This window comes from Notolepis coatsorum (genome assembly GCF_963971535.1).
Source record: "Notolepis coatsorum genome assembly, chromosome: 14".
NCBI lineage: Eukaryota > Metazoa > Chordata > Actinopteri > Aulopiformes > Paralepididae > Notolepis > Notolepis coatsorum.
The window spans coordinates 98,257,160-98,322,618 of NC_140178.1; the positions used below are offsets into that span (position 1 = coordinate 98,257,160).

Below are 65,459 nucleotides of genomic sequence, written 5' to 3' on the forward strand. Positions count from 1 at the left end.
TATCAACAGAGTCCAGTATAAAGAGAACGTGTCTCGCTCTCGCTGAAGTGGCGTGGCGGGGCAGATTGACCGCTAAGTGGTCCGGCAATATCTCTCTTTGTCACTCAGTTTCTGTCAAATTGAACACTGCTTTCCATCTCTCTCAAACACAAACACACACAGCACTAGTCTCTGTGGGTCAGAGAGGGTAGGACAAGGCAGACACAGCCCCTCGCATGGTGGGTGGGTATATTCTGCGTGCTCTCCATCAGCTCGCTCACCAGGGGGAGTGCAAAGGCTCGGATAGCTTCTACTTCTAGGAGGCTGTTGCCGTGTGTGTGTTGCCATGGTTATGACCATATACTGGTTGCCATATACTGGTAATATTTCAAGGTAATGTGGGTGTGGCTAATATTGCTTTTTTTTTCCGCTCCTCTTTTCTTCCCTGCGACACCTTAGTTACCAATCCCTGTCCTTTGTTGCTTGGCAATATTGCCTGTATCCATTGCCTAAAAAAGTTGACCATATATATATATCACAGCCTAGACCAGGTTGATCATGATACCAGAACTAGCAGTACTAGGAGCAGCATGATGGCTGGAGTCATCATCAGGTAGAACCAAGCCAAGGGCTCTTCGACTAGGTTCCTCATTTGTCCTGCGTTCTTTAAAAACGTGGACAAACTGTATCAGGTCCTGTGTCGTTCTTGGCATCAGTAACAAAAGCCGCGGTCCCGTACGGACTATAAAACCATCAGAATTATATTACCCATGGGACCGACTAGAAAGACGTCCGCGAGCCACGGCTTAAGAAACACTTCGTACTGGAGTGTCATGGCCAAGCCCAGCCTAGAATCGTGATTAATGCTGACGTCAGATGATTGGACGATCCTCCCTCACATCACAATTATGTGAGCCCTGTTTTTTCTCTGCTTTCTACCGTTTACCAGTCATTTTGTCCTTGATACCACATGTGGCGTTAACAGGACAATTTAGTTTGACCAAAATATTTCATGTTTTGTTAAGTAGGCTAAAACCCTGAATGATGTTGGATGTTGCACTGATGCTGCAGACCTGCTAAGCTAAAGTTCTGGCAGCGATTTTTCCCTTCTTCTTTTTTTTTTTTTTTTTTAAACTGCCTCTTAAAATTCTAAACCCCCTGCCTTATCAGAGAGAGGAGTGCATATTGGAAGGCTTTGTTCACGGGACCACAGCTGCACGGGCCACAGACGGAGCTGGGAGACGATCTATTAATAGTACATTCATTTTCCTAGAGCTGCAGACTGGACACCCAGCCGGGAAACACGTCACCGCGAGGAGGTCTATAATGAGAGATCTACAGAGAGAGGTCTGTCCTCCTCTCCGATACCATTTGGAAGTTTAGGAGTGCTTGATTGAGTTTGGCTCAAGTGCCTCTAGGTTGAAGATGGTTCAAGTTTTAAGCGATATTTCACTTTGACATATTTACAACAATAAAAAAAAAAAAAAAAAAAATAATAATAATAATAATAATAATAATAATAGCAAAACTGACAGAACAGCATCAAAGAGTTCAAACGTCACCCTTTCAACCATGGAGTGCAAAACAAGGGTATAGAGCTTGGGGCTTGGGCTGCGGGATGATAGGACAGGTCTGGGATGACGGGACAGGTCTGGGATGACGGGACAGGTCTGGGATGATGGGACAGGTCTGGGATGATGGGACAGGTCTGGGATGATGGGACAGGTCTGGGATGACGGGACAGGTCTGGGATGATGGGACAGGTCTGGGATGACGGGACAGGTCTGGGATGATGGGACAGGTCTGGGATGATGGGACAGGTCTGGGATGATGGGACAGGTCTGGGATGACGGGACAGGTCTGGGATGATGGGACAGGTATGGGATGATGGGACAGGTATGGGATGCACCGAATCTTAAAACTAATCAGCCGATACAGCAGACTGCCAATCTGAGCCATTGCTTAACTCAATGTATTAACTTGGGACTATTCGACAGAACTGATTGGGTACAATCCACTTTTCTCCACGAGAGAGATCTAGTATTCTTCTGTGTTTGAAAAAGGTCGAAAATGGCCAGTTGCTGTGTCATGGGTCTTGCATCGGATGACGGGGACGTTTTAGCCCGTTAGGATCCAGAATTTGCAAAAACGGTGGAAATAAATTAAGATAGTAGGCTGACAACATCTGAAAACACCCCCTCTTCTGATAATGATATGGTACAGTCCACAATCAAAGTTAAATAATATTTTTTAAAGAAGTCATCATAAAAATTAGATTTTTCTTTTTTGCTCAACAATACGTTTAAGTTTGTGGACAATTTGGCTAAACTTTCCCTGCTCAACACAGATACATTGAGGGCGGAGCCCGGGTTGCACTGGGGGTTTCGTGCCTCACGTTGCCATGATGTTGGCATGACAGGAAGTAGAGGCAGAGTCCACTATCTTCATATAAAGATCCACCATCTTTGTTATTCGTATCGGTGCATCCCAACATCTGGTTTCCATTCGTTACAGGCACGATTGATGGATAAAAAACATAAATAAAAAAATAAACATTTGGAAAAAAGGTTGAAATACTTTTCCCTCTTTCTCTCTCTCCATCTCAGGTCTGCAGTTATTGGCTACTGGATGGATGGCCTGGCGTGGTGATTGGGTGGAAGGAAGGAAGAAAGGAAAGAGGATGAGGGGAAAGGTCAAAAGGTACAGGAAGGGTAATTTACAGTAAACTACAGATATATATACACACACCCAAATTGTACAGAAGGAATATGTACATGCTCAGGGTATTTTTTTTCTTCTTCTTCCCATTTCATTTTACTTTTCTTTCCCAAAATATGTCTCCCTTCACCGCCGTCAACCATACGGTTATTATTATTTTTTTTAACTCACAGAAAAGAAAAAACGAAATAAAATAAAAATAAAACAATTCCGAAGTCCAGAGAAATGTTGCAAAGATCTCCATTTCCTCTCTCTCTCCATTCCTCCTCTCTTCAAGTCCACGTCTATCCCGGGTCGTCTGGATGCTGGTCCCGTCCCTCTGTAGTGTATGTTGGGGAGGTGTTGTGGGAGGGGCTTGCTAGGCTGGCTGGGTGGTCGGGATTGGTTGAGGGGGTGTGGAGGGGGATATTTGAGGCCTTGCGTTGACGGGCGTGTTGTTGGGGGTGGGGGTGGGGGGTTATGTGTCCGATGACATCATAAAAGGAGTCTTAGCTGTTTTTCAGCAGTGTTCTGTCTTCGGGGGGGCATGAGGAGGCGGGGGCCGTGGTGGGGGCTGAAGAGGAGGAGGAGCAGGAGGAGGAGGAGGAGTTCAGAGGGAAGGAGAGGAGCTGCCCGCTCTCGGAGGAGAGGAGGGAGCAGGAGGAGGAGGAGTTCAGAGGGAAGGAGAGGAGCTGCCCGCTCTCGGAGGAGAGGAGGGAGCAGGAGCGAAGGTCTACTGTCTGGAGGGATGAGCAGCGTCGCAGCAACGGTACACACTGTTCTGTTACCTTGACACAGCCTGGAGACAGACACACACACACACACACACAATTCAGTTGTAGAACAGCAAGACCAGACAACAAGGTTCTCTAAAGATCATGACAGAACCTGAAGACAACAAGGTTCTCTTAAGATCGTGACAGAACTCTAAGACTACAAGGTTCTCTTAACTCATTGAACGCCAAAAACGAGTATACTCGTTTTTCAAAGCAAACCGCTGGCCGCCAAAAAAACGTAAATACTCGTTTTTTGTTTTGTTTGGATTATTATTATTCTAAACAGTCCGCCGGACCTTCTTGTGTGAGCTCTGTGTGAATTGGAATTGAAATGACGATCGAATCCCGATAGGTGGCAGTATCACCTACCTTTTGAACTGAGCTAGTTTACTGTGGGGAAGGGGGTTGCTCACCCACTGCTGGCCAGAGTTGTTGTAGCCACTAGCCTGTGGACTGTCTATGCAATGGCAAGCGAACTATTGAAGATTATTATGAGATGATTTTATCTACAAAAAAACCTGTAAATCAACTGCCCTTTATTAATTTGCTTAGGGGCCTTTCTCACTCACCATTCGGGGTCGAATCAGCGGCGGGTCGAACCAGAAAAGGGTGTGTCTGTCTGAGTGAGAACGCTCCCCGCTCCCCGCTGATTCGTCCCCGGGGGCGCTGAACCTGGACCGATGAAATAGGTGGTCTCGGGTGTGGGCCAGTGGGAGCGGGGGGCGTGACACACACAACGTCGTTACTGTAATGCTTTCATGCTTGCTTGAATTTTGGGCTGATAAAACCACACAGCAACAACTGGACAATACCCACAAAAAACGATATTTATGGGCAATTTGCGAGTTCAGACCTCAACCAAACAAGCATGTGGAGCCTCACAGCTCAGTGGATGAAAACATGAAGCCACGTTACAAAGCACAGCACTTCCCTGGCTCGCATTAGCCCTGGCAATTTTGTTTGCCATTGCTATGTCTATACATTGGTTTCTTGTTCGAATGCATTTATTTCTATTAGACCAGTGGTGCCCAACCAGTCGGCCGTGGTCGACCAGTAGATCAATGACATGCAATATAATTGCCACGAGCGATGGGATAATGTTAGCTGCTGAACAGGCTAAGCTAACTAGCGTTAGCCGTTAGCTTAGCGTTTGCCATTGATATGTCTACTATACTTTCTTGTTCGAATGCATTTATTTCTATTAGACCAGTGGTGCCCAACCAGTCGGCCGTGATCGACCGGTAGATCAATGACATGCAATATAATGACATGCATTTATTTCTATAGACCAGTGGTGTCTCTAATGTTATCTAGCTACTGATAGCTCCCGATATCATCAGTTTGGTGCTGGCTGGCTAACTAACGTTAGCTGCTAGCCACAATGCTATACTGTTATACTGGCATATTCCATTCACGTTAGCATGTAAGCTAACAAAATCAGCGCAGATGAGACTAAACTCCGCTTTTGGTGTTCAATTGTGTTGATGTTAGTTTTGTTTCATCAACAAATGAGAGGCAGAACACAGTGAATGTATCCGTTTTGTTTATTGCACGTTCTTTACTGAAAAATAAGTGCTACAGTGGCTATACTAGACTCCGCCGCCGTGTTAACACTCTTCCTGTTTACATTTTCGAGCGTGACATCGCCTACAGCAAGCGTACACCAGCTCAAAACGCAAACCGTAAACAGAACCCGGAGCGAACCAAGACTGAAGTGTGTACACAAACTAGAGGGGGGAGAGGGAGGGGGGAAGTTCGCACCCGACCCGGAATGAGGACGGTACGGACCGGAACGGACCGAATGAGTGAGTGAGAAAGCACCCTTAGATGTGTTGTAGACTTGAAAAAAGGTGCTAAATTGTTCATGTCTGGTCAATGTTAGCATGGTGTTATTCACAGTCAAAGATCAAAGGAGAATATAAATGATCATTATTTTTTTATTTGGTTCATTACAATTTACTCAAGCATAGTAACAGACACAATACTTCTGACACTGTGAATACATTCCCTGAGGTCCATAGATGTCCCTAGATACCATGAACATGCAAATGGACCTTGTAGAAGTGGAGAAATCTTTCATTTACTTGGGTATGTACTTTTAGGCGAATCTTCTGAAAATTTGGCTAAGGCTAAAGAGGTTAAGATCATGACAGAACCTGAAGACGACAAGGTTCTCTTAAGATCATAACAGTCCCAAAAAAACATTTTAATCGTCCCGGAGTACATAGTGAGTTTACTGTGTGGAACCCTTTGCTGTAGACGAATACATCACTCCTGGGGAGTGTATTGAGTGCTTTTGTAACTGGCCTTTGACAATTTCTATTTACCGTCATACAGCACTAAGAAAGTGTGTGTACCTGCTAGGTTGACGTGCGTTACTCTCTCGGAGTGGAGATATGGGCGAGGTGCGTGTACCTGCTAGGTTGACGTGCGTTAGACTCTCTCGGAGTGGAGATATGGGAGAGGTTAGGGTGTGAACCGTCTGGTCCGTGATGTTTCCACACTGACTCAGGTCCAGCTTGGCCAGGTGGGGAACGTAGCGCACCAACAGGCGCGATGACGCGTCCGTCAAGTCCAGGCCGGCCAACCGCAGCTCTATCACATTCTGGAACCGCCCCCCTCTGGTTTCACCGTGGGCTGTTGGGACCAATGAGAGAACAGAACGACAGGGAACGCCAGGATTAGGGTACTGGTTTTCAACCGTTCCTTTCAGTGCTCCCACAAGCTCAGAATCTCTGACTCCCAGCCCTATGTCCTACTCATGGATGACGTTGTGGAAGGGTAGAGTTCATTCTAGGAACGCATAGTTCAAATTATTACTCCTCACCTTCAAAGCCCTCCATAGCCTGGCACGCCCCTACCTGACTGACCTTCTCCCTTACCGCCCCACCCGTTCCCTCCGGTCCTCTTCCACTGCTTCCCTCATCGTCCCGTCATCCAAACTAAAACGTTTTGGTGATCGGGCCTTCTCACGTGCTGCACCCCGACTCTGGAACACCCTCCCTCAGACCATCAGAGACTCTCCCTCACTCTCCACCTTCAAATCCCGTCTCAAAACCTACCTGTTCTCCCTAGCATTTAACCGTCCCTACCCATAACCACCCTCCTCCAACCTATAACCCCCTTTTTCCCCTCCCCTACCTCCTCTCTTCTCCTGCCCCCCCCCCCCCGTCTCAAGACTAGTCCTGCATGTATCAACAAATGCGAATGTTGTGTGCCATTATTACTACCAAATGTAATAATTGTGGAATATTACTATAATGAGCTGTATGTGTATGAACCAAACATCTCACTGTAATGTACCTGTACTTTATACGTGACAAATAAACTACTACTAGGAGGGCGGGGCTATAGCGGTGTTACCGGTCCTGGTAGCGTCTATTCGAAAGACAACCGGTTCATGCGTTTTGCGAATCTGATTGGCCACTGACGTTTCTGGTCATGTGACACGTGCGCCCAATCGCGTGACACGCCCATTTCCGCCTCGACCAGCAGCAAACTACCTAACGCCTAGTTTATCACTGGTTAAGCTCAGGCGACTCTTTCGAAGTTGGTTAAGGTTAGAGTTTGGAATCAGGGCTGGCGTTCTATCGCCCCCTGCTCTAAGACAAACTCTAACCTTAACCAACTTCGAAAGAGTCGCCTAAGGTCGTGACAGAACTCTAAGACTACAAGGTTCTCTTAACTCATTGAACGCCAAAAACGAGTATACTCGTTAACCGGTAAAAGAAACAGGCGTCACACGATTGGTGCGTCCAGAAACGTCAGTGGCCAATCAGAGTGCAAAGCGCGAACGCAGAAGCATACATGCGTTAGGATAAGAATAGACGCGTCCTGGTATGAGGAGGAGGGCGGGGCTATAACAGTGTTACCTGTCCTGGTATCAGGAGGCGGGGCTATAACAGTGTTACCTGTCCTGGTATCAGGAGGAGGGCGGGGCTATAACAGTGTTACCTGTCCTGGTATCAGGAGGCGGGGCTAGCAGCTCTCTCAGGTGGGAGTCTTTCAGCTCCTCCACTCTGCTCAGGTCCAGCAGTCTCAGACAAGGACAGACCGCCTGGCACAGGGCAGACACAGAGGACCACGGACACCCGGAGACATTCAGTTCTAACAGACCTGAGAGACAGAGGGAGAGACGGAGAGACAGACAGACCTAGTCAGGCAGGGACATTCCAACAATTACAGACACCCCCGACATACAGGCCTGGAGAGAAAGACAGAACTGGTAGCTTACGAGCTTTAAAAAGGGGCACCGTACCGTGTGGGGAGACACACCGCTTCACATTTACAGGCTCTGCAATTGGTTTAAAAAACAGATTTACTATACATGCATATAATTCTTAAGAATTATTCCTGTGTCACAGTAAAACAAAAAGAAAATCCAGAATTGCAGGCCCTGCTATTGGAAATAATAGGGGTGGGCAAAAAAAACATTGTAATATATTGCGATATTTTATTGATACAGTAACACAAGTTACTACATTTTCTTTTAGCTTGACAAGCCCCTTTTACTGCAATAAAAATTATTGGAATGAGGTGAACAGACTGAACACACTGTTATCCAATAAGACAGAATTAGAGAGGCCGTGATAAGACCGACGCAGATGAGAGAGAGAGAGAGAAAGAGAGACAGAATTAGAGAGGCCGTGATAAGACAGACGCAGATGAAAGAGAGAGAAAGAGAGACAGAATTAGAGAGGCCGTGATAAGACAGACGCAGATGAGAGAGAGAGACAGAATTAGAGAGACAGTGATAAGACAGACGCAGATGAGAGAGAAGAGAGAGAGAGAAGCAGACGGGAGAGAGACGGAGAGACAGCGACTCGTTTGGTCTGTTACCTTGTAGGCGATTGATGAGCCACATGAGCTGCTTCTTGGAGATGTTGGTATAGCCCAGGTTGAGGGAGACTGGCTGGCGGCGGATTATACCACTCAGCATGGGAGGGGTGATGGAACGCTGCCTGCTCAGATCAATCTGAGTCCACAGCCTCTTATCACAACACCTGGAGGAGAGAGATGGAGGAGAGAGATGAATGAATGAGGTCCACAGCCTAGAGAGTAAATAGCTTCCTCCACCAGCAGTGTGTAGCACCAGCCTTCGGCCATGTGGCTCACTAGCTGCCAGACACCCGGCACCACAACACACATACATACATGATGCCCGACAGGCTCAGGAGACAAGGATTGATATCAGCCCATTAAGAAGAGGGATGATTGGGTAACCTTGATGTCAAGAGACCCGATTGGGAATTTGGCCAGCAATGTCGAGGAATCCTGTACTCTCTGCGATAGACGCCGCCAGAGTTCTCCAACGACGGAATTCAGTCGGGACCTCGGTTTAACATCTAATCTGATCTGAGACCAGATCACGTAGTGAGAGGGACGAGTCATGATTAGGGCTGAAATTAAGTCTTGGAGATGTATCGCGTATGATTGTATATATATCATCATGGATCCATGCAAATGTATTTTTACCTATACTATCGACCATTATACATATTGCAAAATACAGTATATTTTAAGTTAGACCAAAAATAATTTCTATGCAGCAGTATTCACAAAAAAAAGAAGAAGACCATTATTTAATACAATTTGATTGAATGAAAGAGCACCATGACAACTAGGGATGTCCTGAACTCCTGATCCCGTCTCAAAGATCAATGTTGGGTCCGAACACGGCATTTCTTAACTGATCGGTATTGACTATAACACTTTAAGGACCAGCCACGAGTTTATACGTGTTACGGTGCCATGCGTTGTGGACCAGAGCCACGAGTTAACTTGTGGCAAGTTGTTATTGTTTTATTCCATATTAATAACCGTATTAACGTCCCCAATCGACTCTGGGGACCTACCCGCATATTTGATTTCGGCAACATGCAATACCGGCCAGATCCTCTTAGGGGCGCCATCGCTCCATTGCAGTATCATTGAGGCCGATTGGGGGACATTTTTTTTTACTGTCTGTGGGCGTTTCATTTGAGCCTGGATCCCAAACGAACATCATCCATCTTTGATCACGTTTTGGAAGCGCAGATTTCAGCCTGGAATAATGGGATTTATGATCAGCCAATGGACATATCGATCTACCAGATGCCGATGTATTATGACGAAATGCTGCCGGCGATCACATGGGCTGACGGTAGGATACTATTCACCAAAATTACAGCCGGATTGGAGCTTGTTTTAAAACGCAACGTGATCGATCAGTGAAAATGGCTACTTGAACGCACACTGTATTGCTAATCAATAATAGTAATCGGCGTCCCCCGCCGCCCCCATTTCATCCATAAATGCTCTGTAATAGTCCGGATGCTACGCAGTTTGTTTTATTTCATTCGTATACAACAGAAATGGCGTTTGATATAACGTGACTAGCCTTTAGCCTCATATCTAGCTCCCCAGAAAAAAGACGAGGCGAAAACTGCGATAAACCTTATATTCACGGCGCTATAAAATGACAACCAACGATGGATTTTTATTTTCTTTAAGCCATTATGAAGGCACGGTTTATGCACTCAAGTGACAATGAGAATGGACAGATAGCAATACTATAAAGTATATATATAGCTGTTAGAAAGTACATCGGTTTGTTGACAAAGCTCGGTCCTCTGGACTATAAATCGCCGCGGGACTTTGGTCGCCAAAGTGTTAAGCCAAATCTAATTCTGATAATTTTTTGTTAAAAAAAACAATAATGAAAATGAACTCAATCTGCGCCATCCTATATATACACGTGTTCGCTCGCCATGCATTGAACGCCAATCACGTATACGTATATACGTTATTAGATCGTTTGATCTTTTTCCTTTGATCACCACGCTACAGACTCGCCCGGAGAGATCTGAATCATTTTGGCACAGCCACATACGCTTGAACTGCAATGCTGATCGAATATCACCAGATGGCAGTATCGTCTACCATTTGAACTCTGATAGGAAGGCAGCATTATTGTCATTGAATGCATCGAGACTGGCTCTGTGGGGGAGGAGCTCTCCCACAAGCAGAGCAGATCCGCTCGCCTCAAAACCTAGTGTCCAGTAAACACGTGTAATTACATATAAACTTGTAATCGTGATCGCCAATGGGATCATTGGAATTATTCTTTTTGGATTACCTTCTGGCTATGGTAAGGACCCCATATGTCTATTTTACCGAACCTGGAACATGTTTATGTAACCATCACAGTGGCTTACTGTACCGGTCATAAACAAGGCTTTTTCTAACGATCTGATTTTCGGGGGAGGGCTACATTGACGCAATGATCAACGTGGGGAACTTTTAAAAGCTTGAGAACTGATCCAGGTAGGCTCAAATGCAAAGTGGGTAGGAACATGTCTAGGCGTGATCGGGGTATTACAGGATGAAACGGCACCATGACAACCGCATTACAGGGTGAAACAACACCATGACAACCATATTACAGGGTGAAACAACACCATGACAACCATATTACAGGGTGAAACAACACCATGACAACCGTATTACAGGGTGAAACTGTGTGAAACTCCCTAGACCCGGAAGTCTTGGCCAATTACAGACCCATCTCCAACCTCCCATTCCTGTCCAAGGTGCAGGAGAAGGTAGTTGCTGCTCAGCTTCAGGACCACCTAAACTCCAACCAACTTCTCGAGAAGTTCCAGTCTGGTTTCCGCTCTGGCCACAGCACTGAAACTGCCCTGGTCAGGGTCACAAACAACCTGCTGATGACGGCTGATGCTGGCTCTCCTTCCCTCCTCATCCTCGACCTCACTGCAGCTTTTGATACTGTCGACTAGGCCTGCCGCGATAAGCAATAAATCGATTAATTGCCGCGATAATTAAAATTAATGCAATGATTTTGACGGGCGCGATTAATTGCTATTTGCGCGTTTGTTTTAATGAGGCGGAACCAGTGCCCCTTGTCAGTCACTGTCCGTGTGGGGGGCCACTGGCCTTACTACAGAGCACAGCATGGGAGCTCCGTGGGGCAGTAGCAACGCCACATAGCTTAACTACATTTCTCAATGGTGTTGCTCCTTTTAACCAAGTAGCGTTCTTTGTAGTGTAACGTTAGCCATTTTTAGACCCAAGTAGTTACTCGCTACTGCCCGGAGAAACTGGACTGCTAAATAAAGATGAAAGATCGAGTGTTGATTCTCATTCAATGCTAACAACATTAGCTAAATAGCTAACAAACGAAATACAACGTATAGCATAGCTACAACACAGAATAACGTTAATACAATTACATGCATCATTGTTTACAATGAACGGGTGGGGCTAGTCAAAGGACTGGACACGGGGACAAGTTAAACATGAATTCATTTATTATAACGTAGTAGGTAGTTTCAAGTCGTGCTGCAGTGCCTACGCACCACAGCTATTCTATTATATACTGCTTTGACGCTTCCTCCTCATCGTTGATTGCCTGTAGTAGCTGCATCTAACGTTAGTAGCTAACGTTAAAACTAACCTAAAGTTAGTTGTTCACCAACAATCTCAATATTTGTTTTATCATTAGCTCAAAAACACAACCGGACGAGACAAGTTGGCCGCTCATAGGTGCCGCTAGGATAATAACAACAATACTTCCGGTCCGGTCGGTGGGCTTCAAAATAAAAGTCTAAAACACCGGAAAAGACGGAGCGGTGGGCTTCAAAATAAAAGTTTTGGGAAATAAATGCCTCAAAAAAAAATTCTCTAACCGGTCGCAATAATATCGCTTATCGCGATATTTTCGGGGGCAATTAATCGCCCAGCAAAATGTGTTATCGTGGCAGGCCTACTGTCGACCATGACATCCTCCTCCACAGTCTTCACTCCACCATCAGACTTTCAGAATCTGTCCATGACTGGTTCAGGTCATACCTCACCAGGAGAACGGAGTATGTCTCCTTGGGAGAGGCAAGGTCTGACACCTACCATGTCATCTGTGGTGTCCCTCAAGGATCAGTCCTTGGCCCCACCCTGTTCACTCTCTACATGCTCCCCCTTGGCTCTGTCATCAGCCGGCATGGAATATCATCATCATATCATCTGATGACACCCAACTCTACCTAAAAATAAACCCTACCCCATCCACAGTTCTGCCATCATCCACTCTGACCACCTGCCTGGAGGAGACCAAGGCGTGGATGAAGCACAACTTCCTACAGTTAAACAGCTCCAAAACTGAAGCCATTCTCATTGGCACCCCACAGCAGGTTCGCTCATCCACCATCACTTTTTCCGGCCAAAACATCACCCTGTCACCAACAATCACCAACCTAGGGGTAAAAATGGACCCTCACCTGGCCTTTGATGCGCACATAACACAACTGTACAAAAACTCCTTCTACCACCTTAGGAACATCGCCAAACTTCGCCCCTCACTCACTCTGTCAGCCGCCGAAAAGCTCATCCACGCCTTTGTCTCCTCCAGGCTGGACTACTGCAACGCACTCATCGGGATCCCTAGAAAGAACATCCAAAGGCTACAATGTATCCTATCCAAAATAGTGCTGCTAGGATTTCCTGCGGAAATACCACCATATCACACCCGTCCTCAAGTACCTTCACTGGCTCCCTGTCTCACTCAGGATCGAGTTCAAAGTCTTCCTGCTCACTCACCAATGCCTCCACGGAAACGCCCCCCCCCCCCCCCTCTATCTCAAAGAACTCATCACCCCTCACTCCTCCTCACGACATCTCCGCTCCGGCCAGGCAAACCTCCTCCAGCGCCCAAGGACCAAACTCCGCACTATGGGAGATTGGGCTTTTTGTTCTTCCGCTCCCAGTCTGTGGAATGCTCTCCCTGACCACCTGAGAGCACCACAGACTGTGGATGCTCTTAACACTTTCAGTGCCCAGCAGGGGGCGCACATTTAGTGCTTGAATGCCCACCATCCACTTCAATGTTAGCATTAATATCGCCTAATCCGCCTAATCTATGTTTTAAATTATGGCTATGTGTCTAATCTGCCCGTCGCTTATCAATGACTCATTTTCCAGTCAACATTGTCGAAGCAAATTTTTTTTTATCGGTTCATTTCCGTTTTATAGCATTTTAAAAAGCCCTCATTTTCAAGGGGGAAAAAAGAATCTGTGATAAACGCCCTGTACTGTAATATTCTAGAACGTTGTAATTTTTCGGCCTATTTATGAATCGTTTTAAAATAAACGCTAGATTATCGATAGTATATGTGTACGTATGCAGGCTGGTGCCGCGAGCTGAAAATCGATTCTCTTAGTTCCTGATCACTCGCACAGTCAAACAGCCATATCACATATAGGGGGAAAGCTTACATCTCCGTGAAAACAGGTCGGATTATCCTAAGACTGGTAAAATAGATTCCTTACCCAAGATCAGATGGTATCCAAATGGATTATTCCAATTCCTGATCGCCATTCCAAAAATCTATCCTTTTATTGATCCACGCCGTGCTGAGGCTCCACAATGGATCTGATCGGCTCCGGTTACATGCGTGAGAAGTAAAATATGGAGACGATAGGGGGCGCTTTTTTCACATCTGAGCGCCTGGTGGGGCAGGTTTACCAACGGTAGACTCGGTTGATGAAATATGAATTCAGATCGCTAATAAAAAAAAAACGAGAATTCTCGTGATGGGCATTCAGGGGGCGGGCTGATAACCCGAGATATCTCGTGATGGGCATTCAAAGTGTTAGAAGGGCCTCAAAACTCATCTTTTTAATAGAGCCTTTTGTTGATTTTTTATCTAGTTTTAGCTCCACACATTTGATATTCTTTTACCAGTTTTAGCCCTTCTTATTTATTTTATGTTTTTTACTCTTTTACTAGTTTGTGTCCTTTTTACTCCTTACCAGCTTTAGTCTTGCTTAATTTATATTCTCTCTTTTACTTTTGCTAGTTTTTGTTCTTTTAAAATGTAGCGCTTTGAGATTTGCGGCACAATTATAAAGCGCACTAAAAATCAAATATATTATTATTATTATTGAAACGACACCATGACAAACATATTACAGCATGAAACGACACCATGACAACCGTATTACAGGGTGAAACAGCACCATGACAACCGTATTACAGGGTGAAAAGACACCATGACAAACGTATTACAGCATGAAACAGCACCACGACAACCGTATTACAGCATGAAACAGCACCACGACAACCGTATTACAGCATGAAACAGCACCACGACAACCGTATTACAGCATGAAACGACACCATGAAACGACACCATGACAACCGTATTACAGCATGAAACAACACCATGGCAACCGTATTACAGGGTGAAAAGACACCATGACAACCGTATTACAGCATGAAACGACACCATGACAACCGTATTACAGCATGAAACAACACCATGGCAACCGTATTACAGGGTGAAAAGACACCATGACAACCGTATTACAGCATGAAACGACACCATGACAACCGTATTACAGCATGAAACAGCACCACGACAACCGTATTACAGGGTGAAACGACACCATGACAACCGTATTACAGGGTGAAACGGCACTTTCACACAGGGGCTGTTTTTTATTATAATCTTTTTGAATATTCATTGACAGCCCTAATTCAGTAACTGCACACTACATCACCCGAGTGGAACATGGAAAGCCAAACTTTCCCCCACTGTACACGTACCGAACAGTGACTTCAAAACCGAGGTACGTACCGAACCGTTTGTGTACCGTTACACCCCTACATCATATGAAACTAGGCATCAAGGGGAAGCTATGATATGAAACTAGGCATCAAGAGGAAGCTATGATATGAAACTAAGCATCTCAAGAGGAAGCCATCATATGAAACTAGACAACAAAAGGAAGCTATAGATGCCAAACATGGCACAGCTGACTGGGGTCTAAATATCGCCTCAAATTTGAGCTTTCTTGCCGTGGCACCTCCCAGTGTTTAAATGAGAATCTGACCAAGAAATGATCTTCACCAAAAATGGTGCCAAATACAAATATCCATTCATTCACAAATCAATAATCATTTGCGAACATCTTGGCAAATGCCAAATCAGATTGTTTCATTTTAATGAGTTTAAATGACCGTGGAGAGAGAGAGAGAGAGCGCGCGTGGGCATATAGATGCAGGACATTCTTATTTTCATTGATTCTTCTTCCAAGCTTCTTGGAAGTTAAAAGTAAGTTCCTGATATTTATATATTTTCTTGTGGAACCGCAATGTCGCTGTATTTGTCTCTCGTTTGCACCGTCAATACTACAACTTAACCCTTTCACTGCCGCACTACCAAACGGTTAACCCTTTCACTGCCACACAACAGCAGGTTAACCCTTTCACTGCCACACTACAGAAGGTTAACCCTTTACTATCACACTACCGCCGTCGGTAGTGTGATAGTAAAGGGTTAACCTTCTGTAGTGTGGCAGTGAAAGGGTTAAGGATGAGCCTCTTGACAATCTGCTACTGTAAGTGATTGATTTGATCGTTACAAGGGTGGCATTTGCTAATGATAATCGATGCCTCCGCCGTCAGTGTATGAACGTGTGAGTGAGTGTGTGGTAGTGAACGGGTTAACCCTTTGTAGTGTGGTAGTGAACGGGTTAACCCTTTGTAGTGTGGTAGTGAACGGGTTAACCCTTTGTAGTGTGGTAGTAAAAGGTAGTGTGGTAGTTAGGGCTGTCACTAACGATTATTTTGTTATCGATTAATCAGTTGATTGTTTTATTGATTAGTCGATTAATCTAAACCATTAATTTACCAGAAAAATCAACAATTGATCATATTTGCAACTTAATAAAAAAAAATTAATGAGTATCCTCATCCTTTTTAGGTTTAGATTTTAAAAACTACCAGCCAGAGAAATCTTTACCGGCCATGAATAGCTTTTTAGTATATTTCCATGAATTATTATATTTATATGAATTGTGTTGTTTATATACATATAAATGTATATGTATGTACTCCATGCTATGGTAGTGCTTGTGCCAGCACAGGAGATACGATACAATTTATTTATTATAGGCTATATACATATTTAAATCAATATCTCCTTTTTGAATAAAATAGGAATCAGGATTGTTAAAGCTAATTAGCCTAATCCATGTAAAAATGAGTAGCCTATAGTAAATGTATAGAAACACACACACACACACGAGAGAGGGGGAATAGCTTATATAGCAGACTTAATGATTTTACAATATGTTTGCTAATGAAGTGAAATATTTGTTATCAACTATCCAGTTCGTTTTTAAAGTGTAACGCTACTTCAAATCATTGGCCATACAGAGAGAGAGGGAGAGAGACGGGCTCATCCCCCCCTCACCCCCCTTTCCTCACTATTGGTGGGGGCAGCGGGCTCAGCCCCTCCCTTCCAGCTGAAACACGGAAGTTATCAAATGCAAGCGAAACGCACACTGTCGAGTCCTGGCTCTAGGAGGAATCACGAATAGTGGTTTAAGAGAAGTTATTTATATTTCGAACGTGATTCATTGGGCACCAGATAGATTATACGTTGCGCATGTTACATCTGCCATTTCCACCGCAAAAGGCATACAAGAAACAACAATACGAGGCGTCGATCATGAATATGCAAATCGACTAAATGTATTCGTGGTCGACTAATCATGACAGCCCTAGTGGTAGTGAAAGTGTTAAGCTTCTATAGTGTGGTAGTGAAAGGGTTAACCTTCTGTAGTGTGGTAGTGAAAGGTTAAGCTTCTGTAGTGTGGTAGTGAAAGGTTAACCTTCTGTAGTGTGGTAGTGAAAGGTTAACCTTCTGTAGTGTGGTAGTGAAAGGTTAACCTTCTGTAGTGTGGTAGTGAAAGGATTAACCGTCTGTAGTGTGGTAGTGAAAGGTTAAGCTTCTATAGTGTGGTAGTGAAAGGTTAACCTTCTATAGTGTGGTAGTGAAAGGTTAAGCTTCTATAGTGTGGTAGTGAAAGGGTTAACCTTCTGTAGTGTGGTAGTGAAAGGTTAAGCTTCTATAGTGTGGTAGTGAAAGGTTAAGCTTCTCTAGTGTGGTAGTGAAAGGTTAACCTTCTGTAGTGTGGTAGTTAAAGGTTAACCTTCTGTAGTGTGGTAGTGAAAGGTTAAGCTTCTATAGTGTGGTAGTGAAAGGTTAACCTTCTATAGTGTGGTAGTGAAAGGTTAAGCTTCTATAGTGTGGTAGTGAAAGGGTTAACCTTCTGTAGTGTGGTAGTGAAAGGTTAAGCTTCTATAGTGTGGTAGTGAAAGGTTAAGCTTCTATAGTGTGGTAGTGAAAGGTTAACCTTCTGTAGTGTGGTAGTTAAAGGTTAACCTTCTGTAGTGTGGTAGTGAAAGGTTAAGCTTCTATAGTGTGGTAGTGAAAGGTTAAGCTTCTATAGTGTGGTAGTGAAAGGTTAACCTTCTGTAGTGTGGTAGTGAAAGGTTAAGCTTCTATAGTGTGGTAGTGAAAGGTTAACCTTCTATAGTGTGGTAGTGAAAGGTTAACCTTCTATAGTGTGGTAGTGAAAGGTTAACCGTCTGTAGTGTGGTAGTGAAAGGTTAAGCTTCTATAGTGTGGTAGTGAAAGGTTAACCGTCTGTAGTGTGGTAGTGAAAGGTTAAGCTTCTATAGTGTGGTAGTGAAAGGTTAACCTTCTGTAGTGTGGTAGTGAAAGGTTAACCGTCTGTAGTGTGGTAGTGAAAGGTTAAGCTTCTATAGTGTGGTAGTGAAAGGTTAACCGTCTGTAGTGTGGTAGTGAAAGGTTAACCTTCTGTAGTGTGGTAGTGAAAGGTTAACCGTCTGTAGTGTGGTAGTGAAAGGTTAAGCTTCTATAGTGTGGTAGTGAAAGGTTAACCTTCTATAGTGTGGTAGTGAAAGGTTAACCTTCTGTAGTGTGGTAGTGAAAGGGTTAACCTTCTGTAGTGTGGTAGTGAAAGCGTTAACCTTCTGTAGTGTGGTAGTGAAAGGTTAACCTTCTGTAGTGTGGTAGTGAAAGGTTAACCTTCTGTAGTGTGGTAGTGAAAGGTTAAGCTTCTGTAGTGTGGTAGTGAAAGGTTAACCTTCTGTAGTGTGGTAGTGAAAGGGTTAACCTTCTGTAGTGTGGTAGTGAAAGGTTAACCTTCTGTAGTGAAAGGTTAACCTTCTGTAGTGTGGTAGTGAAAGGTTAACCTTCTGTAGTGTGGTAGTGAAAGGTTAACCTTCTATAGTGTGGTAGTGAAAGGTTAACCTTCTGTAGTGTGGTAGTGAAAGGTTAACCTTCTGTAGTGTGGTAGTGAAAGGTTAACCTTCTGTGGTGTGGTAGTGAAAGGGTTCCTGTCTGTAGTGTGGTAGTGAAAGGTTAACCTTCTGTAGTGTGGTAGTGAAAGCGTTAACCTTCTGTAGTGTGGTAGTGAAAGGTTAAGCTTCTGTAGTGTGGTAGTGAAAGGTTAACCTTCTGTAGTGTGGTAGTGAAAGGTTAACCTTCTGTGGTGTGGTAGTGAAAGGTTAACCTTCTGTGGTGTGGTAGTGAAAGGTTAACCTTATGTGGTGTGGTAGTGAAAGGTTAACCTTCTGTGGTGTGGTAGTGAAAGGTTAACCTTCTGTAGTGTGGTAGTGAAAGGTTAACCTTCTGTAGTGTGGTAGTGAGAGGGTTCCTGTCTGTACTCACCACCTGCTCCAGGTGCGACAGACCCTCATGCAGACACACAGCTCCCTCTGGCTCAGGTGCTGGAACACCCGCAGCCAGACGTCCCGCGCCATGATGTGGGATGACCCGGAGTCCAGGGGCAGGCAGCTGGGCTCGGGGCAGGCCGGGGGCGGCCGCACCAGGTGCCGCTCCATCTGCACGGGCCGGGGCGGCGAGGGCACGGCGGGGGGGCTGCGCTTCATCATCTGCGAGCGCGGCGTGAGGCGGGACGGCTGCGAGCGCGGCGAGGCCGCCATGGCCGACAGCAGGAGTGCGCCGCCCGCGCCCCCGTTGGAGGTGGGGATGGAGGAGGAGGAGGAGAGGCCGAGGCTGTTGTTGTTGTTGCTCCGCGACGAGGAGCCCGTGGACGTTTGGCTCTTGTTGTTGCTACGGATCTTGTTGCCACGGCTTCCACCGCCCTTGGTCCCGCCCCCTCCCCCGCTGTGTCTGTGATTGGACAACACGCCGCTGGCGTTCTCCTTCTCCCCGCCCTCCCGCTCCCGCCCGCCGCCTCCCCGAGTCCGTCCGTTCCGCGCCTCCTGCCCGTTGCTGCGCTGCTTCCCGGGGAAGCCGTCGGAGTGTCCCGAGGTCGGGGGAGTCTGATTGGAGGACAGGGGCGAGGGCGGGGGCAGGGAGGAGGAGGCGGTGTTCTTCCTGCCTCTGTCCGTGGTCTCCTCCTCCTCTCCGTCCATCATCCCCGCCCTCCGGCCCCTCGGCGGCGGCGCTCCCTCGCCCCTCCGACGAGCCTTGTCCGCTCCTCCCTGCTCTTCCTCCCGTTCCCCGTCCTCCTCCCCCCCTCTCCCCCCTCCTCCCTCCCCCTCAGACTCCTCGCTGGCGCTGAAGCCCAGCTCCGCCAGGCGCCGGTCCCGCTCCCTCTCCCGCTCACGCTCGCTGCGGCTCCGCTCCCGCTCGCCCCTGCTCCCGCTGCTGTTGCCGTAGACCGCCGGAGGGGGTGGGGCCGGGGAGGAGGAGGAAGGGGAGGAGCCTCCGCCCCCCTGCTCCCGCGAGTCGTCGGAGTCCGATTCCGAGTCGGACTCCGAGCTGGAGGAGCTGGACGAGGAGGACTCCGGGAGGCGCTCCAGCAGCTGGCACATCCTCTTGAAGCGCTCCAACTTCTCCCTGTGATGCGAGCGCTGGTCGGCGCTCGACGCCCCTCCGGTGCCGCCTCCAGCCGCCTGGGAGGAGGAGGAGGAAGAGCCCTGCCCGCCCCCAACACCACCTCCTCCTCCTCCTCCTCCTCCCGAGGAGTTGGGACCGTTGGACTCTGACGCCTCTGGCTTCTGTTTCTGGAGAATAGAGTAGTAGAGTAGAGTAGGATAGATCAGAGTAGAGTAGTAGAGTAGAGTAGGATAGATCAGAGTAGAGTAGTAGAGTAGAGTAGGATAGATCAGAGTAGAGTAGTAGAGTAGAGTAGGATAGATCAGAGTAGAGTAGTAAAGTAGAATGGAATAGATCAGAGTAGAGTAGTAGAGTACAGTGGAATAGATCAGAGTAGAATAGGATAGATCAGAGTAGTATAATATATCAGAGTAGAATAGTCGATTAGGATATATCAGAGTAGAGTAGAGTAGTAGAGTAGGATAGAGTAGAGTAGTAAAGTAGAATGGAATAGATCAGAGTAGAGTAGTAGGATAGGATAGATCAGAGTAGTATAGTAGGATAGATCAGAGTAGTAGAGTAGGATAGATCAGAGTAGTAGAGTAGGATAGATCAGAGTAGTAGAGTAGGATAGATCAGAGTAGTAGAGTAGGATAGATCAGAGTAGTAGAGTAGGATAGATCAGAGTAGTAGAATGGAATAGATCAGAGTACAGGTTATAACAGTTGGATGAATGAGATCACACACGTTATAACAGTTACTGCAGTTAGTTAGTTACTTAGTGACTGCTGCTCAAGTCATCTGAAATATCTCAACTACAACCCGTCTTGGTATAGGAGTGTATAAAGACTCAAATAATCAAATAAAGAGCTATTTTCCAAAACGCTTTTTTACTTTTGTAACTTATTTTCAGAAATTACTGATATTTTGAAACAATTTAAGGCCAAAACATGTATTTTTAATATCGGCCCAATCTTGATATCGGACCGATACCAATGTGTAAAAAAACTGCCATATCAGCCGATATTATATCGGCGGCCGATATATCGTGCATCACTATATACGAGTATGAAGACTCTCAACTACAACCCGTCTTGGTATAGGAGTGTATGAAGACTATCTCAACTACAACCCGTCTTGGTATAGGAGTGTATGAAGACTATCTCAACTACAACCCGTCTTGGTATAGGAGCGTATGAAGACTATCTCAACTACAACCCGTCTTGGTATAGGAGTGTATGAAGACTATCTCAACTACAACCCGTCTTGGTATAGGAGTGTATGAAGACTATCTCAACTACAACCCGTCTTGGTATAGGAGTGTATGAAGACTATCTCAACTATAACCCGTCTTGGTATAGGAGCGTATGAAGACTATCTCAACTACAACCCGTCTTGGTATAGGAGCGTATGAAGACTATCTCAACTACAACCCGTCTTGGTATAGGAGCGTATGAAGACTATCTCAACTACAACCCGTCTTGGTATAGGAGTGTATGAAGCCTATCTCAACTACAACCCGTCTTGGTATAGGAGCGTATGAAGACTGGGATAAGCTGGAATCAGACCTACCTTTTTGAGGCGCTTTTCATGGGCACCCTTCATCTGCAAAAGGAAGGAGAGACACGGACTTATTGACATTGTATTATAACACCAGAGTTGGCTCAACTCACTTTACAAGTGGGTTCAAAATTGTCCCTGGTAAGACTGGCACGTTTTAACCTGGCACAGCAGCTGGCACAGCAAGGTCACGGGAGAATCCATCTGGTCAGGCTTCCAAGTTATGTGCTTGTGGCCGAACCGACAAGAGGTTCAGACCAAATAGAGTTGAATAGATATTCATGAGGAATATCTATATCTCAAGAGAACCCATGGGTTTGTATTCACAGCTAACATGTACACATGATAGACACAAGTATAATACTAGGCATGCCTGTAGGGAAACTTTCAAAATTGCTACTACCAAAAACCAATGCAGCAAAGAATGTTATATAGAGCCATGTCATATTGGAACAAACTGCAAGTACATCTTACAAGATGTACTTTTTAAGATAAGTTTTAAAAATAATTTGAGAACAGCATTTAGACAAAAAGAAATAAGTTTAGATTCAAGGAAAACACAGATACTGTAGTGTACACTGTAAAGATATGACTGTCTGAGAGTTAAATCCCTTTTATTGTATTGTCTGTGATCTGATACTCTGTACTGTAATGCTATTTGGAATTATTTTTATATGTAGGAATATTGGAATCTATTTTAAAATGTATGCTACTATAATGTCATGTATGCATGTACTGTTTTGTTGTGTGTGTGGACCCCAGGAAGACTAGTTGTTGCTGCGGTGATGACTAATGGGGATCAGTAATAAAGATAAAGATAAACACTGGTCTGTTCATTTAACCATGATCACGAAGATGTAATGAGAGAAACTTGTCCTTCTGTGTTCTAGACACTGGAATGCCTGGAGACCGCTCTCATACGTCAGCGGACTAATCTGCCTGATCTCCGCGGGTCTTTGAACCGCGCTGCAGATGCAGACAACAGTGGGCTGAAGGAGCAATAAGAGCTCAGTGAAATGTAGCCCCAGAGCCCAAATGTTCCGGGTAATTTCATTAAAGTTAAGTTTCTCGTCCTCATCATGACAAGCCACTGTGTCCAGTGTCTGAGAGTGAGTTCCCTGCTCATGACGGGGTCCAGGCTGCTTGTCCAGTGTCTGTGAGTGAGTTCCCTGCTCATGACGGGGTCCAGGCTGCTTGTCCAGTGTCTGAGAGTGAGTTCCCTGCTCATGACGGGGTCCAGGCTGCTTGTCCAGTGTCTGAGAGTGAGTTCCCTGCTCATGACAGGGTCCAGGCTGCTTGTCCAGTGTCTGAGAGTGAGTTCCCTGCTCATGACAGGGTCCAGGCTGCTTGTCCAGTGTCTGAGAGTGAGTTCCCTGCTCATGACGGGGTCCAGGCTGCTTGTCCAGTGTCTGTGAGTGAGTTCCCTGCTCATGACGGGGTCCAGGCTGCTTGTCCAGTGTCTGAGAGTGAGTTCCCTGCTCATGACAGGGTCCAGGCTGCTTGTCCAGTGTCTGTGAGTGAGGTCCCTGCTCGTGACAGACTGCTTGTCCACTGGACACCTCTCTCTTTTGTAACCAGCAGCGCTTAACAGATACGAGAAGGGAGCGCTGATCAGCTGCTGCGCTGTTGCTAAATCCATTAGAACAGCGGTTCTCAAACTACAGGTCGCAACCAAAAGTGGGGTGGTGGGTAGGTGACAGTTGGGTACTTGCATTGGCAAGTATAAAAAAAAAAAAAAAAAAAATTATGTTCTGGCAACATTTTGGATAAATATGCCTCGTTTTATATATATTTATTTATTTATTTTTATCTTTCCCCCCCTCCTTTTTCCGTTTTTCTCCCATCCCAATGTTAGTCGGTATGCCAATTCCCAATCCGCTTCCTGGTCGTTGCGCACTCTACCCCCTACAGTCGGTCTGGGAGAGTGGAGGCTATCACATGCTTCCTCCGACACATGTGTACCCAGCCCACCGCTTCTTTTCACCTGGCAGCGCGGACTCTCACTGGGAGAGTGTAACGTGTGGAAGGTCACATTACCTCTCCCAGATCCTTCCCTCGCTGTGCAGGCGCCCCGACCGAACTGTAGGAGTCGCTGTTTACAACGACCAGGACCCACCCTCACCGGCTTCCCACCCCCTGACACTGCCAATTGTGTCAGCACGGACGACCGGCCAAGCCGGAGGCACCGCTGGCAGTTGGATTCGATCCCACTGTCTCTGCGGTGGTAGACAGACGCTGTGCTACCCGGCCGCCCAATATGCCTTGTTTTATAAATGTGTATTGATAACATAGTGCTGTAATTAAATGTTTTCTAATAAATATGCATGATCAAGTTCAACAACGTGTGCTTTTATTTTGATATTTCTTAATTCCATGTTGAAATTACACAATAGATTAAGTGTGGGGTCGCCAAAAAAAATCCTAAATTAAATGGGGTTGTGGTATAAAAAAGTTTGAGAACCCCTGCTTTAGAAGGATGATGCTCCAACTTCTAGCACTATAACTTTCTAACTTCCAGCCTTCTGTACGCTGAAAACATGCTCAGCCCTCAGCTGACTGGAGGACAGGAGCACAGCTGCAGTGTTTCCATCGTCACGAGTGGGAAAAAGACGGAATCCCATCTTGGAATTCTACCACTCTGTAGCTTTCGATGGCCAGTAGCCATTGTGACATTGTCATTAGAAGATTAAGCTGGTGTGTAAGGCTGAGACCACTTATCGATTTATCGATAATTATCGATTAGTGGCATCACTTATCGATTTTGTTGCATGTGTAAGAATTATTTTGATTTATTATTATTATAATTTTTTTTTAAATACATTATACTATACTAAAATACTAGGTCTTGTGGCATGTTTTAGTTAAAACATCCCCATTTCATGTAAATTCAGTTGAATTGCAACTCTGCACTGTGCATTCAATATGCAGTGCACTCCTCCATCACATCCAGAGACCACAGACTATAACATGAGAAGGATCACTGTGGTCGTTTTGAATGGGGAAATCTGTAACACTAAAGATGGCGGCAACGACAAAGAATTGCTGCAAAATAAACAGTAATTTGTTGTTTAAATAATAATAATACAAATTTTAAATAAAATATAAAAAAAAGAAAATGCTAATAAAAATAGATATTTATCGATAATTCTGTCCCGATTTATCGATTCTTCCAAATGGCATATCGTCTCAGCCTTACTGGTGTGATCGAGGTGTGACACCTGTCTCCATCTCTACCTTCTTCTTGGGGCCAGTGTCCTGAGGCAGCTCCTTCTCCTTCTTCCTCTTATGTCCTCCGTCCGCCCTCCCTCCGTCCTCCAGCGTGGGCGGGGCCTTCTTCTTCGGGGGCGGGTCATCCGTCAGCTTCCAGCGGCCCACCTCCCCGTTGTCCAGCCTCCTCTTGCCCGAACCGTCCGCCTGGTCCTGACGACACACACACACACTGCCTTCACTACACACTCCACAACCCTACTGTGACAACAACATGAAGGAAGGAAGGAAGGAAGGATAGAAGGAAGAAGGCAAGGAAGAAAGGAATGATAGAAGGAAGGAAGGAAGGAAGAAAGGATAGAAGGAAGGATAGAAGGAAGGAAAGAAACAAAGAAAGATAGAAGGAAGCAGGAAAGAAGGAAGGATAGAAAGATAGAAGGAAGGAAGAATTGAAGGAAGCAGGAAGGATAGAAGGAAGGACAGGAAGATAGAAGGAAGGAAGGAAGGAAGGATAGAAGGAAGTAGGAAGGAAGGATAGAAGAAAGGATAGAAGGAATGAAGGGAGATAGAAAAAAGGAAAGAAAGATACACAGACACTTACGAGAGAGAGAGTGTCTCACCTTACTGGTGTTACCCCCTAGTGTCTCACCTTACTGGTATCTCACCTTACTGGTGTTACCCCCTAGTGTCTCACCTTACTGGTATCTCACCTTACTGGTGTTACCCCCTAGTGTCTCACCTTACTGGTATCTCACCTTACTGGTGTTACCCCCTAGTGTCTCACCTTACTGGTGTTACCCCCTAGTGTCTCACCTTACTGGTATCTTACCTTACTGGTGTTACCCCCTAGTGTCTCACCTTACTGGTGTTACCCCCTAGTGTCTCACCTTACTAGTATCTTACCTTACTGGTGTTACCCCCTAGTGTCTCACCTTACTGGTGTTACCCCCTAGTGTCTCACCTTACTGGTATCTTACCTTACTGGTGTTACCCCCTAGTGTCTCACCTTACTGGTGTTACCCCCTAGTGTCTCACCTTACTAGTATCTTACCTTACTGGTGTTACCCCCTAGTGTCTCATCTCACCTTACTGGTGTTACCCCCTAGTGTCTCATCTTACTGGTATCTCACCTTACTGGTGTTACCCCCTAGTGTCTCACCTTACTGGTATCTTACCTTACTGGTATTACCCCCTAGTGTCTCATCTCACCTTACTGGTGTTACCCCCTAGTGTCTCACCTTACTGGTATCTTACCTTACTGGTATTACCCCCTAGTGTCTCATCTCACCTTACTGGTGTTACCCCCTAGTGTCTCACCTTACTGGTATCTCACCTTACTGGTGTTACCCCCTAGTGTCTCACCTTACTGGTATCTTACCTTACTGGTATTACCCCCTAGTGTCTCATCTCACCTTACTGGTGTTACCCCCTAGTGTCTCACCTTACTGGTATCTTACCTTACTGGTATTACCCCCTAGTGTCTCATCTCACCTTACTGGTGTTACCCCCTAGTGTCTCACCTTACTGGTGTTACCCCCTAGTGTCTCATCTTACCTTACTGGTGTTACCCCCTAGTGTATCACCTTACTGGTATCTCACCTTACTGGTGTTACCCCCCTAGTGTCTCACCTTACTGGTATCTCACCTTACTGGTGTTACCCCCTAGTGTCTCACCTTACTGGTATCTCACCTTACTGGTGTTACCCCCTAGTGTCTCACCTTACTGGTATCTTACCTTACTGGTGTTACCCCCTAGTGTCTCACCTTACTGGTATCTTACCTTACTGGTGTTACCCCCCTAGTGTCTCACCTTACTGGTATCTCACCTTACTGGTGTTACCCCCTAGTGTCTCACCTTACTGGTATCTTACCTTACTGGTGTTACCCCCTAGTGTCTCACCTTACTGGTATCTTACCTTACTGGTGTTACCCCCTAGTGTCTCATCTTACTGGTCTTGCCCTCCCAGTGTCTTACCTTACTGGTCTTGCCCTCCCAGTGTCTTACCTTACTGGTCTTGCCCTCCTTGTGGCACTTGGGACACTCCCAACAGTTGGGGATCTCATCGTTGATGATGCCTTCTGCTTTTCCCATCTAGGAGAAGCAACACAAAAACAGAAAGTACACTCAGTGAGACATTATACACACACAACCTACCTACACCCAGTGCCAAACCTACGTACAAACACACAACCTACCCACCCAAACCTATGTACAAACACCGACCTACCCAACCTACCGTAATTCCTCTAATAGTAACCCCGGCTTGTATTTGTTTCAACTGTAGCGGGTACCAGGCTTGTATTAGGAGGAGGCCTGTATAAGAGGGAGGCCTATATTTCAAATTTTCAAACGGATCATAATGAATAAATCAACATTTTGTGTCAGTTTGAAGTAACCCAGTAAAATGTACTGGGTTCATTTATTGAAACCAAGTACTGTATGAAATAGTAAACAGTGCAATTACAGGTGGTCACTGGTAATTTCAACGTTTTCAAAGTGAAATCAAGTAACTAGCTCAGTATGCAGCTCAGTATATTAGTAACCCGGCTTGTATTAGGAGGCCGGCTTATAATTGCTTAGCTCAAGAGCGCACCCGGCCATTAATAGAGACCCGGCTTGTATTTGAGACCCGGTTACTATTAGAGGAATTACGGTATGTACAAACACCCGACCTACCCACCCAAACCTATGTACAAACACCTGACCTACCCAACCAAACCTATGTACAAACACCTGACCTACCCAACCTATGTACAAACACCCGACCTACCCACCCAAACCTATGTACAAACACCGACCTACCCAACCAAACCTATGTACAAACACCTGACCTACCCAACCTATGTACAAACACACAACCTACCCACCCAAACCTATGTACAAACACCGACCTACCCAACCAAACCTATGTACAAACACCTGACCTACCCAACCTATGTACAAACACACAACCTACCCAACCTATGTACAAACACACAACCTACCCACCCAAACCTATGTACAAACACACAACCTACCCAACCTATGTACAAACACACAACCTACCCACCCAAACCTATGTACAAACACACAACCTACCCAACCTATGTACAAACACCCAACCTACCCACCCAAACACACAACCTACCCACCCAAACCCCCCCAGCACCCCTCCCAGACGCAGCCCTGTCACCTTGAGGCAGCTGGGGTGGATGATCTCGTTACAGATGGTGCACTCCATCAGGGAGAGGCTGAACTTCTCCTCCTCAGAGTCCACTGTGTCCTCCTTCCCTGCCTCGCCACACGCAAAACACACCGCTGTGTGGGGAAGCACCGGCTGTGAGGGGAGAGAGAGAGAGAGACGGAGAGGACTGTTTAAAGAAAAAGCAACAGATGATTTAAAAGAAAAATATATAACAATACTTTTAAACTGCATCCCCATAATATAGAACTAAAATATGTTGTTTATTTAGAATCAGTTTGTTCACATGGTTCGTTGGCCACGTCCCCGGCACGGAGCATGTTCTAATGTTTACGTTCTACTAGACAACTTATAGTGAGAGGAAGAAGAGGAGTATTTGGTTTACTGCCAAACAGAGTAACCTCAGAATGAAGGTATTGGGATGCAAATATTGTGGTGAATCCCTTTAGGTAAAGGAAGGCACTAATACTTCCAGGGTTAGAGGTTCCATTCCCTGTGTGGTTCAATAGGTAGAGCAAGGCACTAATAGCGACAGGGTTAGGGGTTCCATTCCCTGTAGTTCAATAGGTAGAGCAAGGCACTTACACTACCAGGGTTAAGGGTTATAGGGATTCATACTGAAAATGTATTCTCATAGAAGTGTAAAGGACAAAATGACATAATTGAGACACTGCTCACAACATCCAGGTGTTTTTACATTGTGTTGAGACAAGAGACAGACACTGCTCTAACATCCAGGTGTTTTTACATTGTGTTGAGACAGACACTGCTCTAACATCCAGGTGTTTTTACATTGTGTTGAGACAGACACTGCTCTAACATCCAGGTGTTTTTACATTGTGTTGAGACAGACACTGCTCTAACATCCAGGTGTTTTTACATTGTGTTGAGACAGACACTGCTCTAACATCCAGGTGTTTTTACATTGTGTTGAGACAGACACTGCTCTAACATCCAGGTGTTTTTACATTGTGTTGAGACAGACACTGCTCTAACATCCAGGTGTTTTTACATTGTGTTGAGACAGACACTGCTCTAACATCCAGGTGTTTTTACATTGTGTTGAGACAGACACTGCTCTAACATCCAGGTGTTTTTACATTGTGTTGAGACAGACACTGCTCTAATGTCGAGGTTTTTTTACATTGTGTTGAGACAGACACTGCTCTAATGTCGAGGTTTTTTTACATTGTGTTGAGACAGACACTGCTCTAACATCCAGGTGTTTTTACATTGTGTTGAGACAGACACTGCTCTAATGTCGAGGTTTTTGTTTTGCAATAAAGAAAAGCCATTTGCTGTAATTTCCTGCAACTTCCAACACATGTTTTGAATAAAATAGCAAACACAAGGGTTCCAAATTGTCCACTGTTGTCAGGCCTTGAAACATGAAATCCACCAAAATCACATCGAAACATGAAATCACACATACAAGGCCTAACAGTGATATGGTCTCTCCTCCTGTACACTTAAGATTACATTAGTTAGACTATGCATACATTATTTTTTTTAGTGTTCTCTTTCTATATTTCTGTCATATTCACTGCCGTGTAACAATAAAAAGCACTTTCTGTTCCCAGAGGGGAAATGACTTAGGACAGAAGAGCACAGCAGGGGAAGAAAGAGATAAGGAGACAAAAAGGAACAAACGCAAATTCACAATAGTACACACACACACACACGTATAACAGATATACAGATCCTCATCTGCACTGTTTATTTTTCAAATATTTATATTCAGATTGAATTTTATTGCCTATATTCATTGTCTTTCTTCTATTACCCTGCCCATACCTGTACATCCCCTCCCCCCTCCCCTGTGCTGCTATGATGCCAAAAATTCCCCAAGAGGATCAATGATGGAATAGCTTATCTTATCTCATCTTACACACTCGCTGACTCACTCACATAGCCAAACACCATCCTCCATGTCAAATTTCAGCCTCTTGGGGTGAAAACTGTGGCTGAGAGGACCAAGAGAGTGAGCTATAGAGCTGCTGGTCGCAGCAAAACATTTAAATATGACATAAGCCAACTTGTATAGAATATGTATATGTGTATGGATATATAAGAGTATATGGATACGTATACAAGTACTATATATGGATCCCGACAGGTATAAAATGGAACAGTATATTACAGGGTTAATAGTAACAGTTATATTAGTGCTGACGATGTGACACAATATCCCTATACAGGTTTAATCATTTCTTTGTCATTCTACTGTATGAAATTCATTAACAAAACAAGCATGAATTCGCAACAGCTGCAACCTTTTTGCGAGAGGCCAGTCCCATTGCCACGCCCCCTTTTAGCCAATTGGCGCGCGCGCACACACACACACACACACACACACACACACACACGTGGCCTCCATGCTCAACGTCAGCCTCCTAGGGTGAGACCGCTAGAGGGGTGGGGACATTCCTGTGGACCAACAACCAAGTCAAGTCAAGAGTTTTATTTGTCACGGCATACAAGCATACAGTGACCTATAGAGCTGCTGGTCGCAGCGAAAGAAAGAAGTGCCATAAAAATGGTCTCCGGAAAATGATATGAAAGAGAACGGTGTGTCTGAAGAATAAGAATCATTTATGAGGCAGATTTTTTATTTCTTTGGCCCGCAGTCAGGCCACTGAAGCAAGCCAGGCCAGTGTTTCTAGTTGCGGCGGCCTGATCGTTAGATGACCTCGGTGGGGAACAACCAGAAGATCACTGCGACAGTGGGTAACACACTAACACAGTCTAAACTCACACAAGTTGGAGAACTATCTCTCTCTCTCACTCACACACTAGGCTGGTAAAGCTATGCCTCCTAAAATGTGAATCGGAAATACAGAAATACCGGCTACAGGCTTTCCGGTTTCCGGGCACCCCCTGATCCGTTTATAGTCCCCAGCGAAACAAACAACAAGCAGGTCTGTCAGCCTGTCGAGGGAGGCGATAACGAGGTTGTTTCTGGGGGGGATACATTTTCATGAGCACAGTGTCGTGATTTCAGGGGCGGGACTTCCTACCCGATTCCCACTTTCGGCCGTAGTGCTTTACCAGGCTTTATCTCTCGAGATAAAGCTGGGAACGAGGTTACTCACACACACACAAAGGGAGCCGCATGTGATTGGTGGAGGCGGGACCAGGCCATACAACTGATTGACAGCGGAGACGGCGAATGGAATGGCAGATGGCACTTCTGCAGAATGACGTGAAAGACAAAAAATGTCAAGCATAACCTGCGCTTGAAGATGGACAGTGAAAAAAATAGGAAGGGTGGAGCAGAGGGGAAAAAAAGAAAATAAAGGCCCATGCAGGAGATGCCGCTAAATGCGTCAAAATTTACCAAATTTAATGTTTTCTTGCACCACGGGACCACCAGGTTAGTCAGTGATAAAAAAATAAACATGCTAGCTAGCTAACATAGCTAACATTACCATGCATCATCATCGTCTCGTGTCAAGATCCCAATGTTAAAGCTGCCAAGAAACTGGACATTCAATAATTTAACCCTTGTGTCTGAAAACGAATGTGTTACACTCTTACCATTAGGGGACTAAATTGTCCTCTTCAAAAAACGCCATAAAGATATTGTGTTGAAATACTTTTCCACTTTTTTCCCCTATAAATCTTTTATTCAACTTCAGCCCTGATAACCATTTTTTTTACATGTATTTTCTTTTGTAATGTCAGATTAAAAATGAAATACTCCCACTTTTCTGAAAAGAGTTGTTAAATCTGACATTACAAAAAAACTAAAAAGCCATCAAAATCAGTGCTGTTGATAATCATTGACACAGTGTAATAATCCCCCCCAGAAAAATCTACTTTGCATTTGATATATTGAAAATATTTTACTTTGTGTTATTTTTTTTTACAATTATTTGTGATGCCATCACACACATTTAAAGGGTTAAAAATAAAAAAGATTATTGAATATGTGGTGGTTATGATCAGGGCTGAAGCTGAATAAAAGATTTATGAAAAAAAAAGTGGACAATTATTTCAACATAAAATATTTGTATGGTGTTTTTGAAGGATAATTTTGTCCTCTAATGGTAAGAGTGTGAGTATTTTTTTTAATCTGACATTACAATTTTTTTCTTTTTTTTATCCATCGAAATCAGTGTTGCTAATCATTGGCATATGCTAGCCTGTAATAACCCCCCGCCAGAAAAATCCACTTTGCATTTGATATATTGAAAATATTTACGTTTTTTGTTTAACAATAATTTGTGATGCCACAAACACTGGCATTTAAAGGGTAAACATTTAAAAATGCCTGCACCAGAATGCAGGAAGTCTTTGTAACAAAAAATTTCCTGGTGGGGAACCCCCGCTTAAAAAGTGGCCTGACTAGGGCTATATTTCACACTATATTTCCTGGCCTGAACGATTTCCCCAGTCCGGCCCTGGTATGAGGTCACATGAATAATGATAATAACAAGGGGTTAATAGTAAAAAAATCATCATCACTGATATCTGATGAATGCTGAAGGGAAGAAAAATACTAATATTGTTTTTAAAAGATTCCCAGCTCCTCAACCCCCCCGGCTCCTTGCCCTCCTGCTAAACCCCTCACATGTCCTTTTACTTCTCCTCTTCTCTCCTCCCCTCCTTAACCATTGATCTGGAATACATTAGAAATCAACACAGCATCCCTTCTGGAAAACCAACATCTCCTCTTTCTCCTCCTCATCATCCCCCTCTAACACCTCCTCCTGCCACCTCCGCTCTCCCCCTCCAAGGAGGTGAAATGAGATTCTGGTAATAGAGAAAAGACTGTTTCACCGATTATGTACACAGTATGTGTGTGTGTGTGTATATATGCGTGTGTCTGTGAATATATGTGTGTGTAAATATATATAATACAGTATATACATATATATGTGTGTGACGTATATATGTGTGCATGTGTGTACGTGTATATACACTGTATGTGTGTCTGTTTGCTTGACTGGTTTTGGAGAGCATCACTATGAAACAAAGATGGATCAAAGCCAGGAACACACACACACACACACACACACACACACAGCCGGCAACCATCTCCAGTTACCGTGGTAACCCAGCATCGTCGCCAGCCTAGCTCCAGCTCTCTGCTGGTGCTATTTGAAGCATCGACAAAAATCACACCTTAAGTCCTCCAAGATATTCTGACCGTGTGTATGTGTGTGTGTGTGTGTGTGTGTTTCCATGCAGAGTGGTCCTATTCTGCTGGACTAATGACTAATCTCTCTCCTTTTCTGACTGTGTAGCCCCACTATCACTATGCTGCCAGCATACAGCTCTGTGTGTGTGTGTGTGTGTGTGTGTGTGTGTGTGTGTGTGTGTGTGTGTGTGTGTGTGTGTGTGTGTGTGTGTGTGTGTGTGTGTGTGTGTGTGTGTGTGTGTGTGTGTGTGTGTGTGTGTGTGTGTGTGTGTGTGTGTGTGTGTGTGTGTGTGTGTGTGTGTGTGTGTGTGTGTGTGTGTGTGTGTGTGTGTGTGTGTGTGTGTGTGTGTGTGTGTGTGTGTGTGTGTGTGTGTGTGTGTGTGTGTGTGTGTAACATATCAGTGGGTGTACCAAGGGATTATACCAGCATACCCCCAGCATTTTGCTCCATGCACTGCGTGTGTGTCATACCTGGAGTTAACACATAACCAACATTGTTTGAAAATGTATCTCAATATGACAAAAGGCTATTTTTCTTGATTCCCCGAAGCTTTTTTTAGATGCGAGGCTTTCAACAGAGAGCAATGCGATCCTGTTTCAGTGGTTTCTACCATGTCAGACTCTACCAAGCTTTCATCAGAGATAAATGAGATCCTGTTTCAGTGGTTTCTACCATGTCAGACTCTACCAAGCTTTCATCAGAGATAAATGAGATCCTGTTCCAGTGGTTTCTACCATGTCAGACTCTACCAAGCTTTCATCAGAGATAAATGAGATCCTGTTTCAGTGGTTTCTACCATGTCAGACTCTACCAAGCTTTCATCAGAGAGACATGAGATCCTGTTTCAGTGGTTTCTACCATGTCAGACTCTACCAAGCTTTCATCAGAGATAAATGAGATCCTGTTTCAGTGGTTTCTACCATGTCAGACTCTACCAAGCTTTCATCAGAGATAAATGAGATCCTGTTCCAGTGGTTTCTACCATGTCAGACTCTACCAAGCTTTCATCAGAGATAAATGAGATCCTGTTCCAGTGGTTTCTACCATGTCAGACTCTACCAAGCTTTCATCAGAGAGACATGAGATCCTGTTTCAGTGGTTTCTACCATGTCAGACTCTACCAAGCTTTCATCAGAGCAATGAGATCCTGTTTCAGCTGTTTCTACCATGTCAGACTCGGACTGGTCAGAAGACAGCTGTCAGAGATTAACGTTAGCATGACGAATTCAACAGATCAACTGTTGATGCAGTAAATGCAGTGAGTGAGTGAATGAATAAATGAAGGCATGAATTAGGGCTGTCAATCAATTCATTTTCTAATTAATTAATCGCATGATATGCTCGCTTACGATTAACGCTAATTAAAAATATGTGAGGTAAATGGGAAATGGTGCATTCATATAGCGGTTAAAGGAACACACCAACATTTTGGAAAATTCTCTTACCGTCTTCCCTTGAGAGAGACAAGAAGATGGATACACACACACACACATATATATACAACAGGTAGTTACGACCACGCATTGTGGTTGATCGAGAGCGTTCTAAACAATGAGTATATTCATGATATACTCACGGTTAAATCACCATGAATTAGGGCTGACCCCTATTAATCGATTAGTCTACTAATCGGTCGAAAGGGGCCGTAGTCGACTGGCCAACCTCTTAGTCGAATATAATTTAAATCTTTTTTTTTTTCTTTATCATTTTTTTCAAAAGAAAAGAGGCATAGAAGCGTGGCTAACGCTAATGGCACGCATACCAGAGGCTAACTGCCTACGAAAACAGGCACAGAGGCACTGAAAGAGGATTTCACCCATCTAATGAACACACTATACTAGACAAATATCAAGATGTATCCATCAGTGGACCAATTGCATGCTTTCGCAGAGGACAAGAAGCCTTCAGTCGACTCCTTCAGACATTAAGCACCCCCACAGCCCAAATGGAATGATAAAAAAAAATATATATATATATATATATATATATTAAACATTTTATACTTTTTTTTTTTTTTTAAGTCGACCAATAGTCGACTAACGGCACATTTTGGCCAATCCTAGTCGACCATCCAAATCCTTAGTCGGGGACAGCCCTACCATGAATATACCACTGCGCTGGCTTTAGAATGTTGTAGAAAGTTTCAACTGCCATTCATCAAACGGAAACTGTCAACATGACCTACTCCGCGGACAACGTTACGTTTGATTTAACGTACCGGTTAACCATAAACAAGTGGATAGACATCTACCGGTATTCAGAAAAACTGAAAGACGAGCTGGACACGCTGGAGAAAAGCCGCAATTAAATCAACACCACCAAGTCCACGGCCTGGGCATTGAACTGGCCCAACTTGCGGAACTGTCCAAGGTGCTGATGACTTTTTCCCCCGACTTTCGCTTGTATTAGACTAATACTTCATTCGTTTGCGTTGCAAAGCTGGTTGATAGACTACTCCATTTGAAATTTCATAGCAACGAGACATCTTTAGGAAAAAAAATTCTACGCAAAGTTCACTGAAATCTATATAAAAGACCCTAGAATTGTCTGTATTCATAATCCTATATTTTCCCGACACAACCTGCTGTATAAAAGCAATAATACACTCGGAAGCCTGTGGTATGTCATGAATATTGCCACGGCTGTGATGCCTACGCCACTCGAGCTTCGCTCTCGTCGCTGCAGGCGCACGCGCATCACAGCCGTACGACGTGCGTGGCAATATTCATGACATACCACAGCTTCTCGTGTATTATTGCTTAAATATAGGTCAGTGAGCTAAATGCATCTGTAGGGGCTGTGTGGTCATACAGGTAATTATGCTATGGGAAAGCAATCAAAAGTATAAAAAAAACATTGACCGTCGACCGTCGGTGGTGTGATAGTAAAGGGTTAACCTTCTGTTGTGTGGCAGTGAAAGGGTTAACTGTGTCTTTGTTGACAGACGAGTCCTTCAGAGAAACATTACTGCTACCTAATTGGCCCCTTACTCCCCCTCCTAATCCACTTCCATCTCCTCCTATTACTGGGAACATGAGAGAAACATCCTCCCTTCCAACGCTGGGTGATTAATAATCAACTTTTATTTTCAATTAAGATTTTGGCTTCCAGCGATTATGAAAACAAGATAATAAGAGATAAAACTATTATTTAGAAATCCACTGTTGGGCGGTCAGGTGGCGTAGCGGAGATTGCGTTCGTCACCAACACCGGAGACGCTGGATTCGCCTGTTCTAATCCAGCTCACAGCTCCGGCGTTGTCACCAGCTTGGCTGGCCGTTCACACTAATACAATTGGCTGTATTAGAGGGTGGGAAAGCTGGCGAGGTGGGTCCGGGTCGTTGTAAACAGCGACTCCTACAGTTCGGTCGGGGTGCCTGCTCAGCGCGGATAGGATCTAAGGGGGGTAGTGTGATCCTTCCACACGTTACACCCTCTCAGTGAGAGTCCGCGCTGCCAGGTGAAAAGAAGCGGTTGATTGGCTAGACGTGTGTCGGAGGAAGCATGTGATAGCCTCCACTCTCCCAGACCGACTGTGGGGGGTAAGTGCGCAGCGACAAGGAAGGGGATTGGGAATTGGCATAACGACTTAACATTGTGATGGGAGAAAAATCGGAGGAAAAAGGAGGGGGGAAAAGATAAAAAAAATAAAATAAAAAATCCACTGTTGAAAAGGAAATCTACCGTTAAGGAAATCCACTGTTAAAAAGACATGGACAAAACCTGAAGAGAGTGCAAAGAAAAATAATAACTTTTTCTTAGCATATAATAATCTAAGTCAGCGGTTCTCAAACTACGGGTCGCGACCCAAAGTGGGGTCGTGGGTAGGTGACAGTGGGGTCGCACAAATGTATATATACTGTATATATATATTATTTAACGCAGTATTAACGCGTTATCGCCCGATTCTATTAACGCCACTATTTTCTTTAACTCAGGATTAACTTTTAAGATTATTATTATTATTTTTTTTTTTTTACTAGACTTCACTCAGGTGTATTATTGATGCTCTCATTGATACTATGTTTGTTTCTGAAGTGTGTGTGTGTGTGTGTGTGTGAGAGATATATATAGAGAGAGAGAGGTGGGTGAGAGAGATGAGGAAGGGGCAAGAGAGAAAGAGAGCTAGGAGAGTGTGTGTGTGAGAGAGGGGGGGGGGTGTGTGATTACTCAGCCCCTGTGTGGGTGAATGTAACAAGTTCCTAACGTTTTCTTTCCCCTATTATTTCATGCACACTTTATTCATTGTTTTAAATTATTATTTTCTTTTAAGTTATTTTGTGCATCACTCTGTTTTGAATTTGATGCAAATTTGCAATGCGAGGGTCATCCTTTTGTGTTAAATGGCTGCATAAAGCAAGCATTTGTTGACTCATGTTGATAAGAGTATTAAAACTTGGAACTTGAAAAAGATCTGTTTAAGGTAGATGCCTCCTTTTATAAATGGGTATTGATAACATAGTGCTGTAATAAAAATGTCTAATAAATATGCATGATCAAGATCATCAACGTGTGCTTTTATTTTGATATTCCTTAATTCCACGTTCCATTAATTATTAATTTAGCGTCGCCAAAATAATCCTAAATAAAATGGGGTCGTGGTATAAAAAGGTTTGAGATCCCCTGATCTAAGTAATAATGGACATATGAATGGAGCAGTTAACTGCAGCACCAATTACTTGCCTCCGCGGAGGTCCTCTCGAGTTCCGTGGCGTGTTGCAGTGGATGTTGATAGATGGATGTGAATAACCTTGAAACTCCCAATTACAATTCCCAGGGAGTTCTCCAACAAGTGTACGTCGCCTACAGGTCCCCCCCCCCCCACCCACGTTAAATTACCCCCAGTGTCTCAATGTATCAGGTGTCATCCGACCATCGTGCCAATTCCAACCCACCCCTATCCATCCCATCCTCTCCCAGAGGTCCGAATTAGTAACGAGTGTGACTACTGCGCTGCACAGCGCAAGAGAGACCCATTTGTCAGCGCGCCCTCAATCTAATCACAAGGCCAGCGGCCGCGCTAGACCGTATCACCCCGTCATCATTTACTGTTATGGACTTCAAGTGGGTCCCTATGGTGATGAGCGTTCTTATCCATAATATGCCCTGGCAGCGTTAGACCCTTATGTCATGTACACTGCTCATGTCTCTCTCGCTCTCTCTTTTTCTCTGGCTCTCTCTTTTTCTCTCACTCTCTCTCTCTAAGTGGTTCCCTGCCATCTTTAATGACACCGCACACTCACACAAAATCCCGTCACATCTAAAATCATTCCATAGCTCTGAAACATACCCATAATGATGATACGAGAGGGATCATCGAAATATTAAGAGCTGTGGATTAAGATGCAAACTACTACTACTTTTCCCATACAAAAGTGAACTATAGTAATACTGTTTTGGGGAGGGGGGGGGTTGCACTGCACTAGTGATGCACGATATATCGGCCGCCGATATAATATGGGCCGATATGGCCGTTTTTTTTACACATCTGTATCGGTCCAATATCAAGATAGGGCCGATATTTAAAAAAAAAAAAAAAATGTAATATTTTTTTTCTCGTTTTTACATGTTTTGGCCTTAAATATTTTCAAAATATCAGTAATTTCGGAAAATAAGTTACAAAAGTAAAAAAAAATCGTTTTGGAAAATAGCTCTTTATTTGATTATCATAAAAAAGTGTTTTCTATACAGAGATATCGACATCGGTAAATATCGGTATCGGCCAGAACAGCAATATTAATATCGGTTATCGGTATCGGCCACAATTTTCACATCGGTGCATCACTACACTGCACAGATTACTACAGAAATACTAAGCCCTATAGAAACATAGCATCTCTATGGTAAAAGCACATTACAGAAATACTATTGTGAATCACTAGTAGTAGTTTTTAATCAGCCGATTCTGAAATTCAAATATGGACCCAGCAGATATCTTTCACTGATCTTTCATTGATACCGACCATCTCATTCTAGCTCATCCAGAAAGGGGCCAAATAATTGTTCCACATTTTACCAAAGAAAGAAAATTCATTACACATTTTCATCTGCGCTTTGCATCTAAAAACTATTAAAACAATTAATCACTACAGTATTTATGTGGTAAATCTCTATATAGTGTGTACAAAAGCACAGGAATACTACAAGTTTGACTGCAGTTCATGTTTGTATGGGTTAGGGGGTCATGTGCCGATTACATTAAATTTAAATGTACAGTTTCTGTTCCGACATCGTTCTTCTTTACATTATTCTCTAAATGTTTACAACCGTAGTAAGTTCATAATTGACCAAGATCGAACGTAGATAGAAAACATATTTTCAATGAATGAATGAATGAAAACTTTATTTAACAGATTGCAGAATGGGTACAATACAGTACGGCTCAATACACACAATTGTTAAGGGGATGCAGACCTGAGAAAGACGTTTGTCTTGTTTCCATCAGGGTCCCCCATTTTCAATTCATATAGACATTTATGACATACACAACATTTATGGCATAGGGACATATAGGTATTTAGTACTGATACATTTGTGACATAAACGGTATTCAAATATACAGTACTGTTACCCCTAGATCCTGACAGAGTATATACATATGATGGGGAGGGGACTGTACATTAGGAGGGGGTGGGTGGGTGGGAGAGAGATATACATACGGCGGGGAGGGAATATATACATGCGGTGGGGAGGAGACTGTCTATTAGGAGGTGGTGGGGGTTTTGGGCATTTACGGAGGCCAGTTTCGAATTGCAGCCTCCCGTAGGTGCTCTTTAAGAGCGGTTTTGAATGTGGGTAGGGATTCACATTCCTTTACAGCTTTGGGTAGGGCGTTCCACATTGATGTGGCATAATTGCGAAACGTATTTAGTCCCTTGTTTGAGCCGAATCTGGGTTTAACATGATTTGTTGAGCTTCCTCTGGTGTAGTGGTTGTGGTATTCACTGACCTTTGGGAAGTATTTTGACATGTACATGGGTACCTTAGTCGTATAGTGTATCTTGTAGACCAGGCCCATTGCAAGTTGCTGTACTCTGTCGTCTACTCTAAGCCATCCTAGGTTGTCAAAGTGGGCAGGGGTGAGGTGGGTTCTGGGGGTAAGGTCAAGTAGTAGTCTGACCAGTTTGTTTTGTGATGTTTGTAATTTTGTTTTAAGCGCCTTTGAGGTGCTTTGGTACCATGAGGTGCACGCATTAGTCGTAGTACCCTTGAATGAGTGCTCCTGCCAGAGTCTTCAGGGTATTCTTGTTTACCAGAGAGGAGATCCGGTACAAGAATCTAGTTCGTTGGTTGACTTTTTTTTATTACATTGGATGCCATTTTGTCACAGGAAAGATTTGCCTCTAGGATGGAACCCAGGTAGGTAATTTCGTCTTTCCTTGTGACAATATTGTCACCCACTGCAACTGAGAAGCCGTCGGTCTTGCTGAGTTTGTTATTTGAACCAAAGAGAATGGACTCTGTTTTGCCCATGTGTAATGATAGTTTGTTATCAGCGAGCCATATGCAGATTTTGCCTAGTTCCGAGCTGAGGGTTTTTTCAACCTGCAACTTGTTCTTGTCAGAGACCAGCAGGGCTGAGTCGTCCGCAAACGGGAAAAAGTTGCAGTCACAGGCTGACGACATGTCATTTGCATAAATTAGGAAGAGTAGCGGTCCTAGTATGCTTCCTTGTGGAACACCACAGCTCACTGTGAGGGGGGGGGGGTAGAGTACCGTTTACCTCTACCATCTGTCGATCATCACATATTATTAAATACTCTCCTGAGGGTGGGTGTTGTGAAGGATCAGATTAAACCGAATATATATATTTATTTATATATATATATTTAAATAGTGTTTGTATATCGTTTGATATCCCCTGTATATTCCTTGTACAATATGCACTGAATATCCCTTTAGTCTACTAAACAGCCCATAATAGTTTCATTCTACCATTGGACGAGAACCTGGCGCCAGGTTGCCATACCCCTAGGTTCAAGTTCAATCGTGCCGCCCAACATGTCGTGGCAAGCCCCGGTTCCGCATAGGAATACGTCTGGCGAAATACGAATGGTACTATTTGTTCATAGCGCATATATATATGGCGCAAGTAAAGTAGAACTTCCTTTTAGTCCAGTTCTTTACCCTCCAACAGAGTGACAGACGCGAAGCCTCACCCACGACGCACGTGTGGTGTAGTAAGGCCTACTTGGCCTCAGAATAGGCATTGAGATATCGTGTGGATTAATAGTTGAATAGTCATAGTTTGGCACTACACCGTCGAGTTGGACGTATTCTATTAAGCTAATAATAGTCTATTTATGTATGGTGCATCGTTCGGTTAGAGTTATAAAGTTATCAGTACCCCCATCGTTCCTGACGTTATCTGGACGCTTAACCAGGCTGGGCAGACCCCTAGTGGTGCTTGCATCCGAGGAGCTCCGGGCCAGGGCGACTGGACCTGTATATTGGATTACTCTACCCGGACGACGGCGAGCCTTCCACGGCTTGGATTATGCTTTGGGTGCTTTGATTATTCCATGGATAACGGCCAACACTGCGGAGTGTTGGAACTACCCCCCGGAGAGGACTCCAGGTGAGACGGCGCTCTACACCAGTGAGGTCGCCTCACGTCTCTCCGTTGTGGACCGGCAGCTACCGTCCACCAGAGGGTCCAGCTGTATTCGTCTGCGGACCGAGGTTCTGTGGGCACCGTGTTCAAGACTTTGAATTCTCCCAAGAAATCGTCGGCCAGATGGGATACCGCCAGCGGCTTCTCTAACCCCCCCCTCCTACTGTCTTACAACCAGCGGGACCCCCCCCCCCCCTTAGTGTATCCAGCTATAATCATTTAAGTACCATCGCTATAGTTCCTAAATATCCAGGTTGTATACTTACTCCCTGCGTAACCAGAGATTGGACATTCAATGTTGATTTACCTACGAATACTCATTTGCCATACAAGTGCATATTTCAAATCATAAGTGTAAACAAGTGAACGTTGTATATACCTTTTGCTATATTAAATATTCGATTTGTACATTTGTGTGGACTTCGTTTCATCAGGTGGGAAAGTGTTCATCATATTTATATCATGTACTGGATGGCCAGAAGTTAAAGTACAAGAGGTAGTGGTATTAAATACCATATCTAACAATACAGTCAGGGAATTGTACCCCTCAGTTACAGTGGGTATCAGTCAAAATGTGGTTGCTTGGTTCAGGAGCTATCTCCTTGATCATACACAGTGTGTTAGGCTTGGTGACTCTGTCTCTGATCCAATGACTTTAGAAAAGGGGGTTCAAGGGCGGCTGGGTGGCGCAGTGGACAAGGCGCTCGTCACCAACGCAAGAGACACTGGTATCGAATCCAGCCGTCAGCGTTGCTTCCGGCTTGGCCGGCCGTCATACTGGCTCGATTGGCAGAGTCAGCGGGAGGGAAGCCGGTGGGTGGGTCTGGGTCTCCTACAGTTGTGGACAGCGACTCCTACAGTTCGGTCGGGGCACCTGCACAGCAAGGGAAGGATCTAAGAGAGGTAGTGTGACCTTCCACTAGGGTGCCCACCTGTCCCGCGATTCGCGGGACAGTCCCGATATTGGGACGTTTGTCCCGCGTCCCACTACAACAAAACAATGTCCCGCAATTCAGAGATAAAAAAATATATATATATTATTATTTTTTATTTTTTATTTTTTTATCTTTCAAAGATTATTATTTAAAAAATGTTTTAAATGTTGTTAATTTAATGCCTCGTTCCAATACCCTCTTATATTTAAAATAAAAAAATCGGGCGACGTCACAAACCAATGCATTGCGCAGCCGAGCAATAGTATCCAGCTGCAGGACCACAGCACGACACACTCAGGACCGCAAAACTTTTGCGGACCCACACTCTCCAGACCCTCGCTCCCATTGGCTGATTTGGGTCACGTGACCGTCCCACCCAATGACTGAATTGGAGTGAGACGGTCACGTGACCCAAATCAGCCAATGGGAGCGAGGGTCTGGAGAGTGTGGGTCCGCAAAGTGTCACGGTCCTGAGAGTGTCGGTGCTGTGGTCCTGCAGCTGGATGAATCTCCAGCCGAGGCTGCTGAGCAGCTCACTCGAGTCGCGCTGCCTGTCACCTGTCCGAGCGAGGCCGGGGCAGCTGTATGTGTGACGTCAGTCACTCGAGTAGTCAGAAGAAAGACCGCCAATATTACTGATACAAGTTGTTTAGCTAGCTAAGAAAAACAAGGAAATGGAGGCAAAAAAAAGAGACTTTGCTCATATAACAGAGACTGGGACATTGGGACAAGAAGTAGCCTATACGTGGCTGAGATCCGTTTCAGATGATCCCGAAAAGGTAGAATGCAGGATCTGCCACTGACAGGAGCTTCACCATCACCCATGGAGGAGAGGGGGACGTCACATATAGTTGTTCAGAGGAGTGCCTCTTCAGCAAGTCTGGCCCGACTATTATTGAGAACTGAATCAGAGGGTCGGTTTGTTATAATAACAGAATACACAGGGAGTATCGCCGGGACACTGTCCAGAGGGAAGGGGGCAATAGAATCCGGAGGCTAATATCCCCAAAACCGGAGGCGAGTTTAATAAGATTAATAACAAAATGAGCTATATATAGCCTATCGTCTGCGTCGAATATGATATATAGGCATTTAAATAATAAATACATGTCTTTAATTTTAATTAGCAATAAAAAAAAATTAAATACTTATTATATATATATTTTTTTCTTTTTTTTTTACTTTTTTATTTTCATGTCAACGTTCACACGCACAATATATGCTTACCTAGGATTTGACTTGATTCAACAACAAAGCAGTCTGGGCAATGGCAAGCCGAAAACGGTCGAAAATGTGGTTATTTGAAGTTTGGATTTTTTTTCTTCACAACTGAGGTGGGTAGATACAATTTTTAGCGACTAAAGTACCGAAAAAACGTACCGTTGGGTACCGGTATCGATTCACAGGTACCGATACCGGTACCGTATCGGTTCAAATGTGAACGGTACCCATCCCTAATTCTTGTACTCCTTCTTTTGAGGCTGCTGTCACAAATTTACAGTCTGATTTTTCCTCCTTGCAGCATACTCTCATTGAATCAAAACCGCTATTGAATGGTAGCAAAACAAAGGCAATGGTATTTGCTCCAACTAGGTCAACTGTCTCTCCCCCCTCTATTTTCACCCTTGATGGTTGTTCTATTGATGTTATTGACACTTACAAATACCTTGGCATCTGGCTGGACAAGAACCTAGATTTTAAACATCATATTGATGCTTTAAATAAAAACTTAAATTCACAGTTGCTTTTTTCGATAGGGTTAAATCATGCTTTTTTAAACAGGAGGTTATGGTCTAGGGCTGGGCGATATGGCCAAAAATGATATCGCGATAACGATATCGAATATCACTCGATATTCGATATTATCGATAGTTATAAGTATAAAAAAATATATATATATATATTTTTTTACAACAGATGTATGTTTATTTTGCAGCAATTCTTTGTCGTTGCCGCCATCTTTAGTGTTACATCCCCTCACACTCCAGTTCTCAGGCTGCAGCTGGTTTGAAAGCAAAAGTAAACCGGCTTCTCTGCTGGCTGTGGCTCCAGGGGAGTTGAACAGTTCTGGCTCTGCTAGTTTCTTTTCTATCTTTTGGCGCTTTTTTGGTGGACAAACCACCGCACATGTGCACCGTGACTCGTGACTGGAGACTAGCTCTGCTAGCACACATAGCCTACTGTGTACAGACGGTTTCAAACTGTATTTTAAATTAGAAACCAAACAAAATAAATGGACAAGAGAAAAATAAATCTCAATTTGGTCAGTATTGTCATTTGGACAAGCAAAGCCATTACTTTAACCCTTTCTCTGCCACGCTTATATCCATCCTTGTAGCCAGTCTGCCAGCTCTATTAGTCTATGGAGATGTTCACCTACTTTGCAGGGCTATAACTTTTTAAATTGTATTGCTAAATTGACATTACTATGGCCCATTCAACATCGATTAGCTATCGTTCAGGATGTAGGAACGTTTTACTTTTTCATTTACACATTCATACAAAAATACGGTCTAGAGTATAAATATGTTTTTATCGTTTTCTGCAGTATTTCATAGAACGTGAGTTATAGCCATAAATGCATATATTAGATCATCAAATGCAATTTGATACCGATTGACGCCAGATAAAAAATGTCAACTGTACAAGGTCCCAGACGTTATGACTCATCATGCGCGGTTGACCGGAGGGGGGGGGGGGGGGGGGGGTCGTTTATAAGTCCGTGGCCGACGTTAAATCATTCATGTAGTATGGGTGATATATAGATCAGAGCTGTTTGTATCGAAAATGGTAAACAAACAGGCTGAAACTCACCCCAGTCTCCTCGTAGCGTTGGGTGATGAGCGTGGAGCAAAAAGATTGCTATTATGGGATGTTGATCTATGCGATCCTTTTCCAGGTTGTATAATACTATATACGTCCAAATAATGTTGTTTATTGAGTTATGGCAACGGATCGCTATCCAGTGTGTCAAGATGGAGTCCTGCGAGCGATAGCGAGTAGCCGGACAAAATAGGGAGACACACCAGCGTCACAATTATCGACATCCGGTTGCAACTCGCCGATCGGCCACCAGGTGGCGGTATTGAAGCGTTGGAGAGTTGAGCGGAGATCTACAGCACCAGTCAAGGATCCGTGGGTGAAATATGAATACCATGGCAGAAATTTGAAATATTGATCTCAAAGACGCTGTAAAACGTCATTGGCAGATTACGCATGGCGAGAAAAGGGTTAAGTTGCAGGCAAGAAAGACAAGTCTGTCCACGGTCTCTGGTTTTAAAACTGCCCTGTTGCAGGTCACAAAAAAATTAAATAAATCGTTATCGTTATATCACCCAGCCCTATTATGGCCATCTTTTCTTGCCACAACTAGATTATGGCAACATAGTTTATAGATTTGCTTGTCCTACTGCCTTAGCCAAACTCGGTCCGGTTTACCATGCCGCTCTGAGATTAATTTCCAACTCACCATATAGGACGCATCACTGTGACAATAGCTTTCTTGTGACAATAGCGATAGAGGAAAATATTCTAAAATTATCTTTACTCGCTTTTTTCTGGTCGCGCAGGGCTGACAGCTTTTCTTGGCCACGCAGGACCGACAGAGGAGAGAGGGAGAAACGGGAGGGGAAGACATAATGGCCACCGGGTCTGGGAAACTAACCCGGGCAACCGCTTCGTGACTCAGCGAGCTATGTGGTGTGCTACTGGAGCGCCCCAGATAGAGGAAAATATTTACCTTTTCTCTCGTCCCACGATATATCTCATATCGCACAGCCCTGACTCAACCCTCGGTTCAGCCAGACCGGTCGCTCTGTCAGGGACATTCTCTACTGTAGGTCTCTCTCAGGGACATTCTCTACTGTAGGTCTCTCTCAGGGACATTCTCTACTGTAGGTCTCTCTCTCTCAGGGACATTCTCTACTGTAGGTCTCTCTCTCTCAGGGACATTATCTACTGTAGGTCTCTCTCTCAGGGACATTCTCTACTGTAGGTCTCTCTCAGGGACATTCTCTACTGTAGGTCTCTCTCAGGGACATTCTCTACTGTAGGTCTCTCTCAGGGACATTCTCTACTGTAGGTCTCTCTCAGGGACATTCTCTACTGTAGGTCTCTCTCTCAGGGACATTCTCTACTGTAGGTCTCTCTCAGGGACATTCTCTACTGTAGGTCTCTCTCTCAGGGACATTCTCTACTGTAGGCATCTCTCTCAGGGACATTCTCTACTGTAGGCATCTCTCTCAGGGACATTCTCTACTGTAGGTCTCTCTCAGGGACATTCTCTACTGTAGGTCTCTCTCGGGGACATTCTCTACTGTAGGTCTCTCTCGGGGACATTCTCTACTGTAGGTCTCTCTCTCAGGGACATTCTCTACTGTAGGTCTCTCTCTCAGGGACATTCTCTACTGTAGGTCTCTCTCTCTCAGGGACATTCTCTACTGTAGGTCTCTCAGGGACATTCTCTACTGTAGGTCTCTCTCTCAGGGACATTCTCTACTGTATGTCTCTCTCAGGGACATTCTCTACTGTAGGTCTCTCTCAGGGACATTCTCTACTGTAGGTCTCTCTCAGGGACATTCTCTACTGTAGGTCTCTCTCTCAGGGACATTCTCTACTGTAGGTCTCTCTCTCTCAGGGACATTATCTACTGTAGGTCTCTCTCTCAGGGACATTCTCTACTGTAAGTCTCTCTCCCAGGGACATTCTCTACTGTAGGTCTCTCTCAGGGACATTCTCTACTGTAGGTCTCTCTCTCAGGGACATTCTCTAATGTAGGTCTCTCTCAGGGACATTCTCTACTGTAGGTCTCTCTCTCAGGGACATTCTCTACTGTAGGTATCTCTCTCAGGGACATTCTCTACTGTAGGTCTCTATCAGGGACATTATCTACTGTAGGTCTCTCTCTCAGGGACATTATCTACTGTAGGTCTCTCTCAGGGACATTATCTACTGTAGGTCTCTCTCAGGGACATTATCTACTGTAGGTCTCTCTCTCAGGGACATTATCTACTGTAGGTCTCTCTCAGGGACATTATCTACTGTAGGTCTCTCTCTCAGGGACATTCTCTACTGTAGGCTGGTCTCTCTCTCTCTCATTCTCTACTGTAGGTCTCTCTCTCAGGGACCTTCTCTACTGTAGGTCTCTCTCTCTCAGGGACATTCTCTACTGTAGGCCGGCGCTAGAGTTGTTCCGATACCAATACCAATACCGGAAATGCCTCCGATACAGCCTAAAATGCTGGTATCGGTATCGGCAAGTACACGCCAAATCTATGCTCCGATCCCATATGACGTAATTTATCAACAACACGTGCGGTATCCTCCTGCTGAGAGTGAGCATTATAAAACAAACGTGTTTTTAATCGACTGTGAATTAAAGTGTCAATGCTGTTTGTCATTTTAACAGCAGATACTTTCTTAAATGCCATCGTCCCGACAGAGCGGTGTGACGGGGAGCTCTGATGTGTTCGCTTGCTGGTGTTATCATTAGCTGAAGAGCTAGCTGAAAAGCTAGTTTCATCTTTTAATGTTACCTTGTCTAAAGTTGGGGCTATTCATAATCCAGCAATAATGGCTGCAAACCTGCAAGCAAAGTACAGCAAGTTGGCAAAGGAGTATTCCAAGGTAAATCACTTTTTCACCAGTAACGTTACATTGTCTTTCCATCTAGCTCACGTTAACTGGCTAACCTAAGTGTTGTCACTGATCGACCTCTCGCACACATGCACGCAATTAATGACATGTTGCAGAGAGCCATACCGGTGACAATGTTTAGCTTTTAGTGCCAAAGGATAAGAGTCTGAGGCGGAGTCTTTTGATGGGAATCGAAAACCGGTTCCCGTTGGGAATCGATTCCTAATTGTCCGATTCCTGGAATCGCATGCCTCCGTGACTATCGATTCCTCTTATCGATGCCAGGTTTTTCCTAGAGTTGCGCATAACGTTAGCGCCACGCATGTAGCCATGGCAGACTATTTGATTCCTTAAGGGCTCGAAATTGCCTGGGTTTTGGTCATATGCTCCCGCTGTTTGGCTGCTTCTATGTGCAGTGAAAACTACTCCAATGTTTTAGAACCTAGTCATTGATTTAACCTAAGATTAGCCGCGGAGCTAACGCTAGCTAACGTTAGCTAATCAAGCTCACAGAGAGAGATAACAGCCGACAGCAGGTAGTACATGTACAAATAAAATAAAAAAGTGGTGGGGGCTGTCGTGTAAACCTTGTACTCTTTAGTTCACATATAATAAGAGACGGAGAGCGTGTGATCAGGTTGACTGTTTGTTTACTAATGTAAGTCAGGAAGTACCGTGCAACATACAAACATGTCCGTGTAGCAACACGAGCCAATCCCTTACAGGACAGGGGCCCGGGGAGGGAGCTCTGTGTGTGTGTGTGTGTCTCTGAAAGACCAGAGACAGAGAAGTCAGAGGAATAACGACCTGTTGAATGCAACTACGTTTCAATAGATTAAATTAGTTTAAGATATTGAACTGTAGTTACATTCAACAGGTCGTTATTCAATAGATTAAATTAGTTTAAGAATAAAAAAATTAAGAGAATCTCAAATACATTCTTTTATTTAAGTGTAGGCTATAGTTAGTTTTATTTTTTACAGTTTTTGTATTTTTCTGACATGGGGGCTCAACAATAAATGACAATCAGAAATGTCAAGTTGCATGTTGTTATTCTAACCAGCTTAGTTCTGTTGCATTTCCAATTTATTTATTTAAATGATAAACCGATCAGGAATCGATAAGGGAATCGAATCGATAAGCAGAATCGATAATGGAATCGTATCGATAAAATCTTATCAATTCCCATCCCTACCAAAAGAGAATGTTGAATATTTATTTTGCATCGAAAATCACAACATGCACGTTACTACTAGCTAACTGAACCGGAGCCGACTGGATAGCAAGTGCAACAACGTATAACGTCTGTGCGAAACCAATGTCCCAACACCAACAACAGTTCTGTGGGTGAACTCATTGAGCATAGTTGTCAATTAATGATACTAATCTATACAATCACCTGTTGTTGAATAAATACCATTACTTTCTAGTTATTACTAAAAACAGTATATATAAAACAGTATCTGTAGCTGTAAAAAAAAATATATTTATACAATATATATATATATATATATTTTTTTTTTAATGTATGCACTGGTATCGGATCAGTACTCGGTATCGGCCTATACCCAAAGCGTAGGTATCGGAAAGGAAAAAATGGTATCGGAACATCTCTAGCCGGTGCAGCAGGTCCGGCAACAAAACTAAGATTCTCACTTCGCGGCTCAGCCAGAAGACACGAGAGAGAGAGAGAGAGAGCGAGAGCGAGAGCGAGAGAGAGAGAGAGAGAGAGAGAATCTATGAGACCAGAAAACAACCCACATCTCCTGTAGTGGAGCCAAAGGCAAAACACACATCAGCGCTGTGACTCTGGAAAGAGCAACGCTGGCGAGATAAGTTCTGGATTATTTTTTTTTATCCACTTTTTCTTCTTATTTTTCTATTTTTCTCCCATCCCAATTTCGCCTTGACAATCTCCCTTCCCCTGTCTCGAACGTTGCTAGACTATGCCTCCCACTGGTCGGCTGCAGTGAGGACCAAGCCTTGTGTAACCCAGGGTTCAGATTCATAACTATCATAACTATCATAGGGACATAAATAGTTAATGCTAGTAGGTAAGAACTTTCTAGAACGTAAAACATTCTAGAACCAGCGTATGATGTCATGATAGAAGGTTCTGGAACCTTTGTGATGTCATCGTATGATGTCATATAGAACGTTCCGGAACATCTTGGATTCCTATAAAAACAGCCAGCGCTCCAACAGCCAGCAATGCTTTTCTCCTCGACCTCCGAACCAGCAGCATCGACCAGACGGACAGGACTAACCAACCGACCGAAACCCGCGAGTCTCAACCCGCATCCCGGAGCAGTCCAGACCACCCATCACCACGTGTAAATTGGTAAATGCTTAACCACCGTATGATGTCATAATGAAACCTTCTAGAACATGATGATAACCTCAGAGACGTCTGACCGAACCCCAATGTGTTGATCCAATCAACCTAGGCCTTGATATCGACCTAACCCTCCCGCAAGGAGAGGTTACTGACATAACCAGTAAAAGGGATACTTCAAAGCATTACTTGTACTTTATGTCTGTATGTATTATTACTGTCTAGCTAGCGCGCTTTTAATTAAAACACTGGTTATTGTTATAACTCTGCCTCTGGTCTACTATTCTGTTAAGTGTGCATATTACTCCTCTCCTCATTCGAACCTAGAACTGTGCCCGTGGCGAACAGCTGTTACTGTTAGTGACACAAGTGCTACACTTGCATCACGTGTCCCCTCCGGTACACAAGGAGGCAGCTGTCGCATCTTTTCACCTGTACAGCGCGATCGCTCAGTGGCGAGGAGTAACGCGTGGGAGGCTCACGCTGCCCCCGTTACTTCCTGATTCTGCTGTACAGGCGAACCAACCGACCTGTAGGAGTCGCTGTCCACAATGTCCGATCCCCACCCACCAGCTTTCCCACCCCTAACACTGCCAATTGTGTTAGTATGAACGACCAGCCAAGCTGGTAGCAACGCAGAGAGCTGGGCTCGAACCCAGCATATCCTGCGTTAGTGGCGAGCGCCTTGCCCACTGCGCCACTTAGCCGCCCCCGATAAGATATACTACATCAGCGGTTCTCAAACTACGGCCCAAAGTGGGGTCGTGGGTAGGTGACAGCGCATTGGAAAGTAATTTTTTTTTTTATGTTCTGGCAACATATTTTGGCTAAATATGCCTCGTTTTATAAATGTGTATTGATAACATAGTGCTGTAATTACATTTTCTAATAAATATGCATGATCAAGCGGCAAGGCGCTCACCACCAATGCAGGAGACGCTGGGTTTGAGCCCAGCTCTCCGCATTGCCATCAGCTTGGCTGGTCGTTCATACTAATACAATTGGCAGTATTAGGGGGTGGGAAGCTGATGGGTGGGGATCGGACGTTGTGGACAGCGACTCCTACAGGTCGGTTGGTGCGCCTGCGCAGCAGAATCAGGAAGCGACGGGGGCGGCGTGCCCTCCAAACGCAGACCCCCGACGCTGAGAGATCGCGCTGTGCAGGTGAAAAGATGCGACGGCTGCTTCCTCGAGTACCGGAGGGGACACGTGATGTAAGGCTTCGTCCACATTGCAGCCGGCTTGTGGGAGGCATGGCCTAACAGCGTTCGAGACAGGGGAGGGTAGAATTGGACGATACGAAATTGGGATGGGAGAAAAAATAGATTAAAAAAAATATGCATGATCAAGTTCAACAACGTGTGCTTTTATTTTGATATTCCTTAATTCCACATTGAAATTACGCAATACACTAAATATCGATTTTTAAATGATTATTTTTACTTTTTTATTTTAAATTTCTTTTTTTAATAAAATTTTTACTTTTTTTCGCAAAATAACGTGGGACTTCTTGCTGCACCTTACTTGTGGAGGAGGCGGAGAGCAACGAAGAATGCCATCTTTTAAAATGATCGCGTAAATTGGTAGTGTTACCTGAAAACGGTAGTTTCACTTTACATACGTTGCAAACAACAAATGTATTGCCCTCCAACTTCTCGAAATGTTGCCACACTTCAGACAGCATCTTCCTGATCGCTACTGGCAGCGCGCTCAGCACGACTCGCTGTCGTGGGCCAACTACAGCATCGCAAAAACTACAGTGAGTGCACGTGACGCACACACACAAACTAACGTTAAATTTGAAACTTAAAAAATGTATTATAATAAATGTTTACACGTGCAAAATAAATTTATAAGTGCAGCCACTTATCGATTTCACGCAGTTATTGATAAATCGATAAGTGTAGGGCTCTACAGTGCGACCATATTACTTGCATTTGCCCCTAGAAATATGCGTGTGCGAACCGGAAAAATCAATTACTCGCACAGTGTGAAGATTACAACCTCAGTCATGCTTTTTTCTCTCCGCTGCTAATCGTTCAAAAACTACAAGTCCCACTTTGCACTCAAGCCAACGGTCCAATCACAGTAGAGTGACATGACTGGTTTCAAGGGAAAGAATGGTCATCGGAAGCTTTCATTTGCTTTTTTACTTCCGGAAAGTCCGCCATTGAGCTATGCGAGACTTTCCCGAGACAGTAACATTAAGTTAATGTAACTTATTCTAGTCTTACCAATAGCAATAGATTTTAGAACACCTAGATTTATCGATAGCAATAGTAATATAACGTTAATGCAACAAAACGAATGCCTTGCTTTGTTAATCATAACGTTGATGCAGTAGCGTATGTCGTTGTGTTGGCTGTAACGGACATGAGAATAACATAACACTGTGTACACATTAAAATTGCGATAATCGATTCTAACATTTTCAAATCGATGCAGTTGAATTTTCCCCTTAGGATCGATGCATTGCGATGCATTGTTACACCCCTACACCAAAGTCACTGGCCCACTGTGCGTGTGTGTATGTGTGTGTGCTAACTTGGCTAGCGTTATCAACAGCAGAGATGGGTGCAAGCAGTGTGACGTAATTGGCAGAATCGACTGTCAATCAATGGTCTACCTGACACGCAAACTCATAAACAATGTTTCTGTACTGGAGGTGTACAGTATTTCAATAGGCAACCCTGAAAGGATTATTTTTCTAGAAGAGCAACACTAGCCAAAACATAGGCATTGTATGCATAAAAAGGGGCAAAAGCTAAAGTTAAGTGATTGTTACTTTTGTAGCAGTAGTTCAATGTCACTGCCTTTTTTATTAGGCCTAGTTGTTGGCTACAACTTTGCCACAGTAGGCATTAATCACTTAATAGTTCAAAATAATGTCTGTGTCCCATTCCCGTTTGCACATGCAGATACACACACACGCACACAGTGGGCCAGTGACTTTGGTGGTATGTGCTATTGCACAGATGTGTGTCCCGTTCCCGTTTGCACATGCACACACAGTACAAATATACATTTATTTAAAAGAATAAAAATAAACTGTTACTTGAAATATTTTCACTGTGCTCCTAAATATTTTTGTGTACTCCTAAATTTCTTTGTGTGCTCCTAAATTTTTTCATTTAGGAGCACATGTGCTCCTTGGGGGAAAAGGTTAGCGTAGAGCCCTGAAGTGGTCTCAGCCTTAAAGATTTCACATCATGATTATAGTGACAAAAATTATCACAGTCATCAGTATTATCGCGGTATTGTTAAAAATGTGCTGAGTTTTTTTGTTTTTTTTATCTTCCCTCAGCACTCTTATAAAAAGCCTAAATGCGCACACATAGGGCTAGATCCACAAAGAATAGATTGCACGGAGCAAGTTGCACCCTTACTTTCAATTCATTATGAATTGAAAATGGGGGACCCTGATGTAAAGAAGACGAAAGTCTTTCTCTGGTCTGCATCCCCTTAACAATTGTGTGTATTGAGCTGTATTGTACCCATTCGGCAATCTGTTAATAAAACTTTCATTCAATCAATCAATCTGCACGGTGATTGATTGAATGAAAATGAAACAGATTGCAGAATGGGTACAATACAGTACGGCTCAATACACACAATTGTTAAGGGGATGCAGACCAGAGAAAGACTTGTCTTGTTTACATCAGGGTCCCCCATTTTCAATTCATAATGAATTGTAAGTAAGGGTGCAACTTGCTCCGTGCAATCCATTCTTTGTGGATCTAGCCCATAGTCGTCTTAGAACACTTAGTCCTCTTAGAACACTTAGTCCTCTTATTGTTTTCATTTGCAAAACAAACCCACATCGCTTGCTGCGTCTGGGAGACTGTTGCTAGCGTCGTTGGTTGATGCTGGACAGTCTGGACGGTATTTACCCTGAATTTTTCAGAAGCGATGTAATCAAACACTGTTTTAACCATAATTCAAATTTGAACAGTATTACTAACCCGTCAGGGAATTTTACCGTGGTCATCATTGAAATCGGTAACCGTTTCATCCCTACCTAATACACCAACTCAGCCTCTTCTCAATTAGAGGCATTTTGTTTCCCTGTTGTTTAAACCACCCTATCACATTGATGACAGGGTTCAGTGTGGCTCTATATTATAAGTGCTATGAAGGATGGATGCACAGATTTATTCATTCCATTAAGAGGCACATGCCTGAACTGTACTTTCAATCAGTCCTGAGTAGCTGTGTGTTGTTAGGCCGAGGGTTTTCAACGTGAGGTCCAGGGACCACCAGGGGTCCTTGGGGGGGTTCCCGGGAAATTCTGGAAATTGTATTTCACGATTATGTATTAAAATGTATAAGAATTAAGAATGACCATTCTGATCATAGTTTTCCCAGTCTCCACTGTTATGTCCCAACTACAGTATAGCCAGGACATCTGGACTAAATTACATCCAACAACCGATATCTTCTCAGATGGGGGTAACTGAGACAACATCTTATCAGACGGGGGTCCATACGTGGCCTAGTGTGCATCACTGTGGAGGTCCTTGACATGTTGAGATCACGACTATTTAACATGATTGACTTGTGTCTTTTTAACAGTGGATTTCCTTGAACTTTAAATATAATGTAAATTCAACTGAAACACGAAAACATGACCTGGTTTAAAAACATGACCCGACTTAAAAACATGACCTGGCTAAAAGTCAATTATCTTGTTTTCATAATCGTTGGAGGCCAACCATTTTTATAAAATGTAGAAAATATAAAATGTGCCCAGCCCTATGTTAGGCTGTGGGTTCGTGTTATGAGCATCACTGCTCTCCACTGCTGTCTCCAGCCTACAACAACAACAACAACAACAACAACAACAACATTATGGAATTGGGAACTAAATTATATCCAACAGCAAGAATTTTCTGAGATCGAGGGAGAAAAAAACTAATCAAATGTGGGTCTGCAGTTTAATATGTATCTGTATGGCTTCAGAGCTGACAGCCTCTAATGTGTGTGATGGTGCTGTGTTGTGTGAGTTGTGTGTGTGTGTGTGTGTGTGTGTGGGGCTTCAGAGCTGACGGCCTCTAACGTCAAATGTGATGGTGCTGTGTCTTGTTGCCTGTGTGTGTGTGTGTGTGTGTGTGTGTGTGTGTGTGCAAGTGCGTTGTGTGCGTGCAAGTGTGTTGTGTGCATGTGTTGTGTAACTTGTGTGCGTGTTGTGTGCGTAAGTGTGTTGTGTGCGCTCACCGCTGTGCACTGCCTCAGTAGGCAGGACTGCTTCATTCGACCCGGTCCTCCGAACTTCTTCATGTCTTTACAGAAGTGGCACTCGCCGCACTCGGTCCGCATGCAGGCCTGGCAGCGCCGGCACCTGGTCCTCCTGCGCCTAGCCCCGCCACCTGCCCCCCCACCCAGCGCCTTACTGCCAGACATCCCCAGACAAGTCAGCTGGAGGGGGACAAGACATGTACACAAAGACAGAATTAATAACAAAACATATACACAAAGACAGGTTAATCATATAAATAATAACATATATATAACTAGGGGTGGACGGTATGGTCTAAAATTTATATCACGGTATAATTTGAAGCATAGACGGTAACGGTATATATCACGGTATCATCGTTTTTGATTAAATTTTTTTTTTTTTTATATAATTTTTTTTTTTTTTTATATAAAATATATATATTATATAATTAGACTTGTACTTGTATTATCTGCGAGACATCGCCACCACGCAACAAGCTCCACTGTCTGTGTGTACATTAATAGCCTCTAGCTACGGCCAGGATTCTCCGGAGCTGCAGCTGGACCTATACTCGAGTAGCCTCGAGCTACGGCCAGGATTCACCGGCGCTGCAGCTGGGCCCTAGTATTGGTATAACGTTAAATCACATTCACAAGCCCTCAGCTCGAATACGCATCGAATCAGTGTTATAAGACATTGATATCAGGAGCTATCTGTAGCTACTGCTAGCCGGATATATAACGTTAATACAACGCCTCAGTGAATTATTTAGTTCAATGGGACATTTCGTTTTGAACGGTGAACTAACTTGTGTTAACGTGAGCTAACGGCTAACGGAGCTATCATACACGTCTACTCTCTACTAGACTTGATGGAGCGTTTGTTGATGTCAGGAGCTATCGGTAGCTGGCCGACTAGATACCGTTCGGTTAGACAATGCCTCATTATGTATTAAACTAAAAGTGAATAGTTGACTGGGTCATTTTGTAACGGTAGCACTAGCTAAGCTAACGTTAGCTCAGGGAGACGTCCCGTCCCACTAGTAGACCCGTGTTTACATGCGTGCGGGAGGGGCTGGCACGCCCACTGCGCGAAGCCTCCTAAATAACTTTTTCCAGTTCGCACATATCTATTATCTATGACTAATTCTATCTATTTTTAGGGGCAAATGCGAGTGAAATAGTCGCGCTGTGGTTACATGACGTCATTGCTATTTTAGAGCTGCACTACCGGTTACACGGTATAGGCAAAATCCATACCGTAGAGCAAATTCATACCGTTTATACCGTATACCGTTTATACCGTCCACCCCTATATATAACCTTATACACACATACGTACCTACAACCTTATACACATACCTAAAACCTTACAGACATACCTACAACCTGAAACGCATACCTAAAACCTTACAGACATACCTACCTACTAGGGATGGGGATAGTTTTTTTTCCCCCTCCACGAGTAATACACGATTAATCGAGTATATCATGCAATCAATCTATCTGGATTTTTTTTTTATGCTAATCCCTACAACCTTATACACATACCGACAACATTATACAGAGATAACTACAACCTTACACACATACCTACAACCTGAAACGCATACTTACAACCTTACAGACATACAGTCTACAACCTTACACACATACAACCTTATACACATAACTACAACATTATACAGATAACTACAACCTCACACTGTAAACAACCTTACACACATAACTACAAGCTTAAATACACATACCTACAACCTTACACATATCTACAACCTGAAACGCATACCTCTAACCTTACACATACCTACAACCTTATACAGATAACTACAACCTCACACACATGTCCCATCTGTAAACAACCTTACACACATAACTACAACATTATACACATATCTACAACCTTACACATACCTCTCCAACCTTACAGCCATACCTAAAAACTTAACCACATGTCCCATCTGTAAACTGGGGCAGCTGCATGATTGATTAATGTAGAAGTATGGTGGGGGATAATGAGGGAAAGGGGAGAGAGGGAGAGGGAGAGAGGGAGGAGAAAGAGAGAGAAATAGAAAGAAACAATGAAAATGATTTTCAGACAGGAGTTATGACCTGCAGTCAGTCAGTCAGTCAGTCAGTCATGTCTGTCCCCTGGGCTTTCTCTGGGATGGTTGTGAGTCATATCTAGTGGTCCTCACAGGACAAGAATGTCAGTATGTTTTCCTATATTCTCCTATCTTCTAAATATTCTCCTATATCCCCAGAAATGGGATATAGGTAATCTGTCCTGATATGCCTGGCTAAAATGGGATATTGGTATTGGAGAATGTCCCCAATACTGAAACCAGGTACCAAGAAAAGTAGCATTGCATTTATATGCATGTTAGGTGGTCTCTCTAATCCATTTAATCATTTTGGTTGATGCTCCAAGTCTCTACTGTTCAGTAAAAGCGATGGATCAGGGGCTTAAAAAGGGGCACTTCACCATGAAAGGTTTAGTACTCTGACTCAGTAGTACATCTCCTATAGTAGGGCATCTGGGGGCATCTACTGCTGTTGCCAAAAGGTGAACACATCTGCCTGATGACGTCTAGAGAAACGAGGTCTATACAACACTCGCTTTGGGACAATCCGGTCCTTTTGGGTCTCGGTTACATCTCAGTAGGCCCATCTAGAAAAACATATTCTATTTATCTTCCATTTGTATTCAGATCTAAGTAGGGCTTTTCTAAATCTAAATCTAAATGAGGTGGTCTGGCCAAAGCACCTTTCCATTTTAGATGCTGAGGTCCAATACTCACAGACACAGAGTCAGATGAATGTAGCTTGGATTGTTGAGGGGGTGAAGTGTGACTGACAATACACGATTACTTAAGACAAAAGAACTAAACAAAACAAAAACGACTGGGCTTCCTGGAAGGGCATCCAAGCTCTCTGCACTCAGTCCTGTGCAGAGAGCTGGACGTTAGGTAAACGTCACCTATACACGCCAGTATCTGTCCCAACAATTAGAAGAAAGTTGTTTTGTAGGTATTCTTAGATGGAATTTTAGAGTTGATCATTTCCTAGAAGATTTTTTTTTTTTGATGAGTCACCCTGCACACGGGCGTATACTCATTTTGGTTCCAATTAAATGCTTTTCCTTGACAAACACATGTAGTTTGTTAGCGAACATTGCGTAACATTGCCAACGTTAGCTTGCTACTTTCAACGCCAATCAATATCCATGACGGGTCACTCCCTAGCTTCCTGTTTTTACAGGAAACGCATAAATGTGCAGAATCGAATAGCATTCTGCTAACACTTCACCCGCCCAACTTGGTAATGATGGTAGGTACAGTGTTTGCATGTTCTTTCTTGGGACGATGCTTGAATCTGTCTGTGTGTGAATCAGTGCTACAGGTGCCATACATGCCTAAAAAAGGACCACACTGGAAATACGTCTTTGGGCATTTTTTTCTTTTGTTTTTCTGATTGGCAGAGCAACCAGAGCATCCCTTGTATCATAATACCTGTCATACAGGCTCATGAGGTGAAAGAGTGGTAATGTGATAGATATCATAGGATGCATCGATACAAACATTTTGGCCCAAAAACAAATGTTCTGTTATGACCGATAACCAACGGCCGATATATATATATAGGTCCATGTTTGCCAAATTGTATGGATGCGGATAAAAATGAATGTAAATCATTGATATGGATCGATAGCTATGTGGTTGAAATATCATGCATCCGTAAACCGTAATGATAGCCTGTAGCCAGTTTGAGGTTTCACGTTGAGTTCTTTTTGTCAACCAACCACAGTGACTAGTGAATTAATAACATCCCCTGTCAATTTGATTTCCCAACAGCCAAAGCATCTTTTGGGAAACTAATTGAAAACATGTTGGCTACCTGCCAAAGTGGCTGATAGAATTGACAGACTTTAACCAGCTGCAGCAAGCATTTAGCAGCATAAGGCTGGTGGCTTCTAGTGTGTTAGTGTTGAGTCTGGAGCTTGCGGATGGGAGCAGAACCAGGGGTAGGTTGATGACACTTGAGGACAGGTCACAGAACACCTTCAACAGATGCAGGCGATCAGAAGGTCATACAAGTCTAAACAAGGACTGATCCTAGACCAGCCCTTAGGGAGCAGTAGGTCAGAGGTTATACGAGCCTAAAAAAGGACTGATCATAGACCAGCCCTTAGGGAGCACAGGTCAGAGGTTATATTAGCCTAAACCAGGACTGATCATAGGCCAGATCTTAGGGAGCAGGTGGTCAGAGGTTATATTATGAACCTAAACAAGGACTGATCATAGACCAGCCCTTAGGGAGCAAGTGGTCAGAGAGGGGAAACCTGTACGATAGGGCAGAATCCTGAAAACCGGGTTCAAATGACAAAATGGTAGAGGATAAAATGACAGGTTGGGGATATCTGTCTGTTCGTCTGTCTTTCCTTCGCCCCAGAGTCACACAATTCTTAAGAGAGAGAGAGAGAGAGAGGGCTGAGAGAGAACAGAGAGAGAGGGGAGAGAGAGAGCTGAGAGAGAGAGAGTGACACTGCAGAAACAGAGTGGCGAAAGTTCCTCACATAAAAACATAAAATTAAATCACTACAGCCATTTCCAATGTAGCACGGCTTCTCCCCCTGGAGGGTTGCTCTCCAGACACCAACTGAAGCCCCGTGCTGCTGGCTAGATGTGTTGCCCTGCTGCTGCCATCACTATAATTGCATCTGCTTTATGCAGCATTAAACCATTAATACGAGCCTTGACACGGGAGTGTGACAAACAACAACAGACGCTTTAACAAGACGAGTCACACCAACAAACACATCCAATAATAACACCAGGTGACGTAGCTCACTTGAACAAACTGGTGGCTGAAGCTCCACGGTTAGTGATCACACACTGACTGCGTGTGATCAATCACTGTGTGAGAATGTTATTATGATCATTACTGTGCGGAAATGACGGCATATAGCGCAAGATTACACAGTGGTTACAAAAACCAGCTAGCTTTAATGCTAACATAAGTGAGCTATAACCAAGAATAACGAAGATGCGCATCTGGCACCACTTCTTCCAGCAAGCTAGTTACTAACTAACACAAGCTAATCAGTGATCACACAGCTTCACCCACAGCCACTGAGACACACAGACTGTGCTGCTGTGATCAACGAACTGAATCCTGCTAGAACACCACACCGATCACACATTTCAAGACACGTGTATTATTAATAATACAAAAACACACAATTCCTCCCCTCCTCCGTCATTTAGCAAAAGGTGGCTAACATTAGCTAACTCGTCTTCATTCGCCCCCTGCGATAATAGAGCTCAGCAGCAGCAGCATCATTCAACTAAACACAAACAAATCAATGGTCATCATCATCATCAAATCAGACGTGGTGGTGATAATTTAAAAAAAAAATGCTAATCCCGCAGAGAAACACTCACCTCTTCGTATCGAGTCGCATACTCCTTGGTCGCTCATTAGAAATAATATTAGCCAACACGTTAGCTTCAGGTTTAGCTGTGTGTGGTTGTTAGCTCCAGCTAGCTCGTCCTCCTCCTCCGCTTCCTTGTTTCTTCTTTCTCCTGCAGCAGCAGCAGCAGCCAGGGAGAGAGAGAGGCTTGTTGTAGAGCTGCTGGTCGCAGACACGTTCACATGCGTCCCATGTTGTTAGCTGCAAGGTACCAGCTAGCTAGCTAGCAGGGTTAGCCCACCCTCCCTCTGTATGTTCACTATCTGTCTAACCTGTCTCTCTCTCGGCGATCGATTGCCAAACTGATCAATACTAGCAATAGATTTGAGAAAGGCGCAGTAGTCGTACCCATTCACTACTAGTCTGATGACCCCCCTCTCTCTCTCTCTCTCTCTCCTCGTTTCTTCTTCTGCTCCTCACGTCTTACAACGTGTTCTTCTTCGTCTAGGGGGGCTTCATGTAAAAATGAGAAATCACTGATTTTGTTAAAAAACGATATTTATTCTTCTGGTCCCGACAAGCATGCACTTGCAGATGCAGCGATAACGTTACGCCTAATTCCACGGAAAATAAAAATGAAACAGAAACGCTGGCTATTGTTCTCGTTTCTATTGTGCGAATCTTGTGTTGTGTATATATTTTTTTTGATTATATATGTGTGTGTCGTCGGCTAGCTGACAACATCAATAAAACGCGTTTAATCAGTCCCCCCCGTATTCACATTACATCACATAGGTGACTATGGCTCTCCATTTTTGTCTCTGAAAAAATTTAAATAAATAAATAAATATAGTAAATAAAATATGGGGAAGAAATATGCTCGCCCCTCCTCTTTGTGACGCCATGGGCGTCAGATCCAGCCAGTGGCATTCTGGGAGTTGCAGTAGTTTGCGTGTGTGTGTGTGTGTGTGAATGATGCAGAAAATTGGGTGAATGAATGATGAATGAAAACTTTATTTAAAAGATTGCAGAATGGGTACAATACAGTACGGCTCAATATGTTAAGGAGATGCAGACCTGAGAAAGACGTTTGTCTTGTTTACATCAGGGTCCCCCATTTTCAATTCATATAGGATTCGGCCTCCTCGTTTGTACGGGTTAAATTGGGGCTTGAGTAAAAAACAGACTGGTTGCTTGGAGCCAAAGTAAGCAATTAGCTACCGCACAGGTTTAGTTTGGGTTTAGACAGACATTTCTGGAGATTTGGGTCAAGACACCTACACGATCAGGCCTGAGTTGGTCCTGTTCTTCACAATAACTTACTTTTATTTGACACCCTATGGTTTGTGTGTGTGCGTGTGCGTGTGTGTGTGTGTGAGAATGTGTGTGTGTGTAAATAGAACACCCAAAAACAAGGAATTTGATGGACATTTACATTTAGTCATTTAGCTGACGCTTTTATCCAAAGTGACTTACAAGTTCTGTACGACAAGTCATCAGGAAGGGCACAACTCTATCAGCTGAGTAACAATGTTCATCAAAGTGTTGAGTGCTACAGTGTAGGTTAGTTTATTAGGACAAGTGCATGACAGTAAGGTTAGTTAGGGTTAGATTATTATTATTATTATTTGGACACAGAAAACAACTATCTTGCATGATCTCTTCTGGCTTGCAATGTTAGGAAACTGCTATTGGACTGCAACAAACTACGCCTGTACAAACACAGCCTCATCGCACCGCCAACACACCTGAATCTGAATCAGAAACCCGTTATTTGTTAAATACAAGACACAACAATTTACAGTTTCATATTGCCTACTAACACACACAGTACATTATGTTATGTCAGAGGACAGTGCAGGACATAAGACAAGATGATATAAATTATATGACTTAAGACGCGCTCAGTAGACTACAAAGCTCCACCAGATGACAGCAATGCATAGACCAATGAAAGCAGATCTCCCTGCATGAAGCAGAGCTGGAGTAAACAGGAAGTGACAGACATATTTTTTGGGGGGGGGGCATATTGGAAGTCTTAGCCACTAGGTGGCACTCAAAACGCCACCCCATAGCATGACAAACTGTGATTGTCTGAGACGCTCACTTAGCTCTCTACTCTCTCTACTGTTGATCAAACTGACACTCACCCACTCCTCCTCTCAGCCAGTGCTTTGCTCTTAGCATGGGCCTGGCTCAGTAGAAAATAATGATGTGCAGTTGCTGAACGACACACAGTCACGATTCTCAGCTGGTTGGAGTATTTTGTCGTATTTAATGATAACAAGAGATTCAGAATTTGTTAGTGAATGATTATATTTCCTGGATAGGGTCAGTAGGAAATAACTATTGGTGAACATTACTGAGACAATTTAGAGACAATGAAGTGGCTAGTTAGGTAGCTAACTATCTTAAACATTCTGTCAGATTATATTCACTGATTTCTGAAGACTAGTGACAATGCGGCTGGCTAGCATAGCCTCTAGCTAACCATTTGATGAACAGTAGAGAGCGTCTCAGGTATGACAGCGTGATATTGGAGGCATGGCAGTTTGTTTTAACGCTATTGGGGCAGGGTTTTGAGCTAAACTGGGTTGGGAATCATTAGGACATGAATCATTCTTACCATCTAGCGTTAGCATGCTAATGCTAGTAACTATAATTGGAGAAAGGCCAGTGTCAATGACAATATATTCACTATGGCATATTGTAAACAAATGCCAAAGAGCCAGCTAATTACCAGCTAACCTGTGTAGTATCACCCTCTAGTGTTTAAAAGGTGTAAACAGATCATCATTGTTTTTCAATGGACAATGATGGAAATTAATTCAAATAAAATAGTTGTCATTGACCGATCTGAAAAAGATTCCAGAATTCAAATCCTTGCTTTGCTGTCAGCCTATGTGCAACGTTTCATCTAAAGCAGCCCTGAAGTTTGCAAGATTAGGTGTGGATAGATAGACAGACACACATGCAACCGATTACATGATCTAATCCCCCCCGCCTAAACACTCCGGCAAAACACACGCTTGTAGGGATGGTTTGGACTACTGACCTCGCCCGCCCGTTGAAGTGCAATGCCCAACAACGTCGGAGACATGATCGCTGTGGATAACTGGAATGGCGATCAGATAATTGGATTATTTTTTTTGCATTACATCAGATACCAGGTAAGGACACTATATATGAAAGCTTGCGTTGATCTGATATTTATTTCTACCGCGATTGAAGCTATCTGTGTTTTATGTGCGTGGCTGTCTGCCGTTGGGTTGCAGGAGGGGGGGCGCCGGTCTAAACCACATTGCATGCTTGCACGAGGAAGGATAATAATGATGATCTAGCGTTGATTTCAGGAAGATCCGAAGATCAGGTGAAAAATTACAACGTGTTTATTGAATTACACAAAAACGCTGTTTTCCCTTAGGGATATTTTCGTGCAAATTTGTGCAAAAGCACCAAATTTGGCCCAGATGTAGCCCAGAGTATGCTCAATTGATTCAGCCAGGGCGCCCGAGCCGGCGACCCCCGGGGCCACCCTGGTGGCCAAATCAATATGGCCGCTGTCCGAAAAAGGTCTTGGCTATAACTTTTGAACCAAATTAACTAGAAATACAAACTTGGTGTCTATTTTATGTCTTTTGACTATTATAAATAAATTGGAATGCTTATCTTTACAATTGGGTGTGTCTGGACCCCTAATTTGCATATTTCCAAGATGGCGACTACCCGAAAGTGAGTTTTACCATAACTTTAGTTTTTTCTGTCTATAAAAGTGAAATTCTATATAACATATAATTATATCAGAATCCGAATCAGACACGTTGATTGCCAGGCAATATTTATAATGTCAAATAAACCTAAACAACAATTGGTTGTCAGGCGTAACAACAACAACAAAGGCAAAAACATGACAGAACAACAATAAATTCTGCACAATACACAAACAATACAGAATCATACCCTACATTAGCCCAAAATTACAATCCACATACCACATCAAGGTGCTCAGTCTATAGATATAAGTTTATGGGGATGGATGTGCTCAGTCCTTTTTATTTACCAGGGTGAGTGATTGTGGATAGAAGCTGTAGGTGACTATTTTTATATCATA

The 65,459-nt window shown here is 43.9% G+C and overlaps 1 protein-coding gene across 1 annotated transcript; it reads right to left on the reverse strand.

Moving 5' to 3' along the window:
- Nucleotides 1-3,185: 3,185 nt before the first annotated feature.
- On the reverse strand, nucleotides 3,186-56,118 carry fbxl19 (F-box and leucine rich repeat protein 19; the record flags this gene model as incomplete). Its single annotated transcript, XM_084329245.1, has 10 exons — nucleotides 3,186-3,475; nucleotides 5,868-6,089; nucleotides 7,407-7,568; nucleotides 8,292-8,455; nucleotides 18,992-20,295; nucleotides 21,680-21,712; nucleotides 24,902-25,087; nucleotides 26,880-26,966; nucleotides 28,048-28,191; nucleotides 55,933-56,118. 10 exons carry the CDS (start codon nucleotides 56,116-56,118, stop codon nucleotides 3,186-3,188), a joined length of 2,778 nt encoding a protein of 925 aa, XP_084185371.1.
- Between the last annotated feature and the right edge of the window lie 9,341 nt (nucleotides 56,119-65,459).